At 34.7% G+C, this 72,089-nt stretch overlaps 2 protein-coding genes and 1 long non-coding RNA gene across 4 annotated transcripts; 1 reads left to right on the forward strand and 2 right to left on the reverse strand.

Moving 5' to 3' along the window:
- Positions 1 to 14,136: 14,136 nt before the first annotated feature.
- On the forward strand, positions 14,137 to 18,113 carry LOC127085738 (uncharacterized). Of its 2 annotated transcripts, none has more exons than XM_051026249.1 (3): positions 14,137 to 14,303; positions 15,403 to 15,864; positions 17,772 to 18,113. In XM_051026249.1, exons 2-3 carry the CDS (start codon positions 15,421 to 15,423, stop codon positions 17,922 to 17,924), a joined length of 597 nt encoding a protein of 198 aa, XP_050882206.1. In that variant the 5' UTR covers positions 14,137 to 14,303; positions 15,403 to 15,420; the 3' UTR covers positions 17,925 to 18,113. The 2 variants fall into 2 exon arrangements, with proteins under 2 accessions (XP_050882206.1, XP_050882207.1); XM_051026250.1 differs by lacking the exon at positions 17,772 to 18,113 and adding an exon at positions 16,715 to 17,728.
- A 1,669-nt stretch (positions 18,114 to 19,782) lies between these two features.
- Positions 19,783 to 20,314, reverse strand: LOC127085739 (uncharacterized). The gene is made up of 2 exons (XR_007789258.1): positions 20,076 to 20,314; positions 19,783 to 19,983 (listed from the first exon to the last, which is right to left on the reverse strand). It is a non-coding gene; the product is annotated as an uncharacterized LOC127085739 (long non-coding RNA).
- A 19,600-nt stretch (positions 20,315 to 39,914) lies between these two features.
- LOC127085740 (protein trichome birefringence-like 38) lies at positions 39,915 to 43,248 on the reverse strand. The gene is made up of 5 exons (XM_051026251.1): positions 42,957 to 43,248; positions 42,570 to 42,741; positions 42,309 to 42,487; positions 40,524 to 40,682; positions 39,915 to 40,270 (listed from the first exon to the last, which is right to left on the reverse strand). The coding sequence occupies exons 1-5, from the start codon at positions 43,196 to 43,198 to the stop codon at positions 39,982 to 39,984; spliced, it is 1,041 nt and encodes a 346-aa protein (XP_050882208.1). The 5' UTR covers positions 43,199 to 43,248; the 3' UTR covers positions 39,915 to 39,981.
- Positions 43,249 to 72,089: the final 28,841 nt, after the last annotated feature.

Below are 72,089 nucleotides of genomic sequence, written 5' to 3' on the forward strand. Positions count from 1 at the left end.
ACTGCCATCTTCGATAATCTTCTTAGCATCTTTGAAAGAGGACATAGGTGCCCTAGTTTTCTTCACTTCACCAATAGATAGAGCTTGGAATGGAGTTCCAACCTCATCCTCAGCTTCTGCATACGAAAAAGACGACATGTGACTTACCAACAACGCTTTCTCTCCACCCACAATGACAAGCTTGTCATTCTTCAGAAATTTCAACTTTTGATATAGAGTGGATGTCATAGCTCCAACCTCATGTATCCATGGCCTTCCCAATAAGCAACTATAGGCCGGGTGAATTTCCATTACTTGAAAAGTGATTTGGAAATCACTCGGACCTATCTTCACTGAGAGGTCCACTTCTCATATAACAGTCTTGCGAGAACCATCAAAAGCTTTGACGACCACGCCACTGTACCTCATCGGGGAGTCTTGATATGATAATCTGGACAAAGTTAACTTGGGGAGTACATTCAAATAAGAACCGGTATCAACCAACACATTTAACAGTGCATCCTCCTTACACTTCATCGATATATGCAGTGCCATATTGTGATTTCTGCCTTCCTCAGGAAGTTTTTCATCACAAAAGCTCAAGTTGTTATAGGAAGTGATGTTAGCCACAATGTGGTCAAATTGATCCACAGTTACATCATGCTCTATCTAGGCTTGCTCCAACACTTTTTGCAATGCTTCTCTGTGCGCTTCAGAATTCATAAGCAGAGACAACACTGAAATCTTCGAAGGAGTTTGGAGCAGCTGCTCCACCACATTAAATTCACTTTTCTTTATCAATCTCAGTACCTCATCATCATCATTAGGCTTCAATTTGCTGAATTCACCAGACTGACCCATTGGAGCACTAACCGGATTCACCACAGGCACATCAACCTTTTTACCAACATCTTCTACATCTTTCAGGAAAAGGGGACCAAAAACATGACTGCTACGGGTCACCTTCGTAACATCAGCAATGTTCACAACAGAATTGGTCGTAGGCAATGGAACCTCTTGACCATTCTCCACTATGGTAGAATTATATTGGTACGAAACAGCTCTATCAGATGCATACGGGATGGGGCCCGCTAACCGTATGACTAACAATGGTACCGATCTATTGAAGTTGTTACTGCTTCTGCTGTCAAACTGAATCACCACCCGCTTCGGGGTCTTAAACACTGGTAATATCACATTCACATCATATATATCCCTCGACTATTGAATCTGGATTAAATTCTCATCCATCAACTTCTGGATATCTCTCTTGACGATCGAACACCCACGGGGGTTTACACTGTAAATCGCACAACCGTCATGGTCATGCTCACAATCACTAATTATACACAAAGTATTATGCATCTCTACCAAGGACCGATGAATATGTCACACATCGAACACTCGGAAACTTCCTAGACAACCATCTACCATATTTACAGAGGAATTACCATGGGCGGGCAATGGGTTGGCTTTCACATTCGATGCAGGGTCCTCAAAGGACACCATCCCAGTCTTCATTAGCTTCTGGACTTCATACTTCAAAGGGTAGCAGTTTTTAATAACGTGGCCGGGAGCTCCTTGATGAAAGGCGCAACAGAGCTCTAGCTTGTACCACCATAAAAGTGGTTCTGGAACTTGAGGCGGATTTCTTGGCAGAAGTAGGTTCTTGAGAACCAAAGATGGATAAAGTTAGGCATATGACATAGGAATAGGGTTAAAAGAGACCTTCTTCCTCTCGAAATTCTGTTGTTGTTGATTATTGTTGTTGTTTTGTTGTAGTTGTTTATTCTTTGTTGTGGCTGTTATTGACGTTGTTGTTGAACTGGTACTGATTGATTGTTTGAAAATACTGGAATAATTGATGAAACTTGGTGATGATGCTGACGCGGTTGCGGATTTCTTTTGATATGAGGCCTCTTCTGCTTCCTTACTGATACTGCATTAGTCCCACCTTCCTTATTTCTGACGAAACTGTTTCCATACTTCTTGCTCGATGATACCTCTTCCTTAGCCAAATGTCCCTCTCAGACTCCTTCTTCCAACCTCATCCCCATGTTCACCATCTCGATAAAATCACTGGGGGCACTAGCAATCATTCATTCGTAATAAAACAAAGTCAGGGTCTTAAGGAAAATCTTGGTCATCTCTTTTTCTTCCAACGGAGGATTAATCTGAGAAGCAAGCTCCCTCCACCTCTGGGCATACTCTTTGAATGTCTCTTTGTCCTTCTGAGACATAGACCTCAAATGGTCTCTATTAGGCGCCATGTCCACATTGTATTTATACTGTTTCACAAAAGCTTCACCAAATCATTGAACATGCGAACACTTGCACTATCCAACCCCATGTACCACCTCAAAGCAGCACCAGTCAAATTGTCTTGGAAATAGTGAATTAATAACTGACCATTATCAATTTGTGTTGACATTTTCCTGGCATACATGACAAGGTGGCTAAGTGGACAAGTATTTCCCTTATACTTTTCAAAGTTAGGGACTTTGAACTTCATCGTGATCTTGACATTCGACACTAAGCAAAGTTCAGCAGCACTCTTACCAAACAAATCTTTTCCTCTCAACATCTTCAATTCCTTTCGCAACTCAAGGAACTTATCTTTCATCTTGTCCATCTTCTAATAAACACCCAGACCCTTATACAGCTCAGAATGGTAGATGATGTCCTCGACATGAGGCAGAGTGTGAACAACTGGAGGCGGAACAGACATGAATGGGCTAGATGCCGGCATGGAAGCGAAAGTAGGCGTAAAACCTTCAGGCACAAAGTCCGGTGGCATTCCCCACGAGAATCCGGTAGGCATAGTCGCAGCAAACTGAGTGGCAGGCACATTTGAGGTAGCAACCTCTGAAATGACAGTCCTCTAAGGAGGAGGAGTTGCAGGCATTGGAGAAGACTGATTCTGAGCAGCGAGAACAGACTCCATCATGGCAGTAAAATGAGCAATCTCATCTTTCATTTCTCGGTTCTCTTGTTCCAAATGTTCCATGATTCTCGGCTGATTGGCGTGAGTGTTGTATCGGTGAGTCAGCTTGGCTGAAGCACAGAAGAATAACCAATAAGACATCTGACAGAAGAAAACCTATTATGCAAATGATGCATGAAATGCAATGTTTTAATTGTTTTTATTTTCAAGGAACATACTATTTTATTTGGAAATATATAACAACGATAGTAACAATTTGATTGACCATAAAAACCTCTTTTATTCATATAATTTTGGAAGGATTACACTGAGTACAATTTCAGAAACCAAAATACAAGTACAAGAGAAAAGGAAACTAATCATCCTAAGGATCCCCTAACAAAAATGTCAGATGATCTGGCTGCAGACGCATACTTCCTTCAGATGCATCGAATCTCTGACTCAAAAGAAGTCTTCATCTGAGCCTTCTCGAGGATAAGTTGATCAACAATCTTCTTCCAAGCACCGGAAGGCTGAGGCATACTAGAAGGAGATGGACCTTCTAGCTACCTTTGTCTCTTCACTGCTCGGTCTTCAAGAAGTTCAATAAGCGCGTCTTTATCCTTAGACTCAAGCTGCAACTCCTCATGCTTTCAGCTCAAAGCATGGAACCGCTCTTCCCGCATATCCTTCTCTTGCTTCATCTTGGCGATTTCATCTTCCAACTCCTCTACATCTTGGTTAGGAAGAGTTAATGGCTCAACCATAACAATAAACATAGGTCTTTCACAAGCATACGACATCTTCAATTCCAAATCTATCTTATTCACCCAAAGAGTGTAAGCTTCCAAAGCTACACAGTTGCACGGACCAAGCTCCGAGCTTCCTTTCCTATGCACATTATGCCAAGCATGTATCATATTTTGCTTCAAATGTTGGGGATCTTTACCCTCTTGATAGAAAAGACCTCTTAACTGAGTGTTATTAGGTTTGTCTCTCAAGGGGAACCCGAGTTGACGACGAGCCAAAGTAGGGTTGTAGTTGATTCCTCCTTGTGTACCAATGAGAGGCACATTATAGAATTCACCAAGACTATCAATAATATCCAAGCTACTCAATGCAGAGTCATACCAAACTATATCATCATTAGTGAGGGACATAAGTCTATGAGACCACCGTAGACATTGTTTGTTCTCCACAAAAGCAGGCGTCTGAGGCAAGTGTGAAATAAACCACTTGTACAAAAGAGGAACACAACACACGATAGTTCCATCACCTTTATAATTCCTTAGATGCAAAGAGAAGTACATATCACCCAACAAAGTAGGCACATGATTTCCAATCAAGAAAATTCTAATAGCGTTAACATCAACAAAACCATCAATGTTAGGGAACAAAGCCAAACCATAAATGAGCAACACAAAGATGGCTTCAAAAGCATCCACACTACCGGCTTGAGCAAAGTCAGTAGTTTTCCCTATGAGAAACTCAGAAGTCAACCCAAATATTCCTCCTTTCTTCACCCAATGAGCCTCAATCTCAGACTTTTTCAAGTGAAGAGCTTCAGCTATAATATGAGATCTGGGAATCTCCTCCAATACACTAAAAGGCACCTTGTCAAAAATGGGAATTCCCAAGAGATGTGCATACTCCTCCAATGTAGGCACAAGCTGATAATCGGGAAAAGTGAAGCAACGGTAGAAAGGATCATAAAACTGAACCAAAACACTCAAGAGTCCTTTAACCATGTCAGCAGACACCACAGATAGGAGCTTCCCATAACGTTGTTTGAAGTCCAAAGGATCTAATACAAAAGATTATAGCTTCCTTACCTCTTTCAAATCGGGACATCTGAAATTGTACTTCTTAGTGTTCCTTTGTCCACAATCCATGGTCTGAAAATATTTGCAAATAAAACCTCAACTCCTTGAAGTTATTTTTCGTATGATGAATGTTATGATGCACATGAATGCATGAATGCAACAATCACAAATAAGGAATCACACAATAGGCAAACAAACAAAGATCAAGGGATGAATCAAGTCATTGTCAAGATCAATCATCCATTTTGGTGGATTATGGTTTTCACCTTATCAACACCCAAGTTCCATTGATATTGACAAGACTTGATTGGATCAACCAAGAATGAAGGGTTTATTGTGAGTCACGAGCATGAAGTCGGGTTAAGAACCGTCCTAAAGGAGTGTACTAAGGATAAAAACCTGTAGATCATGTTCTACAAAGTTCCCAGAGTCTTAATTCCATCTATCGAATATTACAGGTTATGATGACTGACTCATCAACCTATAATATTCTCAAGAGAAACTCATCTGAGTGTAGTATCACGTAACAACTGTTATCAAGTCTACACTTGAACAGTCTCCGCACTACGTCCTAAATAGGCTAAGTTGGATTAAATGTTCTATGGTCCTCAACTTCTCGAACCCAAATCAGAGAAAGTAATGCCTAACCACAAATAACTCGTGTGACATCAATAGCTCCAAAAGGATCTCCACTGAGTAGATGGATCTAAAGCCAACTTGTTAAGGACTACTCCACACAAGTCGAACATGACTATACCATCCTCCTATATTAATTGCACTCAAGTTCAGGTTAGAACTTATCTCACCACTCAGAGATCACCGAGCACAACAAGCAGATTATATCACACAAACAAATATACAAACATCAAATATACAATTATATACACATAAAAAAGTAGGATAAACCCACTTAGGACTACTCCCCAGCAGAGTCGCCACTTAATTTCAGTAGTGGTAAATTGATGACCATTAAGCTATGGATAAACTTAACGTCAATAAAACCAGAGTTGCCACCGCACTTTTATTGTTTCAGAAGGAAAAGGGAAAAGTACGAACAAAACCCAAAGATAAGAAGTTTTCAAATCAAAACTAATAAAATGCCAGAGATTACAGGTAAGGGGGTTGGTTACACAGAGGGAAGGTGTTAGCACCCAAAGTGTCCTAGGAACTCCTAGGGAGCCCTTTTTTATGTGTGTATGTGTTTTGGTATAAAATGATATTTGTGATAAATAGAGTGTGGGGATGAGAAAAGAATTCATTAATTATATTTTTGTGTTTGACAAGACCTTCGGACTTGTGCCTACGTACCAACATAAAATGAAGGATCAAAACCTCGTAGTTTATGGTATCAATTTCGAAGTGAGTGAATTGCTTTTAACAAAAAATTAAGTTTTAAAAGAGGCACCAAGGAGCCTAAAAGAGTTTGAATGAGTGTTAGTTCTTTTAGTCTTTTGAAATTTTAAGTCAATATGGTTAAGTTCATTTACAAATTTGATTTAAGAAAAGAGTTCAAAAATGCAATGGCATAAGGTCAAAGTTTCTAATTTGCAATAAAGTCTAAGTTTGAAATCACAGGCAAAGAAGGTTTTTCAAAAGAGGGAGAGATTTGAAATTTAAGAAGTGGGAGGAGATGAAGAGACTAATCCTAAGCAAAAATTTAAAAGTTAAGAGTTGAAAAGATCTAACCAATGGGATGCAATCCAATAGACAAGAATGTCATATAGAAACCCACTTTTCCTTTGGAATTTAAATCAAGCAATAACAATAAGCAATTGACAAAGTGAAGAGCAAGACATCAAATAAAGGTAGCCACATCCAAGCTAGCAACTTCATAGTCTTCTTCATAATCTTCCCATGTATCAGATGACATACTCCTTGAATGGCTCAGAATAAGGCATTAGACACAGGTTTAAAGTAACATTTGCATCAAGACCATGTAGCATATGAACTCAAGTGGATCCCAATACTTGCATCAGATGAAAGCTCAAATCACAATAACTTGGTTTTAGAAATGTTGGCATTGGCCAAGTCCTTTTGCATAGGGAATGTTGTCTAATTCTAAGTCCAAAGCTCAGATCACATCCAACAGTCCACACACACATTTTTTAGGGTTTTTTGTTGTTTATTATGTACTTTAAGGTCATAAGACCACAACCATAAACAAGATACACAAACATATACATACAATCACAATATATGGCTCAAATGAGCAAAAGGGAAAATGGCATAAAGATAAACAAGTTAAATGATATGTCAATGGAAAATGGTAAATGACTTGAATTTAAATGACATAAAGTAAATGACTTAAAATTAAAAGCAATAAGAATAAAAGTTAGTCAAATGCTAGTTGATTAGATGTTAGTGGAGTTTTGCTTTTCAATTGTTTAAGTCATTCTTTGGAGAACACTCAACCCTCTATTCACAAGCATGAATCCTTGAACCAAGACATCTTCCAAAGGAAGGAAAAAAGGCCAAGTTTCCACACAATACCATGAAAGGGGGGAGACTTACAATCCCACTTACTAGAATGCTATGTCTTTTGAGTCTAAATTTAGCGTTATGTTAAGCAATCGTAATTGGACTTATGTAGAAGTCACAACTATCTGAGATGGGGCAATAGAAATTTAGGTGCTAATGCATATTAGAGATATGGTATAATGAACCATACTCCTAAAACATACCACACTCAAAAATAAAATGATCTAAGGATGGACCTAATCTCATCCATACTTGTATTGGTTCATCTAACATGAAGTTATTGTTGAACCAATTAGCCTTAGGATATTGAGATGTCATTGGTTAATGAAAGGGATGGGATAGAATGAGATTGAAGATGAAGAGGGAGGGGAGATGAGACAAACACAAATTGGTCATGGGAGGTATTCTATCAAATTAAAATTATTCATTCATTTTGGGAGATGAAATGTACATTTCATCAATCCCCTAAATCCAATGATTTTAATCCAACAAAAGTCAAATCAACCTTGACCAAGGCCCAAAAACATAGTCAAACTTCACGAGTCAATAAAAAAATGGCTTAACATAATTTTCATACAATTAAACAATTAAAAATCAAATTAAAATGCATTAAATTGAATTATGTTTTATCAAAAACCTAAAACCTCTTCAAAACACCAAATAAATGGCCAGGAGATTTATCATAGGTCAAACAAGGTCAAAGGACCATGGAGAAAAAATTTCATTATTTTTGAAAAGTCAGAAGTATTTTTAAACAATTAAAAATATGCATAAAAACAATTAAATCATGAAAAATATCAATATTAATCCAAAAAATAATTTTAATTCAGAAAATGAAAGAGGAAAATATTTGAAAATATTTGGTGAAAGTCCCATATTTTTTGGATGAATAATGAAATTAATATGAATTAAATAAAAATAAGCAATTAAAAGAAATATTCAGAAATTCAAAAAAAAGAGAGCCATTTGATCTCCCTCATTATTTGAGGTGGCAGATCAGATGGATGAAAGCGCGTGTTCCATGGTGCACTGCAGTCAACACGGCATAGGCTTGTTATTCAAAAGCAACGCATGAGATTAAAACGTTTTAAAGGGATCATGTGGTTGAGATGCATGACAACACATCAACGGAGCCAGAACTCCCGTCTTCTTCTCCGGTGGACCTCACTGGACTGGTCCACCATCAACCATTACCAAAATGAAAAAGAAAGACATGGACTTAAAGAAAAAATGTCCAGGAGCTCGAATCTGGCCTCAATTTCGTCAAATTCCAAGTATATGAAAAGATACAGGGATTTGAATTTTGAGGATCATGAACTGAGTTGCTTCGATTTGACCTCAAAGCAACTCAATCTTGTTGCCTACATTGGTAGAACTTCAGCAAACCAACAATCAGTCAAAATGGATGAGAAATGAGGGAGAATTGAAGAAGAAAATTTTCTGAAATCTCACCTTCGAGGAGCATAAGATTAGCTTGATCTTGCTTCCAATTTGGCTTGGCTTAACTCTAGAAGCTTGCAGAAGATGATTTGGATGGTTAAAAAGTTTGGACTCTTGGAGTTTCAATCCTAAAACAGAAGGAGAATTGAAACTCGATTTCTCAAGAAACCTTCAAGATTATCCTTTTAATGGTGTTTGGGGAAGAAGGGGGTCGAAGCTTGGGCAAGAGGGATCCTATTTCTGATCATGAAGGGTCTTATTTATAGCCAATGTGAATGATATTTGCACACTTCCAAATTTGGCAAATTTTCAAATTCTCCCTTGCATGGATGCATGGGTGTACACTAGGCCCATGAGATGATTCCATCTGATCCAAAGTTCAATGTACTTCATGCTGTAATCATGTTAGAATCTCATGCAAGTGTGTGTGAAAATTGGAACTTGAAACTATCCAAATGGTGCTTTAACTTACACCCATACGCAAGTCCCTCAATTTTAATCCAAATGGGATGATCTTGGATGCTTTGGAAATGTAAGATAAAGGGGAACAAATTTTATGTTGAACACTTTTTCATTTGAAGCTTGTATCATTATAAATTTTAAGGTAGAAGTTTGGGAAATCAAACATATTTGAAAATTTTCTAAGTCCCAAGTCAAATGTTCACTTCTTCCACTTTGAATAACTTTTTCTATGGACTTCAAATGAGAAACGTTCCTTTATCAAAGTTGTAGTTATTTCAAAAATATTTAATTTGGTCACAAATTTGACCTCATTTGGATTTGGCATGAATGAGTTATGCATTTTAAAAGTTGAGGAAAATCACTTGTTCAATGGTATTGGCCCAAAATGACGTATAATGTTTCCTCTTGGCACATGCATTTGCAAGTTGAATTTTCACTTAGTCCAAACATAAAATTTGAAGTAGACATATTGAATTTGATAATTAAGTTGTAATGGATTTTATCTCATGAAAATTGAGCAAGTTATGGTCTTGGGAAGTTGACGTCCAAACTAGGGTTTAGACAAAATGACCTATAATCTTTCACCATAAAAAATGACTTTCCATGCAAAACTAGTTCTTGACTTCAACATGAAAGTTGTTTGGAATGTCATTTAGAGTAATGTTTCTCTTGGAATAATATTCATATGACAAAAATTGTAGGAGGTAGGGTCTAAGGAACCCCAGTTTTGACCAGTTAACTTTCTATGGTCAACCACCATGAACCAACTTGCTAGCTTGACATTCTCTTGAAATTTGGGACTCGTGGAGGATCATATATGCATAATATGATGTAATGTGAAGTATCCCTTGAAATATTTGATCAATTATTGAGGAAACTTATTGAAGAAGTCACACAAGTTATCCAGATGAATTAGGGTTTCCAAGGCAAACCAACTCCAAACTCTTGGTGATTCTTGATCAAAATAACATGTGAAGATCATGGGGATACATATATGATGTCTAAAGCCAATGTAAACCAATTCTTGATTGAGATCCTTGCATTGAGGGTCTCAAACCATAGATATGAACTTGATAGAGCATAGGTGAGCATGTACACTACCTACAAAAGCAACAAACTATACATTGACATATTTTTGGTATTTTGGTTAGTGAATAAAGAAAAAAACAAAATACGATACAATCTAAAGTGCTTAGTGACCTCTCCCAATACAAACCCTAATGAATGAGGGGTAGGGAGGATGTCAATGTGTGATCCCAATGTCAATGCATATGATGAGATATCATGAAGGATCTTAGGGTCAAAATTGGGGTCTTACACGCATGCATGTCCATGTCGCCACTAAGAGTGACACATGCATGTCCTATGCGACACATGCAATGTCACATACGTAGTCCACTAGTGGAGGAGCCAATGCATGTGGCTAATGCTCATGCACTCCATCTATAGATACATCCTCACCCTCCCATAATTTTTCATACATCTTCTTACTATCTTCTTCCATTTTTCTTCATTCTCCTTCCATTTTTATTTAAAATGTATTCATATATGTATCCTTATATTCACAAGAGAAATGGCGAGGGTGAAAAGATTAGAAGAATTCAATGGCTTGATACCATGTTTAACCAAAATGGAGAAGTTCATTTATGGGTGAATGTTAAAACTGACAGAGACGTTCACATGATGATGGATACTTCTCACAAAATTGTTTTGATGATTGTGATCACATAGTTATGTTATTTATTTATTGTATTTATTTGTGATGTTATTTTATTGTTGTAGTTGTTTGTGTTTTATTAATTATTGTTTAATTGTTGTTTAAATTATTGTTTAATTGTTATTTTCAAGTTATTGTATCTGAACCTTATGATATTTATGAAATGAGTGTTGTTTTCATTATAAAGCAAAATGGTTACAATTAAAATTATGTTGTTGTACTTGGTCCAACACTGGAACAGTTTGTACGATTATGATCGAGCTAGCGACATGAACTACATAATCTCACCATTTTGTTCGCCGTATCCATTTCGGTTCGAATACGGGTGCTGTTTGGGCGGCCATTTTTTTTCTTCGCATTATTTCATTGTACCAGAGTATGCCCCCTTGATATGCAGACCAATAATCCTCTTTTTCTACCACCGAAAAGCTAATTTTATAAATATTGCATAAGTTTATAACTTTGTAAACGGTGGATAGTAAGTTGGAGGGATCCTGTCGAACCTTTGAACATGCCACTATGACATGGGAGAAGGGCATATGAAAGGCTTGAAACTTTCCGCAGTCGCACTAACCTCTATCTAGTTCCACTCGATAGTGTCCCCTCGACATGACTTCGTTGTGATCCATTGACTCAACAATACTATACCAATTTTAGTATGGTCAAACACTGTTACCACACGTGTGTTAGCTTTGGCAGCTTCTTCTTTAATGAATTTCATTGAAGCATCACTGAATAATTTCCCGTATTGTAACACTGAACTCCATTTGGAACGTCTGATCTCAAACAACGCCCTAACCTAAAATAGGTTGCTTGCACTAAAGCGGTTACTAGTAGGTTTCAGATGCCTTTGAAGATAGAGTTCATTGATTCCACAAGATTTGTTATCATGTGGCCCCATCATTGACTGTTGTCGTATGCCCTAGTCCACTTCTCTAATGGAATATTATCGATTCACCTGATTGCATATGTGTTTGCCAATCTGATATCTTCGCGGTAGTGTTCGAAGGAAGGTTCTGTTAATGCATACCCTACGTTGAAAACCTTCTTCCACAATGTTTTATCTTTGATCTCCTGCATGAAATTTTGAGCGGCATGTCTAATGCAATAGACATGCATTGAAGGAGGATCCTGCCAGCCATTATCAATGTTTTTATAGGCACTCACAATTGATGGGTGTCTGTCTGAGATCAAACATAAGTTAGGCTGAGGAGCAACGTATAATCGAAGTTTTTTTAGGAAAAAACTCCATCCCCCAGCAATCTCCCTTTCAACCAGTGCAAAGGCGATTGGAAAAATGTTGTTGTTACCATCTTGTGCCATTTGTTCCTTTATATTTCTCGTACAACCATGTACCATCAATTTGTATAATAGGTTTACAAAAAGAAAAATATTTGATGCATGGTTGATACGCCCAGAAGAGTCGGTGGAATATGCCATTATCACTCACACAAGTCCCGTTTGGGGTATATATCGGCAACATTTCCAAATTGACAATAGTCTCTGGAGCGTAATGCTTAAGTGCCACCAAGTATTTTGGAAGTTCTTTATATGACTTCTCCCAATTGCCAAACATTTTTTCAACTGCCTTAGTCCTAGTTATCCATTCCGTCCTTTATGATGAAGTATAATTGTATTGTGTAACAATATGCGAGATTATTGTACTCATCTTTAACGATGGATTATCGTTAATGACAGACAAAATTTTATCGCATATTAACTGAGAGCTGAGTTTGCTATGGTCCTACAAATTTATTCTTGCTTGGGTAGAAAGATGAAGACCCTATGCTGACATATTTCACATTCCTTTTGGTGAATGTACTGTCATATTTGAGGACGTCTACGTGTTGTTAGCTCTACCTATCGATGCTAAGACCGTAGATGATAGAGTTAACAAAGATAACTCTATATGCGAGGAATTATTGGGTGCCTCTTTGTGTGAAGACATAACTACGGGACAAACTTCATGTCAACCTAGGGACCAATGTATTAATTTAAAATATCTTAAACAATATTATTCAAGTATAACATTAAACTAAGAATCTACTAAGTATGAAAAAATAATTAATGCTCGTTGTTATATTATGATTCTATTTGGTAATTTTTTATTTCCTGAAAATACTAGTAATACGGTAAATATTATGTATTTGTTGTTGTTACGAAACATAAATAAAGTAGGCACTTATAGTTGGGGTTCAGCTGTTTTGTCCTATCTATATAGTTCGTTATGTAAAAATGCAAAAAAAAAAAAATTGTACGTTTTATTCTTGCGCCTATTTGCTACAAGCATGAGATTGGTCAAGAATGTCGTCACTCGCCCCGGTCAACGAGAAACCATTCACATTCCCCTCGCAACAAAGTAAGTTTATCTTAAATCTTCTAATTTGTTAGATTTTATACTACATCTGACTGTAACTAATATATTTTCAATCTTTTTGATCTAGGTGGTCGGTTCAGGGGATGAACTACAACAAATGTCCCAAACACGCCGTAGTAGTCTATCTCAATCTTTTAGACCACATTGGATAGGATGGTGTATTACTACTAAACAACTCTATTTTTGATTTAAAAAAATTATCCAATTAGATATCCTCTAATCATGTCAAATTCTTATATAGTTTATCTGAATGTCGTATCTGAGTCTTGACCATCGGGTTAACCACGATGATACTGCAGTTTGGACCTTTTACCGGACCTTCACATTAGTCACCATTGCATCACTTCAGCACTCAAAGACCCCAAACACCTCAGGGAAATCATGGGAGACCTCGAAGACAGACTAACACACCGAGATGTGGAACAAGGGGGCGTTTCAATCGGGCGAGTCATTGATTTTCTTGTCAATTGTTGTGTATTTTAACTTTATATCATAATACTATTAATTATTTTTTATTTACCAATTAATTTCAAATTTATATGTATAACATAATTAAAAAAAATAATATTCAAAGTATGCGTCACATGCAATAACACACGCTCTTCATGTCATAAAACATGCACCAATTGCATTGGCTTCATCTGCATACATGCGTCATTCCAATTGACGCCTTAGTTTAATGACAACATACATGCGTCATTTCAACTAGCGTATGTTTTTAAAAGGTTGACTATATTGATAAATAACTTAAAATAGTAGTTATTTTGAAAATATATTTGAAAATTTTGATTATTTAAAAAAAGTTCTTGGTTTAATGCGTGAAACCATTTTAACTAATTTATTTTTTTACAAAACATTTTCCTTTTTATTTTTGACGATAATGCATTTTACCTAATCATTTTATCAACAATAATTACAAGCAACTTTGTGCTTTGTTTTTTTTTCCCTACAAATGCATTCATTCTTAACAACTACAAATGCAAAATGCATCTTTGTCCTTTGTATATCAGAAACAAGTTACATTCGAACTGAACTCAACTTGCCGGAAAAATAAACCGACGGAGCTCGTCTTTCGCCGCCGTGAAACCCAAGAAATCCGATCAGGTTTTTCATTCTCCTATTTTCCTTCCCTCTTCTCTACCGATTCCACCTCGATTTGCGGCCACTCCGCACCTGGCTAAAACGGCGATTGAGAATTCTATCTCCGCACCATCGCATTGCGTTGTTTGAAAATTAGGGCTTCTGTTACCACTCTTCCTATGCATATAATAATAATATAGGGTTTTTGAAGTTTAGGATTTTTGGCTTCTTAGAATTGATTTTGGTATCTTCCATGAATGATTTACCTAGTTGTGTTATCTTGATTGAGTTTTGACCTAGTTATAGTATAAGTTCTTCAGCTTTGTTGTTAGTTCATTTGGCTTGAATCGTCGTTCTAAATTGTTGTGCGAATCTCGATATTGCGGCCGATACTGCTGCAATTGCTAATGCGGGGATCTCGACAACCTTTGTACTGCAATTGCCGACTGTAATTTAGAAATATGGCTTGAATGTTGAATTGAAACTCAGATTTTTTCAAAAAGTCTTATCATATCTTTTTATTAGTTCAATTTTTTATGCAAACTGGAGCTTGATCGTGCCATTGTTTCACTGGTTGGTGCCAAGTGATCGTATTTTCTTCTGTTGGAAAACTAATAAGATTATAATGGATAATTTTTTCATTGTAACTCTTGCAACGTACACAAGATTTTGTTCAAATTAAGATCATTGATCTGCATTTGGTATGATTCAGTAGTTATTTCTACATTAGCTCAAAAGTTATGAAGTTTAGACATTACATTGTTTTACACAGTATAAAATGGCTAATGAATTTGACTAATTATCAGTCGAAGATATTAGAGTTTTTGAGCATGCTAAAGGCTTGATTCTATTCTCCTTACTGGTACTTTTATAGGTCTTCTCCATTTATGTCCAAACTTCAAATCATCCAATATGATATTCGATCATCTTGTATACTATGAGGGTTCTCTGAGTTTTTTCTTTACAATTGTATTTCTAATCATATATTCTCTTGCTCAATCATTTTATTCATCACATCATTCTCATCCTTTATGATATAAGGTTTAATTTCTTGTTGGATTTTTACCACTGAATGTTTAATTCCATTCACTTGTACCCTAAGGTTGAAATTTTTCATTTGTAGATTTCATTCACGTGATACATGGAATCGTCAGCTGAAGAGTATGCTGCCTTTGAAGAGAAAGTTAAAAGAACAGTGTACTTAGACAACCTGTCACCGCAAGTTACTGAATCTGTGATTAAAACTGCTCTGGACCAGTTTGCACTTGTTAAAAGTGTCAAGTTTATCCCCAACTATCTAGGAACAAGCAGTCTGCCACAGTGTGCATTGGTGGAATTGGAGTCTGCCAAGAAGGTGAAGGAAGTGATAGCTATGATTAGGCAGTATCCTTTCATGATGTCAGGGATGCCACGGCCTGTAAGAGCTCGTCCTTCGCTAGTGGAAATGTTTGATGACCGGCCAATAAAGCCTAAGAGAAAGATGAAGTGTTGCTGGTTGGAACAAAGTGACCCTGATTTTGAGGTGGCAAAGGAGCTGAAGAATCTTACACGGAAACACTCTGCAGAAATAACACTCATGCACAAAGTACGTTCATTCCTTGTAATCAATTTTCTCTCTCTTATTGCTATCTATTCAAAATAACTTCTTTGATTTGCCGAGTAAGCCTCTTGAAGTAGATGTTGAACATATGCATTTCCAACTACATTTTTCTTTAATTGAAGAGCAGTTAGTACTTAGTAGTAATCTTAAGCATGTTTATTATAAGTATGAAACTTACAAGTAAGTTGTGGGAGCAGCCAGGGGAAGTGGTGATGTACCAAGATGCTGAATTTCTTGCCAATAGCATATAATTTTTATCACTTATATACTTATGAAGTTATGATTACAAGGGAAGTTTAGGTGAAATTGACATAACAAAAAACATTAGATACAAAATTTCAAATAGGGAGAATGTCTAGATGGAAAAAATTATTTTTTCATATTGTATTAATTATATCAGACCGCGATACTACAACAACAACCAAGCCTTATCTCACTAAATGGATTCGACTACATGGATCAACTTCTGCCATAATGTTCTATCCAAGACCATTCTTTTATCCAAATTGTTAATCTCGAGAACTTAATAACTTCTCTTATAGTTTTCCTAGGTCTTCATTTATCTCTAGCTATTTGACTACTCTCCATCTGATCTACTCACCTTACCACAAAATCTACAAGTCTTCTCTCTGTATGCCCAAACCACCGAAGTATATTTTCAACCATCTTTTCGACTATAGGTGCTACCCCAACACTCTCTCTAATATTGTCATTTCTAATATTATCATGTATAGTCTTTCCACACATCCAACGCAACATCCTCATCTTTGCTAAGCTTATTTTATTCTTGTGTTGATTCTTAAGCCCCAACATTCTGTCCCATTCAACATTGCAGGTCTTACCACAGTCCGAAATTTTTTCCTTCAACTTGAGTGGTACCTTTCTGTCACATAAAATCCTTGAAGTCCTTCTCTATTTCAACCATCCAGCTTGAATTCGATGGGGCAGACCGCGATGAAGACCAAATTTTCCAACACATAAGCATGGATGATGGAGGAAGCCCAACAAAGATCTAGGATAGACTCTTATATCAAATCAAAATTTAGGTTGCGCCTAACTTATCTTTAATCCATGTGAGACTTGGTTTTCCCAATAATGAAGGATGAATTTCCAACAAGTTCAGACTCAAAACTGTTAGAGCATCTGCGGACATGTTAACATGTATACATGATCATGGTAGTTATTTGTTTTATTTTCAAGAAACTGTTTGGAACTCGGGTTGTTTGATTTTTCACTACATGTGTCATGTAATGCCAATTTGCTTTTTATGATCCCTACCCTGGCATTGCTCCTTGAGAGAAAATTACTAGAAGAAAACATTCATGTTTAAAATGTGTTTATGGGGAGACTTGGATGTTGTCTTAGAGGAAGACACAACAACATTACTGATGCAAAAACCAAAACTGAAATCCAAATGCTTCCTTCTTTTTTCTGGCTGAAGAACTCAATTTCCCTATTTTTAATTGTTGATACAATGATGTTTGAAATCTAAGCTCACTGCTTCTAGTTTATTCCTAGTAGGTTAGACACATGTTTATTTTAATTAGTACGGAAGATCATCTAGTCCCCTTTGAGGTGGCAAAGGAGCAGAAGAATCTTACATGGAAACACTCTGCATAAATGGTTCGAGCATTGATGTCAATCTAGATTGCATAAAACAACCGTTTGTTCAAATTTTGCTACCCTATAGTGCTATAGCCACAATCGGGCAACACTTTTTACTAAATTATATACCAATAAGCAATAGTGGTTTGTAAAAATTCCACTAACCTATAGTGTCGCCGCCATTATCTGTTATTTAACAACACTGATTAATAGTATGTTTGTTTGACGTCTGCTGTGAGATTCTGTGTTATGTTATTCTAAGTGTGTTGTTTGCATGCTTTTTTTAGGTTCTATCAAAAGAAGAAGAGAAGCTAGCAACCCAGCAGGCTGAAACTCTTAAAGTGCACTACAAAAAGTATAGGATGATAGAAAGCATTATGACTGACAGAGCAGCCCATACTTTGGCAAGAAAGTACAATATGGCTGTTGCAGATGAGTGAAGGATTCATTTGGATTAACAATTTATTTTATGTAAATAGCTTTTTCTTTCTGATTAGATAAACTAATTTGCACCCTGCTGCTAAAGAAATTCTACCCATACATGCTGTATAATATTCAATTCGGTCCTGCTTAACATTTGATTTGTGAACACATTCATTGTTAGTGTTTTGGTGGAAGTTGTAGTTTTATACTTTTATTTCATTGGAAAAAGGTAAAAAAAAAAAAAAACAGTAGTAGGGTTGTGTCTTTAATATATAAGTGTTGTATCTTTAATTTAAATTTCTTTAGATATTGTATCTGTACTACATATTTATTCAATAAAAAAAAGAATGTTAAATTTTAGGTATAATTAATTCAAAAATCTTTTAATTTAATTTAATGTTTCAATTCGGTTCTTTAATTAGACAGGTAGGCAAACTGAGTTAGCATTATATATTAAAAAATATATATTTGATTTAAATTGAAGAGGTTTTATTTTAGAAGGTTAAAAATTCAGAAAATGTTAATATGTAAAAAAAATATCAACACTTCTATGAATGAAAAACGTATAGATTAAACAAATATCTGCAACAATCTTTCCTAAATTAGTTCTTATTTGCAATAGTGTTTGGTGGAAGTTGTAGTTTTATACTTTTATTTCATTGGAAAAAGGTAAAAAATACAAAAAAAAAAACAAAAAACAGCAGTAGGGTTGTGTCTTTAATATATAAGTGTTGTATCTTTAATTTAAATTTCTTTAGATATTGTATCTGTACTACATATTTATTCAATAAAAAAATGAATGTTAAATTTTAGGTATAATTAGTTCAAAAGTCTTTTAATTTAATTTAATGTTTCAATTCGGTTCTTTAATTAAACAGGTATGCAAACTGAGTCAGCATATATATTAAAAAATATATATTTTATTTAAATTGAAGAGGTTTTATTTTAGAAAGTTAAAAATTTTCAGAAAATGTTAATATGTAAAAGAAATATCAACACTTCTATGAATGAAAAACATATAGATTAAACAAATATCTGCAACAATCTTTCCTAAATTAGTTCTTATTTGCAACACATATAGATCATATCAATCTTTAATTTGGAAATTTGACAAATGTAAAAGTGGCACCCTAACATCAACAACTTCAAGTGACACGTATCTTCCAACCAGAAGTCTTATCATGACAAGTGAACATCAACAATTTCATATCTTCCAACCAGAAGACTTATCACATGACAAGTGAACATCAACAATTTCAGGTGGCACTTATCTTTCAACAAGAAGTCTTATCATGACAAGCAAACAAGGCTATTGAAGACTTCATTGACAATAGGAAGGTTTCTTGCAAAGTCAAGTCTTATCATGACAAGCAAACAAGGCTATTCAAGACTTCATTGACAATAGGAAGGTTTCTTGCAAAGTCATTTGTGCATACACTTCATTTGTCTCTGTATCTGCATGGATCCTACAGAAATGAGGTTTACACGCATAGTAAAATCAAAATAAATAAACAAGCCTTACACGCATAGTAAGATTATGAAGTTGACAAGTAAGTTAGGGAGGTAAGCTTAGATCATGCATGCAAATCGAAAAGATGATACAAGTTTTCAAATGGGTTAGTTTGAGGGAGGGAGATAGAAAAGTTAATAGTTAATTCATTAATCTGCAGCAGTTAGAATTATAGAATTGTCTTTACGAGTAAGTTAAGCATTAGTTTACACAAGGGTCATTATAACGGAAGAATAAAGTCAGTTTTCTTAATACAACTCAACGCATTTGGAATCACAACCAATTTGACAAAATCACGGTGGATCGTGGTTCTCTTGAAACTGCAAAAATTAGCAGGCCATTGCATCAGAAAGACACAAATCAAATACATGAAAAAAGAACCAATTATTATTACTTTAATACACACCATGGTTTGAAAGAGAGCTTCTAGTTCTATCATCATATCTGACTCACATGTTCACTGTGACCTTTTGGAAAGTAGACAACGCGACTTCCATCAGTTGGCAAAGAAATATGAGGACCAACACAAGCATGCCAAAGTTCTGAATCTATAACCCGTTTTTCTCCTACAAAAAAGTGCATCCTAATGTCATCAACATGTTATAGCATCTAGATCTACAAAAACTAAATTAGAAAAAAATAAACAAAAATATTGAACCTCTTGTCTGGAAGAACATTCTTGATCAACACCAAATCTGAAAAATCAACAACCTTCTACCTCTTGTCTTCTTTGCTTCTATGGGTTGCAAAAGCAACGATTCTTCCCCTCTCTCTCTCTCTCTCTCTCTCTCTCTCTCTCTCTCTCTCTCTCTCTCTCTCTCTCTCTCTCTCTCTCTCTCTCTCTCTCTCTCTCTCTCTCTCTCTCTCTCTCTCTCTCTCTCTCTCTCTCTCTCTCTCTCTCTCTCTCTCTCTCTCTCTCTCTCTCTCTCTCTCTCTCTCTCTCTCTCTCTCTCTCTCTCTCTCTCTCTCTCTCTCTCTCTCTCTCTCTCTCTCTCTCTCTCTCTCTCTCTCTCTCTTCTCTCTCTCTCTCTCTCTCTCTCTCTCTCTCTCTCTCTCTCTCTCTCTCTCTCTCTCTCTCTCTCTCTCTCTCTCTCTCTCTCTCTCTCTCTCTCTCTCTCTCTCTCTCTCTCTCTCTCTCTCTCTCTGATGGACTTTTCCCTAATTTCAAAAAATTTAATCAATATAACATTAAAAAATTACAGGTCAGCTGTTAAATGGTCAACATGACAACACTTAACGTTTTTCATGAAAAACTAACGGAATGGACCGTTTCATGTAACAGAATGTCAGTTAAGGGATTACTACATAACATTTTTTAGTTAAGGGACTAAAGAGAAACATTAAATTAATTTAAGGGATCAAAAAATGCATTAAGCCTATATTTTACATACATGAACTTAGACAATTTGCATTTGTTTATAAGGCAGAGGAACTTTTGGGGGTGTGCTCCAAAATGTAGAGTGTTGCAAACAAATTGAAAGCTTGCAAAATTTTAGGGAATTTCTTAATGCATTCTATATGTTTCTTAGGCATCACGCGAAAAGACTAAAATGTCTCCCAATTTTTGGAGATGCATCTTCGGATGAACCTAATACGCACCCATCATAGGCCATTATGAGTGACGCCCTATTAGATATATATTTTTTAATTTCGGAGATGCATCTCTGGGATTTTTCCGTAGATGCATTTCCGTAAGGTATAAATAGTAGTAGCAGAAGCAAACATCAAAAACATGTAATTTTCTAAAATAAAATTAACATTCATAAAATAAAATAAGCATTACATAGACGATTTCAACATAAAATGTAACATTACACTTCAATATAATATCCAGTTGGAGGCTTCAACATATTTACAATATCTTCGACCGATCTTGAAATCGTCGCTTCTAACTCGAGCTGAACTTTTGTTTCAAAACAAAAAAACGTATTCGACATAGCCCTTACATCTACATCCTTCTTGAGCTCAAAGTTGTTGAACTCAATTTTCCCTTCGTTAACAATCGACGGTGAACGATACTCAAGCTTCACAATTCTTTGATTGTCTCCGTAAGGTAGGAGATGATGGATTTTGTATTTAATATCTGCAAGAGATGTGTGCTCGTTGAGCGTAAACTTTCGCCTGGGTGTCGCGCTGGAGAGTCATAAATTAAGATTCTTCTAATGAGTGCAAACCTCATCCAATCTTATCGGGCTACCAAGTTTCACCTTTTTTGCAATAACTCAAACACAAGGGAGACCATATGTTTTCACAATTGTGCATCCACACTTTACGCTATTGGACCCTACATTATCAGCTCGTTTAGCCTCGTTAAAAATATAATTCAAACCCGTTCGAAATATGTTCCCAACCAACTGAGAATAAATATTTTTTGTTTTTAAATATGTGTTCCAAAACTATGATGCTCCGACCAAATGATATTTGTATCTTATTATGCTGACTTTGAATCTTTGGTTCACGGAGTCCCAATATCTACACAAATCGCCCTTACTATTTCCCAACGAATTTTTCAATGTAGCATGGGCAGACTCAATTCGGTTAGTTGTTGTATTTCTAAGGTGTCTAACCTGATCGGTCAAGGCACATACAATTTTCTCTTTCATCTGTTCAAGAATTGTGCTTTCAACATATTTTAACAAATCAAGATATTTTTCACACAGTTTCCTAAAATGCATAACATAATTGACGTATAATTCTTTTGTGGAAGAACTTACTATACGATTCCATACTTCCATTATTTTTTCCATAACCACACCCTCCTTCACCATTTTTCCATCTTTGGACTCTATCTGTTTCTTCCCAACCGTGGGTTTAACTCGACTTCTCACATTCTTTGTTATGTGATACCTACAAAGTAATGTGTATGAATTAGGAAATACCTTTGTAATCTAATTCATCAAGGTTGTGTCATGGTCGGTAACTATGACTTTAGGCATCTCAACTTGGTCCTTCAACATTTCCCGACACACATCGAAAGCCCAAGTAACATTCTCCCCTTTCTCGCTCTCTAGAAACAAAAACTCGACAGAATATGTCTTCTTAGTTGAGGTAACACCAACCATCTCCAACAATGAAAGTCTATACTTGTTGGTCTTATATGTTCAATCAAGTATGGGCACCATAGAAAACGTGTTGAACAACTCTATGGAATCATGATGAGTCCAAAATATATCTCTAATAATAACTCCATCCTCTCATGTTTGATACCTAGACACGTAACTGTTATCATCCAACAATTTCAAAAGTTGTTGTATTTCAGTTCTATCACCCTAAACGCCTTGTTAGTTTGGTACATAATATTATACACTTGCTTGATATTTGATATATTTTCGGGTCTTTTCCGTTTCAATGTTGCAAGTGTAATACCCAAAAGGTTGAATATGGCCACCATGTAGAAGCTTTTGATACAATGATTATGGTTTTTAGGTGATCAAGTGGGTACCTTCAAAAGGTTAACACTCTAATGCTTAAGTTAATATTTGAGAGATATTGAAATATTGCAAGTGTGACTCAATAGAATACCTTGAAGTGACTTAGAGTCACACTTATTATGAGAAAACAGTTATAATTGTTCCCTGTTGATCCGATGTAGAGTGCGGACCATTGTTGGATGTGGATAAACAGTGAAGGCGAGGAAGAAGATCATTTTTCTATGTGATGATGGAGAATGAAGGAGTACATGTACATCTATCAGTGCAACACCTTGGAAGAATTAGAAGTATTTCTCCTAAACCCTATGAATTCTCGAAAATACCCATGTCCAAATGTTAACTTTCGAACGCACCTTGTGCAATGTTTTTCAATCCAAATACATAACAAATGTATAAAGGAGTGGGTCTGAATATTAACATTTGAATACAACATCTGTATAGTAACATCGAGGTACACCCTTAATATAACAAACACCTTTTTCCCTCACCATTCACTTATATTTGGAAAACAATTGATAATATTCCAATTTCCACTATTTTTGGTGAGCATTATCACCCTTTATCCAAATTATTACAATTCCCACTCTTACTCACTTAAACTAACTTCGTTAATTAATTTCAGATATTCCCTACATCTTGTTACGACATCTGATTAACATTTGGTAATTTTAATCTCTTCACATCCTGACATTACTTATGGTTAGTATGTTACATTCATTTTCTCTTTAGTTTTGATTTAATGTACATTATTTTCATTTCATTTGTTCTTTCTAGTGAGGGTTAGGTTTGTGTGTATATGTTATCTCTAGTTCACAGGTGTTTGGAAAGTACTATCTGGAGACCCCATTCAGATATTAATTTATGGACATGACAGATCTCTATTATACCACATCTTTTGAAATTAAACAATGTATTAGTATTGGGTATGGGAAATGTACTTATGTGCAGAACCAATAGCAATACAAAAATATGGATTATAATTTTTATATACTTACTAGTTTTGTCTCTTGTATTGTATTGGTAGAGAAAAAATGGGTGATGAACAACCAAGATACATGTATGGTCGATTATCACAACGATGCGCCTAAGAGGGGGGGGGGGGGGGGGGGGGGGTGAATTAGGTGGTTAAAAATTCTTCGAACTTGTTTCCGGTTTTTGGTTATTTTATGTTTAAGTGCGGAAAGATAAATTGCGGAAAGTAAAAAGACACCGGAAATTATAGTGGTTCCCTTCACAATCCGAAGGTACATCCACTCCCCTTTCGACTCGAAAGAGATTTTACTATAGTTAGAATTATTGTACAGTCTACTCACACCAATGGTGATGCTTACTATCTAACCTATAGGTAAACAAGTGTATGAAGAACAATCCTCTTCAACACAAACCCTTGTGTCCAACAATCCTGGATCACAAGTCAAAACAGAAATAAGTCTTTTTGATGATTTTAACAAAGTGTAGTATTATCAATCTTCTCTTGATTGATCTTCTCCTTAGATAAATAATTCACTCAATGAATAATATACAAGTGTTCAAAAATTGGAATGAAATGGAAATTTGGTTATGAACACTTTTATGAAAATAATGAAGAAAATATGAAAGAGTGATTATCGTAAGTTTGTATGAAAATTCTTGGAGGTGAAAATTCATTTTGAAAATTCAAGAATTTATATTGCCAAAACACCTTTTCAAAGAGGTATAAAATTTCTCATAAAAATGATGAAAAGGTACAAGTTTCTGAAAAATGTTTTTCACTGAAACGAACAGTGTTAACCGGTTAACCAAATGGGTTAACCGGCTAACGCGTATTAACGTTAACAAATAATTTCAAAAACTGGGCTGTTAACCGGTTAACCCATATGGTTAACCGGTTAACACTGTTGAAATGCAGAAAAATACTTTAAGAAAAATGTGTATATTATTTCAACATGTTAACAAATGATTATGTTAAAAATGCAAATGCAGATCATGATTGTTGAACACTTGTATACTAATCTAAGAGTGAATTAGATATACCTTAGAAGTGAATCAACAATCTTGCAAACGGTTGACTTGAAAAAGAAGCTTGATCAAAATGTTTCCCATGCATATGTCTTGATAACTTTGATGCTTGAATTATCTTTGAAGCTCTTCTCTTTTTGCATTGATACATGTTGTCTTCATCAAAATACTTTTTGGATTGAAGCTTGCTTCTACAATCTCCCCCTTTTTGATGATGACAACCAACTTTGAGATAGATGCTTGAAAGTGAAGTTTCTCTAATTTGATTCTCCCCCTAAGTTTAAGAACTCCCCCTAAATGAGAGGCATACAAAATTCTGCATAGAGAAACCATTAGAGAACCAAGTCTTCTCCCCCTTTGGCATTAGCAAAAAGGAAGAAACACATGAACAAGAAAAGTAGACAAGCATACACGCATTCTGTGATCATTTAATAAACATTCAAGCACATATGATGACAAAAATATAATTGGATTAATTAAAAGTGTACGGTAAACAATCAGCATAAGCAAAACTAAAACTAAAACAGAACAACACATAGCAAGAAACATAGATAAAACATAGTGCTTTATTCTTCTTCCGAACCGTCCTCATTCTCCTCGCCTTCCACTTCACTACCGGCTTCACCTTCATTATCTTCCACGGGAAGGTTGCGGGAACTTAACACAAGGTTTCGAAGGCTTTTGATAGCGCGGGTGGTTTCACGGTGTTGGCTCATCATGGTGGTATATAGGAACTCGTTTGTAATGCCATCCTCCGGAATAGGAAAGTTTGAAGAAGAAGACCCGTCATCATACTTGTAAGATCCGTCATTGCATTGAATAATCCCGGTATTCTTCATTATAGTAACGCCATTGATCTCATTGGTGGTAGGGGTCATAGCTAGGAACGGTTCTCTCCCGATTTCCATGTCTGTTAATTCCAAAATCCTTGAGATAAGACGACCATAGGGCAGCCTTGTTTTGAGAGATAGTTGCTGCTTGAGATGATACATCATGGTAGGTAGCCAATTAATTCTGATTTTGTTCTTCACAGCAAATAGAACTTGCATCTCCAAATCATTGATTTGTGAAAGGTTTGAATCCTTTGGCAGCAAGACATGGCAAATAACATAATGTAGCATGCGATCATCAACAGACAAGTTCTTAGCATAGCAGAGTATGCGAGAAGTCCGCTGTCCCGACACAACAGCCCTTGGAAATCTACAAATTGAGTAGTAATATTCCATTTTATCATATGGAGCCCATTGTCCATCAACATGATTAACACCTTTCCGAAGAAAAAATCCTGAATAGGGAATTTTAAGAGACGCAGCCAGCGACCTTAGGTCTGTTACAATTTCACAATCTCTCACAGTGGTAGACAACATATGTTGATCATCATCATTCAGATTCAAAGTGAAATGGTTCAGAAAAGATTTTACCAAATCAGTATAAATTTTGCCATTATCAGTTATAAATGCATGCAACCCTTGATATCTCAACAGCTCAGGGAAAGTGAAAGTAGTAGAGGTGAAGGATTTGAGATTCACATACTTACCCTTAAGCAGATGTCTAACCCTGACTTTGAAATCCATTCTCCTTTTCTTGGCTGTTTCCATTTTCAACTCTTCCTCTTCACTGCTAGATGATGATACAGGAGCCTTTCCCATTCTTGGAGGAGCCATGAAGAAGATGGAGATACTAGGGTTTTGAGAGGATTTTTGGGATTTTGAGAGTTAACAAGAGAGTATGGTTGAGTGGGGTTTAAAGGGTTTTAATATCACTCAAGAAGGTTGAAAGTTGAATGAAATGAGATGAAGGGTTTATGGTGAGTAATGAGGGAGGAGAGAGTTATGAGGTGTAGGTGAAGAGTAAAGTACATGCACCAAACATAAACACACATACCACGATTAAAAAAATAAAACAATTTTAAAAATTCTGTATTTTTACAGCTAACGCAGAGTTGCTGTTTTGGAGGCGTTAACCGGTTAACCTATACCGTTAACCGGTTAACGGACTGAAATTTTCAAAAAATAAATGAAAAACAGCAGCTCCGTTTTGAAGAATTGGGAAAAGATTTTTACAAAAAAATTTCACAAAGTATTAGCACTTATCAATACGCAACTTTTGATATAAAAATATTTTAAAACCGATAATTTTCGGACATGCGAAAGTGAGAAAAACTAAAAACGGCGAAAAAGAAGTGCTAGCATTGCATAACATAAAAATTGAAAATAAACAAATTTTTAGCAACTATACCCCATAACAAGTAATTTTAAGACAAGGTTAGATGTCACCTTCATTGAGAATACCAAGTTCTCGCCGAATCTTGAAGAATTGCTCTTTAGCCAATGGTTTTGTGAATATGTCGGCGAGTTGGTTATGTGTATCCACGAACGTAACATCTACATCTCCGTTCAGCACGTGATCTCGAAGGAAATGATGCCGGATATCTATGTGCTTTGTCCTCGATATTTTGTAATATCTATTGAAACTCCGGATTCATCTTGATCAACGTACGTTCCGGATCCCTTTGTCACACAATTGACTTATGCTAAGTAGGTTGTGCTTTAGGCCTTCAACATAAAGGACATCTTCGATGATGGTAAAAGGAGGTGCTCCAATGGTTCCTACTCCAAGGATATTTCCTTTAGTGTCATCACCGTATGTAACATATCCCTTGGCCTTTAAAGATAGATGTGAAAATTTGTCGATGTTGCCCGTCATATGCTTTGAACAACCGCTATCAAGATACCATTGATTCGAGGTTGTCTTCAAGCATACCTACAAAACAAAATCAAGTTTTGTTAGGTACCCAAACTGCTTTGGGTCCTTGGTAGTTAGTACCCTTTTTAACCCACACATAATGCCCTTTTGGAACGCTAAAGTTTCGCACATAACAAGCATTAGGTGTGTGCCCTTTGATTCCACAATAAAAGCAAGTAGGTTGAAAATCACTCTTATATCTAGGAACATAATTCTTCTTCTTAGAAATCATTTTCTTTTTATGACTTTGATGCATATTTTTAGAATTGTTCACTTTCTCTTTAACAACTTGTTCACTTGCTTTAACAAAAATGGTCTTATTTGTGCTTGGTTTAGAAAACTTAGAATATCCTAATCCACTTTTATCATTAGAATACCTTTGGTGCTTAAGAATTTCTTCCAAGCCAATTTAACCTTTTTCATATCTTTCTAAAACTCTTTAAAGTTGAACAATTTGAAAAGATAAAGATTCACAATTCTTACATGCAAGACTTTGTTTTTCATCCATCAGCTTTTGTTTTCCACTTTCAATATATTTTTCCAAAGCAATATTTTTTTCTTCTAAGGATGAAATTTGTTTCTTTTGGGATGAAATACTTTTATTCAATGTCTTGCATTCTTTTAAGAGTTCATTTATAACATCTTGTGCGTCATTGTCATAAACTGAAAAATTGCTACTAACCTCATTGATTTCTTCATCGGAGTGATGTGAAGCCATAAGAGCCATGTTCGCACATTCATCGCTTTCCAATTCCGAAGATGAACTGATCTCATTATCGTCCCAAGCGACGTAAGCCTTTTTGTTTTTGAATTCCTTCTTACCTTTGAATCCTCCTTTCTTTGCAAGTTTTGGGCAGTCCGACTTTATGTGACCTTGTTGTCCACATTCATAACACGTGACGTCTTGCATTGATATGGATGCTTCCTTTTTCCTGAAATGGTTATTCTTTTTAGGATAAGAGGAATTTTTATTTTTATTAAAAAACTTACCAAGCTTCTTTACAAGAAGCATAAAGTTCTCATCTTCGGACGTCTCATCATCTTTGTCCTTTTTTGAATCAACCTTCAAGGTAATTCCCTTGGACTTCTTTTCTTGACTTTCGTGCTTCTCGAGCCTTCCAAGTTCCAATTCGTGTTCTTGAAGTTTTCCAAATAGAGACGCGGATGTCATCGTTGAGAGGCTCTTCTTTTCCGAAATAGCGGTCACTTTCGGTTGCCATTCTCTTGTCAAAGATCTTAGGACTTTCAGGTTGAGATCATCATTAGTGAAAGTTTTACCAAGAGCAATCAAGTGATTTGTTAGATGGACGAATCTCTTTTGTAAGACAACTATAGATTCACCGGGATGTATGCGGAACATCTCATATTCTTGACTTAGAGTGTTTAGCCTCGATCTCTTCACTTCGGTGGTTCCTTCATGTGTTTCAACCAAGGTGTCCCAAATCTCCTTTGTCGATTTACATTGAGATATACGGAAGAACTCGTCCATACTAAGAGCGCTTTGGAGTATGTTGATTGCCTTCTTCTCATTCAGAATCCTTTTCTTATCATCTTCGTCATAAGTGTTTTTCAACTTTGGGGTACCAACTCCATTCACCACATTCACCGGTTTGTGTGGACCTTCTTCAACTACTTCCCATATACCTTCCCCTTGAGCCTCAAGATGTGCCTTCATTCTGATTTTCCAGAAATCGAAGTATTCTCCGGAGAAGAGTGGGGGCTTGTTGCTACTTCCACCGTCTTTGAAAACCGGGTTTATGCTTGCGGAAGCCATGCTGGATCTCTAGGAACAAGTTACCTATAACTTGCTCTGATGCCAATTGTAAGTTGTAAATGCGCCTAAGAGGGGGGGGGGTGAATTAGGTGGTTAAAAATTCTTCGAACTTGTTTCCGGTTTTTGGTTATTTTATGTTTAAGTGCGGAAAGATAAATTGCGGAAAGTAAAAAGACACCGGAAATTATAGTGGTTCCCTTCACAATCCGAAGGTACATCCACTCCCCTTTCGACTCGAAAGAGATTTTACTATAGTTAGAATTATTGTACAACCTACTCACACCAATGGTGATGCTTACTATCTAACCTATAGGTAAACAAGTGTATGAAGAACAATCCTCTTCAACACAAACCCTTGTGTCCAACAATCCTGGATCACAAGTCAAAACAGAAATAAGTCTTTTTGATGATTTTAACAAAGTGTAGTATTATCAATCTTCTCTTGATTGATCTTCTCCTTAGATAAATAATTCACTCAATGAATAATATACAAGTGTTCAAAAATTGGAATGAAATGGAAATTTGGTTATGAACACTTTTATGAAAATAATGAAGAAAATATGAAAGAGTGATTATCGTAAGTTTGTATGAAAATTCTTGGAGGTGAAAATTCATTTTGAAAATTCAAGAATTTATATTGCCAAAACACCTTTTCAAAGAGGTATAAAATTTCTCATAAAAATGATGAAAAGGTACAAGTTTCTGAAAAATGTTTTTCACTGAAACGAACAGTGTTAACTGGTTAACCAAATGGGTTAACCGGTTAACGCATATTAACGTTAATAGATAATTTCAAAAACTGGGTTGTTAACCGGTTAACCCATATGGTTAACCGGTTAACACTGTTGAAATGCAGAAAAATACTTTAAAAAAAATGTGTATATTATTTCAACATGTTAACAAATGGTTATGTTAAAAATGCAAATGCAGATCATGATTGTTGAACACTTGTATACTAATCTAAGAGTGAATTAGATATACCTTAGAAGTGAATCAACAATCTTGCAAACGGTTGACTTGAAAAAGAAGCTTGATCAAAATGTTTCCCATGCATATGTCTTGATAACTTTGATGCTTGAATTATCTTTGAAGCTCTTCTCTTTTTGCATTGATACATGTTGTCTTCATCAAAATACTTTTTGGATTGAAGCTTGCTTCTACAACCTTGACAAGAGCTCAGACTCCGCAAAATCAACGACCTACACAGAATAACAGAAATCAAGGGTAGGGACAAAACAAACAGTGGAACAATGTTCAAGATAGGATACATCCTCACCTTGACAAAATTCTAGTGTCCTACACCCAATTACTACCTTATCTTATTCATGTGGGGGGAATTTTACCAAAGGAGATACCACTTACTACCTTTCCCTACCATCCCAAGCATAATCACAATGTTTCATGTGCATTCTATGTTGGGTATATATGCAACTCTACTGAAGATTTCATGCTTTTTAAGGTCAAGGTTCAAGAACTTATTGATCAAAAGTTATTGTTCTTTTCTGAAGTGCAACCCAATATAAAGACTAATCCATTGCTCGACCACAATGGGCATGTGGTTAATGAAATCGTTAAAGAAGAGAATACAGAAGTAGTCAAGGAGGTTGCTAAAGTAAAAACCCCCAATGATGGTCGTTATGAAGAAATTACAAGAGCATGGTTTCTTGAAAGATCTGCACAATGATTGTCGTGTTTGTAAAGTTGAGCATGGTCAGTGTGATAAACTGAAAAGTTGTGTACAAATTCTAATAAGTCAAGGGATAATTTAGTTCACCAAGGAAAAAGTCAGTGAATAAGTATCACCCATTGAAGCAATTACCATTGTTTACAAGAGGAAGCAAATTGAGGTGCATGTGAAAAAGTTGTTACAACCAATAAACATCTGTGTTCCCAGACCATTTCCATTTCAAAGTACCAAGGTTGTGCCTTGGAGGGATGATACCACTACTTCGTGGGAGTAAAATCTATACAATTCTCTGAATTGGAAATTGTTAACATAGCAGGGACAGGGGGCATGACCCGTAATGGTCGTGTGTTCGCTCCAAAGTTTGCAGCAAAGTCAGTTTCACAAACAACTACTTTTCCCAAAGAAAAGAGTATGCCAACAACCCTTCCTCAAGAGAAGGGGGAATCAACATTCATCCCTACCAATACAGTTGCAACGACTTCTCCACTTGTGAGGAAGGATTTCAAAAACAAAGCAGCAGAAGCTACCTCCAAAGGAAAAGAAGTATTGGATGCAGAAGCCCAAACAGAAAGCCACAGGAAGAATGTCTCTCTAGAAGAAAGTCAGGAATTCCTCAGATTAATCTAGAAGAGTGATTTCAAACTTGTGGACCAATTGGGTCAAACAACACCCAAAATCTCAATCCTATCATTGCTTTTGAGCTTAGAAGCTCACATAACAACTTTGATGGAAGTCCTAAATGCATCTCACGTAATCTAAGACATCACCGTCAACCAGTTCGATGATGTAATTTCAAATACTACGACCAACCGGTACTTAGGATTTAATGACGCTGAATTACCCATTGGAAGAGTTACCCACAATAGAGCCTTACATATTTCTTTCACTTGTATGGATACCCTCTTATCTAGAGTCCTTGTGGACACTAGTTCCTCTCTTAGTGTGATGCCTAAAAACACGTTGAGTCAGTTATTGGTGGAAGAAGCAGAGATGCGAGCCAATGCTTTAGTTGTGAGAGATTTTGATGGCTCTAGAAGACATGTAATTATTGAAATTTATAGTCTCTTTGATTTTCCCCACCTCAGAGGTAGGAACAACTGCAAGCACAAACTGTATGGTGTTCATAAATGGCTCGAACGGAAATGGCAACAAAATTTCTTCAACCATGTCCTTCACCCACTGCGTATAAGCTTCTTTGGTGATGTAATTCTTCTTCCCTAACTCGTACCTTCCTTGAGGACGTACCTCTCTTCAGGATCTGAGGATCTTCCTTAGCAACTCTGGATTTTCAACCCCTTCATACAGAACAAACTCCTCCACATGCTTGGAATTTGGCTTGCATAGCAACGAATAACCCAACTGACGTAAAGTTGTAATGGGATTATAGTTAATTCCATCCTTTGTACCTATGCGGGGCACATCGGGTTAACTTCCACAATTAAGGATAATCTTGACATCATCGTAATCTCTAGAGTACCATAGAATATCTTCAGCATTCAGAGACATGATTTTCTAAGACCATTTGAGATTGTCCTTGTTCTCGATGAAAGGACCTTAGTTGGGTAGGTGAAAAATAAACCATCTATACAACAGAGGAACACAACACACAATAATACCTTTCTTCTTCTGAGTCCTTACATGAATGGAGTAGTAAGTGTCAACAAGAAGTGTATGAACCAAATTATTGGACAGGAAGATGTGAATAGATGTAAGGTCCATAAAGTCTTCCATACTAGGAACCAACACAATCCCATAGATGAGCAAAGCGAAAACAATGTTGAAATCTATCCAGCTTCCAACATGAGCAAATGCAATGACTTTCTAAACCAAAAACTTTAGAGTAAAACCATGAGTTCCACCCTTTGGCTTAAGATTAAGCTCCACTTCTCTCTTCTCCAAATGCAAAGCTTCGGCTAAAAGACGAGACTTCGGTAATTCCTTGGTATTGACAAAAGGAACCTGATCCATAATTCTGACCCCCAAGATATGTGAGTATTCTTCTAATGTCAGATCCAATTGATAATCTTGAAAACTGAAACACCTCAAGGGAGGGTCATAGAATTGCACCAAAGTATGAACTGCTGTAGTGTTCACTTCAGTGTTGAGAATACCTAGGAGATAGCCATAAACCTTCTTGAAATCCTCTCTTTGATCCAAATCCAATGAGTCCCCAACCCTTCAAAGTCTTAAATGGGGTTCCACAAACTTGTAGATGAACACACTTCTTCTGCCAGGATTCATGCTGTCTCTGAGTGCTTGACAACAAACTAGGCTATCAGATTCCTTGGAAATGGATATGCAAAAAGAGTTATATGATGTAATGATGATTTATGATATGCAACATCATGGCCACATTCTGGATAATCTGAACATTCTGCTTGATGTAGGATCAAAAGTATGACGTTACATGAGAAATGAGGTATGTAGGAGCTTGGTTTCCTGTAAAAACCCAATATTCCACTCACAGGTATGTACTAGTCTTTAAAAGGTGATCCTAAAAGGCTTCCCATAGTCATTGAATTAAGTGAAAATACTTTTCTATAATGAATTCTCACAAGACAAAAGTACCCCCCAAGTGAATCTAGTTTGCGAGTGGGTCTCGTGCCAACCCAATACCCGAAATGCAGGTTAACACGACTATCCACGAGTCTATCCTATCTGTATACTCAAGATCGAGTGTAGAGCTTCTCTCAAGTAACATCAACCTAACCCAATAATAGAAGAATAAGATTTTCAGAATGGGTTAGCAACAATGCAAAATCTAAAGTAATAAAGCATGCAATAAACACCCAAGAAAACAAAAATAAACAAAACTAGGCTCGACTCTTGGCAGAGTCGCCAACTGAAGCTAGCTGAAATATGCCAATCGAACACATGACACGCTCAAAGGTTCAACAAAGTCGCCACTGAACTTTATTTATCCCAAAAGAGGGAAGGGAAAACATCTATAAAACCCAAGGGGTAGCAGAGAAATGGGTAAGGAAGTCGGTTATCCAAGTGAAAGGTATTAGCACCCTTCATATCCATGGTACTCCATGGGAACCGTTTTGAATGCTCTTTCTCGGATATGTGTTACTATCTTCGTGTACCTGCAAAACATAAAAGGGTTAGAAAAAGAGTGCTCGGGGAGGATTGTGGCCATCATGCCTACATATTCTCATGGTGCAATGAGAAAGTTAGAGCCTCGTAGTTTGTTGAGCGAAGACTGAAAATGGGGAAGAGGAAAGAAGGATGGAGAAAGGTGTTCACTAAGGATTCACATTATCGTGCCTACGTATCCTCATAGTTCAATAAGGAAGTCAGAGCTCTGTAGTTCAGAGGACAAAGACTGAGAAAAATATAATGATTAAGGGTGATGTTTAAATCAGAAAGAAAGGAAACTTATTAAAGCCAGAGACTCACATGACAAGGGTCTTACTAAAGCACTAGGTCTAACATGGTAAGGAAGAAAAGCATGAACTTGTCAAAGCCTGAGACTCATATGAAACGGGTCTTACCAAAGCAATGGGTCTAACATGGTAAGGGAGAGGTGTTCAAACCAAGAAAGGGGAATAACCATGAAGGTGTCAACCCAGGAAATAACCATGAAGGAGTCAACCCTAAAAGAAAGTGGCAATAACCATGAAGGTGTAAACCCAGGGAATAACCATGAAGGTGTCAACCTTAAAAGAAAGTGGGAATAACCATGAAGGTATCAACCCAAGGAATAACCATGAAGGTGTCAAACCTAAAATAAAGTGGGAATAACCATGAAGGTGTCAACCCAAGGAATAACCATGAAGGTGTAAACCCTAAAAGAAAGTGGGAATGACCATGAAGGTGTCAACCCAGGGAAGAACCATGAAGGTGTCAACCCTAAAAGAAAGTGGTGTCAAAAGCAAGAAAAGGGAAATGGACATAAGGTGTATCCCAAAAGTAAAGTTACAATGGTGTTTAAACCAAAAGGATCTGAAAAGAAGAGCCATAAAGGCTAGTTGCAGACTTGACAGTGAATTGACTAGAATTGCACTAAATTCTATGAGCAAAGACAAATATTTTGAGCAACTGGGTCATTCGTCCCGTACTCAGATATATTATAGACAAGGGTAAGGAAGATCCCCTTTTATCATTCTCTATTGTTTAAGGCTCATGGTATGCAAGTCTAGTTAAAGACTGACAAGTTGTTGAAGCAGGTTCCCAAAGATGCTTGTTGGGATGAGTCAGATGATTGACTGCTGAGGAAAGTTTTAGTCCACCGAGGGTCTTGAACTTGTTGAAGGATGAAGCTTCAAAGTAACAAGGGAAAGTCCCATCAAGTGACCAAGGGACTTATGGAAACTTGACAAAGACAAAAGGGAGATGTAGCAGATGAAGGGATTTAGTTGATCAAATGAGAATTTGATCAAGCCAAATCAAAGGAGTAGGATTGATGAACAAAGAAATATGCATGAACATACAACACTAGCCAAAATCTCATTGTTAGGTAGCCCAAGAGAAAGCCATGTGGGTGCAAAGTGTATTGTCTTATGTCTCATTGTTAGGCAGCCCAAGATAAAGCCATATGTGTGCAAATATGTACTAAGCCTAAGAAAATGAATGCTATAAGCAAGAGGCATAACAACCACACTCAAAAGTTCAACAGGAGCAAAGCAAGTCAAAGTGTCTACAAGGTCTATAAGTCCAAGGTCACTCCAAGTTAAGCAAAGGGCATAAGTCCTAAGTCAAAGCCCAAAGTCCAAAGAGGTATTCAACACTCCAAATCAAGCATATGGTTAAGATTAAGTCCAAGTTGATTTATCATGTTTTGATTTTATATTAACAAGCAGATCAATCAAATAAGATAAGAAGCAACAAATGAATAAGGCAAGATGAATAGAGTATTAAGTGATATGATGATTAATGGGACATGAAACTAAAGTGCATTAAGTAAATGAATTGAGTTAAAAGGCAATAATTAAATGGAAATAATGTAAAGAGCAAGAAGTAATGTTAGGAGTTAGTGATCAATTAATTGTGTCGGGACAATTTAGCGCTGTGTTAAGCAATCTTAAATAAGCTTATGTAGAAGCCATACCTATCTGAGGCCGGTCAATAACAATGTATGTGTCAGACATCCTAGAGAATTAACACAAAGTTAATCTCCTACAACATGTAACACAATGATTAAAGAAGAGAAGATATGAAGGTAGAAAGAGTGAAGAGGAGAGTCAAAGTAATCACATAGGGACCATTATTTCCATAAATCAAAGGACTCAAAATATGACGCATCGAAGATTAACCTATCATTGACGCAAAGTATTGAAGATGATTCATGATCATCTATAAATTGTTTTGGATCAAAGAATGTTAAATCAACCTCAAGTCCATATATCAATTATTTGAGATGTGGAAGAATTCATCAACCAAGCAATCAACTCAATTCAAAATATCAAGTCAATATCAAAAAGAAATAAAAATTATGAAAAATGATTTAAAAATGATTAATAAAAGAAAATAAATGAGAAAATGTTAAAGAGGGGCCAAATACAAAATAAACGTCCAAAGAAATGGACAAGGTCAATAAAATTAGAAGTAACTTGACCTCAAAAGTTGGGATGAAAAACGTTTTAAAATGAATAAAATAAAAATGTTAAAAGAAAATTAAATGAAAAATAAGAGAAAATATTAATTAAATGCAAAAATGGTTTTAAAAAATGTGCAAAAATTATATTTGATAGAATTTTTTTTTTATGAAATTACGAAAAAAAATTGGAGTTAAAAATAACAAAGGAGCTATTTAAAATCAATTTTGGAAGAAAAAGGAAATAAAAAAATTAAAACATTTGAATATAACAACCCGGTTATGTGGCACGTCCTGATTAGATGGGGAGTTTGAATTTCCCTCTGAAGCACGCGAAGAACTTCATCTTCAACCTCCAGATTTCCAATTTTTGCAACTTCATGAACTAATCGTTCATGTCTCCATGCATTAGAGTCATTGATTTACTCTGAGCATGGAGAATTTGCTCAAACTCGTGAAGAATCCTAGTTCTTCAAAGTTAAATTAAATAACTAAAATAGATAAATTCCAGTAAGGAGAGGGCTTTTGATTAGTGGAACAAGGCGAAGAGTATGTTAACTTGTTTGCTTGAAATAGTAACTCGTATCTACATATTCGATTGGAGCTTCAGAATTCAACAATGGTGGATCTGGAAGCAAGGTTGTAGGAGGATTCAAAACATAAAAATGCTTCAGGCAACTTCAGGTGATTACATCAGATGATGTGGTCGATGATGAAGGTGAGCTGGTACACTATGCTTTCTATGCTGATGTGAACCAGTCAATGCAGTTAAGGCATTGAAGGATTTGAAGTGGGTGAAATAAATGAATGAGGAACGGAAGTCCATCGAAGTCAACAACACTTGGTCACTTGTCGAATCTCCATAAGGCAAGAAGGAAATTTATGTGAAATGGGTATACAATGTGAAGTTGAATCCAAAAGGAGAAGTAACTCGACACAAAGCAAGGCTTGTGGCGAAAGGATTTCTTTAGAAGGAAGGAATCGACTTTGATGAAGTTTTTACACGTTTTGCTAGGATCAAAACAATCAGGTTGGTTATTGGTCTAGCAAACATGAACAACTGGCACACGTGTCAGATGGATGTGAAATATGCATTCCTAAATGGCCCCTTAGATGAAGAATTTTATGTTGCATAACCAGTTGGGTTTGTGAAACATGGCGAAGAAAGAAAGGTATATAGGCTGCATAAAGCCCTGTATAGACTTAAGCAAGTTCCAAGAGCTTGAAATAAGAAGATTGATAGCTTTATAAGGGAGAAGGAATTTGTGAAGTGCACAACTGAGCATGGAGTATATGTAAGTATAAGCAATAGTAAATTTCTTATACTATATCTCTATGTCGAGGACCTTTTGATAACAGAAAGTTGCAAAAAGGAGATCGAAGATTTCAAACATGACCTAAGTAAAGAGTTTGAAATGTCGGACTTGGGAAATCTATCATATTTCCTTGGCATTGAATTCTACAAGAGTGGTAGATGTTTGATGGTACACCAAAGAAGACATGCAGACGAAATACTCAAGATATTTGAGATGCAAGATTGCAACCCAACTTCGACTCAAGCTGAGCCCATATTGCAACTGTCGAAAGACACATATGAAGATGATGTCGATCCAATGTAGTATAGAAGACTCATTGGATCACTTCGATACCTTTGTCAGACAAGGCCTGATCTAGCATACAGTGTGGGTATGGTGAGCAGATTCATGCAGAAGCCAAAGGCATCACACTCAGCAGCGACGAAGAGGATACTAAGGTATCTGAAAGAAACTCTCGACTACGACATTTTGTTTCCTGCAGCTGATGAAGGAAAAGAATGCAAGTTAGTGGGATACACCGACTCAAGTTGGTGTAGTGATGCTGATGATAGAAAATCCATAGCTGGTTACATGTTTATGCTAGGTGGTGCACCAGTTGCTTGGAGTTCGAGAAAGGAACCAGTAGTAGCACTGTCATCGTATGAAGCAGAGTACATATCTTCTTATATTTGTGCATGTCAAGTAACGTTGATGGTGAATCTGGTCGAAGAGATTACATGAAAGAATCATGGAGCAATTACCATGAAGATCGTTATCATGTCCGCTATCAATCTGGCGAAGAATACGACAGCATATGGAAGAAGCAAACACATCGAAATGAGGTTCAATTATCTTCGAGAGTAGGTAGCAAAAGCAAAGCTGAACTTGGAACACTGCAGATTTGAGAATCAGATTGCAGACATCATGACGAAGGGAGTGCATGTCGAAGTGTTTAAGAAGTTAAAGTCTATGATGAATGTAGATAGCTTAGACACAATGAATTATGTGGTGTGTTGAATTGTAACTCTTTGTGTCGAAGCAGATAATGCTCGATATAAACAAGGATGTGTCGAAATATGTAGTGTGTGTCGAGTGGTATTAGATGTCTGGCACAAGATTTCGACTTAGACCAAAATAGGTATTTTGGGCATTTGTAATTTTTGGGCTTTAGCTTAGGGATCAAGCTAGCTCAATTATAAATAGAAAGAGTAACCCCTATTTCCAAAACAATCTTGTAATCACTTGCAATTGCAAAATTGACGAGATTTCCACAGGTTGTGGACAGAGAGACTCTGCAGAAATCATCTTTTTTTTCCCAATTTCCTTCAAACCATAATCTTCTTTCTTATTCAATAGTATTTTCTTGCTTTCATCATCATTGTGTAGCGATACAATCTTACAACCAAGATTGGTTGATTCACTCGAGTGAAAAATGAAAAACAAATGAAAATTCGATTGATTAATTGAATCTTATTCGTTAAGATTGACTCGGAATTATTCAAAATTTTGGATTTAATTCCAACATTAGTATCATATACATTAGTATAATATACAATGGTCTAATTCTAGAATAGTTTATGTAGTGCAATAGTGCAATAGAGTACATACAATATAAACAAGCCTAATTTGATGTTGAGGACATCATATTTGATGGTTTGCTTGCACAATTTAAAACCGTCTTAAAACATTTGATTGAAAGTGATCTAACACACTATTCCATCTATTAATTTTTTAGTGACAATATTTTTTAAAAAGTAACTCCGATTACAAATCAACAAAGTGCTTCCCTCCTTTAACCTAGATCATTTCCCAAATTATGTCACAACATAAATAGGTCCACAATTCAATCCAACAATTAAAACTAAATGCTTACTTTGCAGAAACACAAACACATAATTCAACTTATAAGTCAAACTATAATTCTGATTTGCCATTAATTTCATGAATAATCAGATTTTAAACCATTACCAAAAACATCTCCTACCATCTTCTTTATAACTTTTGATAAAACTAATATGAATACATACATGATCAATGATTTAATTTTATTTCATGGAGTACTCAGAATACAACATCTTAGTGATCACAAAAAATTCTAATTCATAACTGATGCATACAAAAGCTGATTCCAAGTATCTGGTACACCTGCAAGACACCAATGGACACAATCCAATCCATGTAACACACTATGAGTACCAGGATGTCCATCTTTTCTCAATTCCGAGAGAGCTGTAATGTTGAGAAGATGAACAGGCTTTTTTATTGTTTGCAACACACTTTGAAGTACATTTGATGCTGGTGGCAAACCAACTGTGGTTGATGATTCTTTTATTGGTGTTGTCTGACTTCCACAATTTGTTCCTGGCTGCTTCCATATTGACCCACTATTTTTTGTAGACACACAAATACAAATAATTAGAGAGATATTAAAAGCAATATAATGGAGAGATTCTTCTCAATAGGATTGTTCATGTGCACAATTTCAGTAAAAAAATCGAACCGAACTGAATCAAACCCTAGTAAAAGATCACGTGAACTGAATCAAATTACCGTTTTTATAACCGACTCAGTCGAAGTGATTAGATTTAAAGAATGAAAAATAATTAAGAAAAAAGGGAGATGATTTGTTAAACTCACTCGAAGTGTGTAGGAGGAATTCCTTGATAAAGAAGTTTGGTTTTGGTTGTATCAACTTCTGCATCAACCCACTTAGCCCAAGTTGTCAAAGCAGTTTTAAAAGCTTCCATTCTATCCATATCTTTTACTACTTTGTTACCTATTTGAATATAATCCCATCTGCATAAGAAAAAAAAAATCAAAATTAAAAATGTGCAAAATATTCAATTGTGAGACCCAAATTCATAATTAAATTCAAATTCATTTAAAATATCTTAATATAATTAGATGGTTGTTAACAAATTTAGTTATTAATGAATGATTATTCAATAATATTTTATTTTTGGATTCGGTTATAAACGGGTTATTATTCAAAATCTAAATATTTCAATTCAATTATAAAAAAGTTTATTTTTAAGAATTAATAATTTCTTTTTAATTTTTAAAAATATAGTTTTTTATTTATTTTACAAAAAAGTATTCTAGATTTTTTAATTACTTAAAAAAAAATTCCAACCTTTACTTTTGAAACAATACTTTTATTTTATTTTCTGAATTTAGTAATTTTTTTCCATATAAAATTTCAAAGACTTTCCAACCTTTAATTTTTTTAGATTTTTTTTATTTTCTTAATAAAAATTTCTAGAATTTTGTTGAGAAAAAATATTTTCCAAATTAAATAAATAAATTTTGAAAAAAATATAGTTTTTACTTTCCAAAATAACTAAATTATTTTTTCGAAAATAAATTTCCATATTTGTTTTAAAATAAATATATATTTTTTATTTTCCCAAATAAATAATTTTTAATTTTAGTTTTCTAAATAATTATTCTTTAAAAAAGTTGACAATCTTTTTGCAAATTTATAAAAATATATATATGTTCTTGCAAACCAATATTTTTAAATAAATAGTAATAACAAAATAACAGAATTTTAAAGAAAAAAAATCTTTTTTTTCAAATTTATAAATAATTAATTTAAAAATTCTTTTTAATTTTATAGAAAAATCATTTAAAATCGGAATTTTTAAAAGAAAATTGGCTATATAACCATAACCAAATTTTAGCCGATTTTATAAACAGTTTTGATTGAAATGTGGTTATAATTATGAATTCAAACCATTTAATTGGTTTAAAAATGATTATGGTTTGATTTTTAAAAATAGTGACTTAAAATAGTGAATAAAATTGATTAATTAAATGTAAAAAATTGGTTAATGAAGTGACGAAGTTGGTTAATAAACGTTCAAATACTAAAAATATTTTTTAGGGATAAATCAAAGTTGGTTAATGAAAAGTAAAAAATTGGCTAATAAAATTATGAAATTGGTTAATGAACGTCCAAACATTAAAAATAATTTTGAATAGCTACTAAAATTGGTTAATACAAATATAAAGTTGGTTAAAAAAATATGAAATTGGTTAATAAATATTCAAATAATAAAAAATAATATTAAAAAATAATATTTTTTTATATTTTTTAAAAAAATAATATATTATTATAATATTCTACTGTTCCTCGTACTGATGAATAGTAAAATACAATGTAGGTGTAAAAAATAGTGTAAAAATAATATTTTTTTGGATATAATTACTGAAGTTCAAACTCAGATACTCAAAATTGTGTGTGTGAATTTATAGTAATTATTATCATTTCAATTGCATACCAAAAGAAAAAACAAGTTACCATTTGCAAATCCTAACTCAACTTAGAAAAATTGACATTGAATGAACATCATTAACCAAATTTGATCTAATACTCCCATATGTGAATTTCTAATAGGTTATTTTTGTTAGAACTCTTACCCTTTATTGGCGTCATTGCGGTCCCACCAAAGCCAAGTGTTAAAAACCAGAACATCCATTTGTTTCCATACATCTCCACCAACTTTGATGGAATCAAGTTTCAATATTCTACCATTATTTTGCTCTACAATGTCAACCAAATATGTATTACGGTAAATACTAATTGTAACACCATAGTCCTGCAAAAATAAATAAATTAAATTGTAGTAATAAAAAAATACATATTTTGAAAGATGATTCATGATGAAAAATATTACTAACCAAGAATGTGTGGCTATTGATAGGTTTACCACCCTTTTGTGCTACATTAAGATTAGGTACAGAAGAATGAATCATACATAACAATGATTGCCATTGGTTGCGACTTATTGAATCTCCTATAAACATTATTTGTTTTCCTTTGAATTTTGTCAAGAAACTTTTTCCATCAAATCTGCAAACACCATTAAAATCAATAAAAATAAAAGTCAATAAAAAGAACATATAAAGTTTAATAAATTTGGTTTGCAGATCCTAGATCATCAGACAAAAACCGATATGTCATCATCTGAACCCTAATATTCACGGTTATGTATATGTATGAATTTTTAGTAGTTATTAATATTTTGTCTTGTGTACAAAAATAAGAAAAGTTGAATTAATTTGTACCTTGGTATGTTACAATTATTGCTTGGTTGCCATCTATATTTGAGATACTCTTGATCAGTTCTACCATATTTCAAGCAATCAAGTTCCAAACGAACTTTAGGACATTTTGAAGAATCATAAAGAGGGTAAGAATCGTCATAAACCCAACTTCCTTCATATAAATTGCAACTATCTCCATTAGTTTCTTCCAAACAAAGACAAATGACCAAAATGGTCATTGCAATCCAACCATAAACCTTCATATCTAAACCGATCTCACTCTTTCTCTCACTCTCTATGTATCTCTCTCTTTGTGAATATTTATTTTATTTGTGTTTGAAGATATATATATATTTTTGTCATAACTGGTCATAAAAGGTTATTATTATCAATTTAGCTCTAATAGGTAAACAATCCAACTATTCAATGTATTTATCATTTTTGTTCATAATAAGCTTCATTGGTCTTTCTTTTTTAATAAATTCTTTTTATTTATTTTTAGTTTCTTTTATGGATTAATCCCCCTTAATTTATCTCTTCTTACCAAATACAAAATTATAATAAAAAAGTAGATTGGGTAGAGGGAGATTTATTAAATTGAGATTTTAAGGAATTTAAAATTATTTATGATAAATTTTTTGAGTCAATCATAACTTTTATAATGCTCAAATAAAAATATTTTAAAATTTTTGAAATTTCAATTCAATAAATCTTCCTTTTCTTTCTTTTTATATTTTTTATTTTTGGTAATGCTAACTCGTACCACAATGACACAAGTTAAAAAAACACAAATAAAAAATTCGTATTGAAAAAAAATAATAAAATCATTAATTATAATTTTGTTTTAAATTTGTTGGTGCAAAGGTAGAATAAATGATGAACGGAAATATTCTATTAAGAGAATGACGGCTACAAAACATGATAAAAGTTACAATGATTGCCACCCTATTTATAAGCTAAAACTAGGGTTACTAGAATAGGATAAAATACTAAAATACCCTCTAACAAACTTAAGGGCTAAGAAAATAGTACAACTAATAAATATGAATTACTTCTAATACCATCAAAACTTGTAACACCAATTCCATCCCTTAATCTGAGAAATTGATCAGTCTTGATAGCTTTCGTCAGAACATCTGCCAACTGTTTCTGAGTGCTGCAGTGTACAACTTCTAACACTCCCCTCTGAACTTGATGTCTCAGAAAATGATACTTGGTCTCAATGTGCTTGCTTCTCCCATGCAACACTGGGTTTCTGGCAAGATTGATTGCAGACTTGTTGTCAATCATCAGCTTCAGAGGTTTGTTTACTTTAATCTTCAGATCCTGCAATAAATTCAGAATCCACACAGCTTGGCATGCAGTAACAGCACCTGCAATGTATTCAACTTCACAAGTTGACAACGCCACAACAGGTTGCTTCTTGGAACACCAAGAAATGGGACCTCCCAGAAATTTGAATAAGTACCCAGACGTACTTCTTCTGTCAACTCTGTCTCCACACCAATCCGAATCTGAATAACTCAGAAGTTCTGACTCATCCTTTCTTCCAGAAGGAAATAATACTCCATACTTCAGAGTTCCCTTGATATACCTCAGAATCCTGACAGCAGCTTGGTAATGGGACCACTTAGGTTTACTCATGAACCTACTAACCATCCCAACTGAATAGCAAATATCAGGTTTGGTATTGCACAAATACCTCAGGGAACCAACCAACTGTTTGAAGGTTGTAGCGTCCACATTCTTTCTATCAGAGTCAGAATCCAGTTTCTGATTTGTATCAGAAGGTGTGACAGCAATCTTACAATTCTTCAGATTAAATCTCTTCAGAATTTCTAATTCATACTTGAGCTGATGCAAAATAATACCTTTCTCAGAGTATCTGAATTCCATCCCTAGAAAGTATGTCATTTTGCCTAGATCAGTCATTTCGAATTCATTCATCAGAACTTTCTTGAACTTGGCTATCTCCTGTTCAGAACTTCCAGTCAGCAGTATATCATCAACATATAAACATACCAGAGTCATATTTCCTTCAGAAATATGCTGAACATAGACACCGTACTCCATCTCACATTTCTGAAAGCCTTGCTTCTTGAAAAATGAATCAATCTTTTGATTCCAAGCTCTGGGCGCTTGTTTCAATCCATATAGAGCTTTGTATAATCTGTACACCATTTCTTCCTGATTCTTTTTCACAAATCCAGGAGGTTGTGACACGTAAACTTCTTCTTCTAATGGACCGTTCAGAAATGCAGATTTTACATCTAAATGCATCAGAGGCCAATTCCTGTTAGCAGCTATTGCAATCACCATTCTGATTGTTTCATGTCTTGCTACAGGTGCAAACACTTCAGAGTAATCCAGCCCAGGTTTCTGTAGAAATCCTCTGGCTACCAACCTTGCTTTATGTTTGCCAATTGAACCATCTGGCTTTAACTTCTGCTTGAAAACCCATCTGACGCTGATGGCTTTCTTGTCTTTTGGAAGTTCTGTCAGCTTCCAAGTCTTGTTTCTCTCTATAGCATCAAGTTCTTCTTTCATGGCCTTCAGCCAGAGCTTCTGCTTAAGAGCCTCTTCTGTACTTATGGGTTCAGAGTCTACTAACATGACACACTGAATAACTTCTCCTTCAGAGTCTACTTTAGTGTCTTGCAGCATGTCAAATTCTGCATATCTTCTGGGGATGTTTCTGATTCTTTGTGGTCTCTGAACTTGTTCAGAGTCTTGAGCTTCAGAGTTTCTAACTTCAGATGGTTTGCTTCCTCCAGAGCTTTGACCATCTTCAGGGGCTGGCATATTTCCAGAGTCTGAATTACCACCAGAATCTGGATTACCATCAGAGTCTGGGTCATCAGAGTCTGGATCATCAGAGTCACCTTCATCTTCTGAGTCTTCTCCAGAGTCAGAATCACTATCAGAATCAGAATCAATGTCAGAGTTTACTCCAACTTCAGAAATTCTTAACTCTGACCTTTCTTCAGAAGTTCTAACATCAGAATCAGATTGAGACTTATCCCAATTCCAAAATTCTGATTCCTTCACAATCACATCTCTGCTGAATTCAATTTTGTTGGTTTTTGGACAATAGAGCTTGTATGCACCTGTACTGTGGTACCCTATCAGAATCATCACTTTGCTTCTATCATCCAGCTTCTATCTTCTGGCTTCTGGAACATGTTTATAGCAAACAGAACCAAACACCTTCAGATGACTAACACTTTGCTTATCTCCAGTCCACTTTTGTATTGGAACTATTTCCTTCAACTTCTTCGTAGGACATCGGTTGAGTACATACGTTGCAGTGACAATAGCCTCTCCCCAGAACTTCTGAGGAAGTTTCTTCTCCTTTAGCATGCTTCTCACCATATCAAGCAAAGTGCGGTTTCTTCTTTCAGCAAGACCATTGTGTTGAGGGGTATAAGGAGCAGTAACCTCATGCTCAATTCCATTCTCCTCACAGAACTTCTGGAACTCTTTGGAGTTATACTCACCTCCACCGTCAGTTCTAAGAATCTTCAACTTCTGACCACTCTGATTCTCAGCCTTCATTATGAACTTCTTGAATTCATCAAACACCTCGTGTTTAAACTTAATAAGGGATACCCATGTCATTCTTGTGAATTCATCAACAAATAACACAAAGTATTTATTCCCTCCAATCGATGCTACTGGAAATGGACCACACACATCAGAATGTACAACTCCTAAGGCTTGTTTTGCTCTTGGAGCAGTTTCTGACGCAAATGGCAATCGTGGTTGTTTTCCTTCCATGCAAACTTTGCATGACTTTTCAGGCTTCTTAATTGCAGGAATTCCATGTACTAACTTCTTTGAATTCAGATGTTTTAAGCTTCTGAAATTCAAATGACCAAATCTTCTGTGCCACAACTCACTCTCCTTCTCAGCACTTGTTGCACTAAGACATTCTGAGTCTGTAGTTCTGACATTCACCTTGAATGTTCTATTCCTTCCCTATTCTGACTCCATAATCAACTTCTGATTGCAGCCATACAGCTTCAGAAGATTGTCCTTCATGGTAACTGAAAAACCTTTCTCAATTAATTGTCCCACACTCATCAGATTGCTTCTGATGTCAGGTACATACCACACGTTCTGAATCAATGTTGTTTTCCCATTGTTCAGAATCACTCTGACATTTCCCATACCTTCTGCATTAAGATATTTGTCATCAGCACATCTGATCTTTGTCCTCTTTTCAGAGTCAAAGTCAACCAGCCATTTCTTGTTTCTAGTAAGATGATTTGAACAACCAGTGTCCATATACCACCAGTCTATCAGATCCATATCATCAGATTCAGAGGCCATCAATAGCACAAATTCGTCATCAGAACTTCTGGCTATATTTGTTTCTTCTGATTTTCTCTCCTTGTTTGACCAACAGTCTCTAGCAAGGTGACCAAACTTCTTACAACAGTAACATTGGATCTTCTTCTTGTCATACTTCTCTTTTCCCTTCTGAGCATTCTTTTGTCTATCAGAGGTTGAGCTTTCTGACTTCTAACCACCATCAGATCTTCTCCTGGCTTCTGACTGCTTCTGATACCTCCTATCAGAAGTTGCTTTCAGAGCCTGCTGCTCTACTTCCCTTTCAGAAGTTCTCTCAATCAAACGCAACTCTTGCGCTTCTAGACTGCTCTGCAGCTCTTCAATTCTCATGGTGCTCAGATCTTTGGAATGTTCTATTGCTACCACAATGCAATCAAATTGAAAGGTAAGGGATCTCAATACCTTTTCCATGATTGTTTCTTCAGAAAGAGTTTCTCCACACGCTTTCATCTCATTAGTGATCAGAATCACTCTGGAGATGTATTCAGAAACTTTCTCATTATTCTTCATGTTGAGATTCTCATATTGCTTTCTCAAGGACTGAAGCTTCACCTTCTTCACTGATGCGTCACCACCATAACATCTAACCAGTGTGTCCCACGCAGCCTTTGCTGTTGTTGAATCTGCAATCTTCTCAAACACATTTACATCAACACATTGATGAATGAAGAACAATGCTTTCTGATCCTTCTTCCTTACTTCCTTTTGCGCGTTTTTCTGTTCATCCGTCGCATCTGCTGCTACCGGAACATAACCATCAGTGACATGATCTAGAATATCTTGAGCACCGAACAGTACACGCATTTGAATCATCCAACGATTCCAGTTTTTACCATCAAATACTGGAAGTTTGGTGTTCATGTTGCCGTTTCCGTTCATCTTTCTACCTTGCACAGTACACTCAGATTTCTCACAGTGTTTCCCAACCCACAGAATTAAAATTCTGATCAGATTTTGTTCAAGATTCAACACGAATCTAAGAATCAAAATCAAACACACAAGACCTCACGTTCACTCGTGTTTCCCGTGTTTCCCAATGAATCCGAACCGGGGCTCTAGATACCAATTGTTGGTGCAAAGGTAGAATAAATGATGAACGGAAATATTCTATTAAGAGAATGATGGCTACAAAACATGATAAAAGTTACAATGATTGCCACCCTATTTATAAGCTAAAACTAGGGTTACTAGAATAGGATAAAATACTAAAATACCCTCTAACAAACTTAGGGGCTAAGAAAATAGTACAACTAATAAATATGAATTACTTCTAATAAAATTCAACAAATAATTTTCAAAAAATTTGTACTATATTTATTTCTTAATTTTTGTCCCAAAGACACGAGTTAACATTACCCTTTACATTTTTATTATTTATTTTTTTATTATTTATTTTATAATATTTTATTTTTATTCCTCCATTAGTGTAATTTTTTTCTTATAATATAATATAGAGTTTTTTGTTATAACTTAATACTATTGATTTCCATTATAATATTTTATTTATTATTATTATTATTATTATTATTATTATTATTTTATACTCTTAACATTGTTTTAAAAATATTATTACCTTAGATTTTTTAATTTTAAGTTAGTCTCTAATAACTGTATATAATGTTTCCAATATGTTTTCATTATAATATTTAATAATTTATTATTATTATTATTATTATTATTGTTATTATTATTATTATTATTATTATTTTATATTCTAAAATTGTTTTAATTATCATCTTAAATTTGTTTAGGAAATACAAACAAAATGAATGTGAATTATGAGACAATGATGGGTAATAATAACAACTTTGGCACAAGCACACATGAACATCGAGAGTCCAAAAGAAACTGTCGATAGTGTGGCTTGCAATACCTCAATTTTGTTAGGATATTTCAAATTTATAACATACAAGTCAATTTGTCAAGTTTTATATTTTTAACCATATGTATTTTTATTATCAAATACAGTTATTATTAATCATACATATATGCATTATAGTAAAAAAGTCAATATAAAGTCAACATTTTACATATTGAAGAAATTGACTAAAATTTCATTTTTTCATTATGTATTTTGAAAAAAATAAATTCATGATCATTTAATTTATCATCAAAATATTCATTTGAATTTTATTAATCATTTTCATGCATCATAAAATAAAAATCAATGTTTCTAGAAGGTCCAAAATATCTCTCATTTATTACATAATTATTTGATACATGTATTATATTATGATTCCATGCATATATTACATAATTATTCACTATTTAATTAAATAAGTTTCTAGAAGTCACTTACACTATTTGCATAATTCTTAAACTATCCTTTCTAGAGCCTATAAGCAAACTTCATTCCAATCACAAATCACAAAAATTAAGCCAAAACTCTCTTTATTTTATTTCAAGTCATTTTTTATTGAATAGGTAGATTCTTATGTTTATTCTTTATTTAATTATATTGCATTTTTACTCTTGCTTTATTTATTTAGTACCTTAATCATCACCATTTTGCATGGAAACTCAATGATTTTAAATCAAGAGTTGAAAAGTGTTCTTGAACATCCATAAGCAAAAGTGATTTCATGTTGTTTAAATAACTTTTATGCTTGTTCTTTATTTAATTCTATTGTATTTTTACTCTTACTTTATTTGTTTAGTACCTTAATCATCATCATTTTACATGGAAACTCCATTGATTTTAAATCAAGATTTAAAAAGTGTTCTTGAACCTCCATAATTAAGAGTGATTTATTGTTGTTTAAATAACTCTTATGATTGTTCTTTATTTAATTCTATTGCATTTTTACTCTTTATTTATTTATTTATTTAGTACCTTAATAATTATCATTTTATATGCAAATTCAATTGATTTCAAAATTAAGAGTTTAAAGTGTTCTCGAAGCTCCATGAACAAAAAGAGTCAAATGAAAATTGATGTTTGTTTTACATAAATAATATGTTCAATAACCCCGAGTATTGAAGTACTTCTCAACATCACCCCGAGTATGAATCCATAGTTCGTTTGTCATGAGTGTGAATAAAATGGTCAAATCAAGCAAATATATGTTGATGTATTTTTGTTGATTTTCGAATTTTTTTGTTGTTTATTTGTTGATTTTGAATATACCATTATGTTCGTGAGATCGAGTAGACAAATTTTTATTATTTATTTGCTTAATTTCGTGAATGTTTGAGAAAGTTAGTGTTTTTACGTTTTCGTTGGAACCTATTTTCTTCCATTTTTGTTGCTACGAGAATAGTAACCAAATATGGGGTTGGAGAAGATGAAGTCTCCCTCACACCTCCTAATTGCTCAATGCACCCTTGTGAGACTCCTTTCTTTGTGCCTGGAGCATTTTCCTAGTTACACCCCCAATTTTCAGCCTATTTTTGTCTTTTGTATATATTTTTTATTTATCATTTTATTACTATTACTTTATTTATTTTTGTTCTTTCTTTTATTTCCTTTAAATTTTTTTTAATTTTTCTACCCCTTGCATTGATAGTGTGCCCCATTCCTTTTATTATTTCTTTTACTTTTTTATTGCTTTATTTTTTAGTTTATTTTATTGTATTTTTAGTTGATGCATAATTGTTAATCCAAAAATACAAAATGACCATTAAAATTAACCTTTCAAAAATACTAAGATAAAGGTATTTGATAAACATCAAGTACATTTTTTAAAATCCCATTAAGCTTTTTTCTTTAATAAGCACATCATATTATTTCAAACCATTTCATAAACCATTTTCACTAATGCGAAAAAATACTCGATCAACATCGAATTTCTCTTCCGCTTTCTCAACTCGTTAAACTTTTTCCTAAATAAATACGAAAGAAATGAGTCTTTCGAATCTCGCATTCCTTGAATCCTTGATGATTGCTCTCAAGGCACACAACATGGATTAGCTTTTCATTCACTCGTTTCGTTTCTAAAATACCTAATTACTTGGGCGAAAAGAGGGGTCATTGAAGTCTAGTATTCCGGTGGAACCTTTGAATAATATTTTGAATATTCATTATCCATCAAACAATTTTATGAATACATTGAATGAAAAAGGTATTGTTGGAGTATAACATTCCGATAATACCCCGATTCATTGGTTCCAAGGCTCACGTCTTGTTCTTATCGAATATTCACCATTCACCTAAAAATCATATAACACATCAACTTTAACTTATTCTCTCGCCCCCATATGATTGAAAACCTTTCATAATAAGACATTTTTCTAATCCCTTCTAACGCGTACAAGCCTTCGCCGCGAGTAAGCAAGTCATGTTTTACTGATATAATGCGATCTAGACACGTGTTCACCATAACACAACTTTAATTAAACTCTTTTCTCACCCCATGAGATTGAAAATCTTTTCATAAACGGACATTGTTTAGTCCTTTTTAACGCGGATACAAACTAGCGCTTAAGCCTCCACTGAGAGTAGACAAGCCAATGATTAACCGTTAAAATGCAACCTAAACACTCGTCCTCTAAAAACAATCAACCAACACTCTTGGCTACCCCGAAATACAAATGCTCTGATTTCCTTATTGCACTATAAGGATACGTAGGCACGAGATTGTGAGATCTTGGTGAGCACACTAATAAAAGACCTCCCTTTTTCACTTTTGAGGTTTCCTTTCATTTCTCTTTTCAACCTTTTATTCACTCGAAGAAAATAATTAACATAAGCTGACATTCAATCACAAAGTTTAACTAAAAGGTTCTCGTTGAGTACAACGGACGTGAGAGGTGCTAATAAATTCCCCTCGCGTAATCGATTCCCGAACCCAAATATGGTTGTGACGATCATTATTCTATTTTTTAAAGGTTTTATCGATATTTTCCTATTCCTTCATTGGAATAAATAAAGTTCGGTTGCGACTTTGTTCAAATAATTTTTTCTGCGACCATCGCGAGGGATCGTATTTTTTTGAGATGCGACAGGTGGAAACTAGGAAAATCTGACTCGACAGGAACTAACTCCAAAAGTGCAAAATGAAAAGCTCGTAAAGTGAATAAAGAAAAAAACGTGGCAGACATTAAGAGGGTAACATTAAAGGGGAAATCAAGTGGAAATAAAAAACGTGTTAGTGGAAATTTTGGGAGATAAAAATGCAAAGGATTTGATTGCTTCATTAACTAATGTCACTATTGATGGAACCAAGAAAGTGGTAAGACAAAATGCTATTAATATTGTGGGTAATAACAAACACGACATAGATGCAGAGAAAACTGGAGGCAGGAGTCCAAAAATAATCATTGAAACCCATAACAGTCCTAGACCACCAGATGACCAAGTTCCTCATTACGTGGATCATCAAATACACATGAAAAATGTTGAAGATAAACAACATAACAGTGAGACAAGCCATGAGACCTTGCAAGAAATAAAAAGCGTAGAGGATGCTAATATGGACATTGTGGAATAAACTCCGCAATAGTGGCTCTAGTTCGAGAATTATTTCTATCCTTTATTTTTTATGATGAATATGCAAAATGATATTTTTGTGTGGAACCGTTGGGGTGCAACCAACACAAGTTTCTACTAATATTTTTATTAATACGTGAGTGTCATACCCCAATTTTTAACCCCAATATCCCACATCTCATTTGCATTTTTTTCATACAAACAAGGTCCCATCTTAGCCCTTCCCTTAACCATCCTTGGGTTTGCTTCTTACAGGGATCACCAAACACCTCTTTGTTTTACCTTTGTGTTTATTTGATTCATTTATCATCTAATCACTAAGCAAAATATAAAAAATATGTCTTGTTTCTCTTGAGTTTATTGTGCAAGGTCGGGCTCCCTAAGTCAAGAGCATCTCAATGTTTTGTTGCTTACTTCTCAAAGAAAGTCAAAGGTTCATGTGTTTATTTCCACGCCTTCTTCAACAAGCAACTTCAAACTTTTAGAAATTTAATCAATAGGCCATCAAGGACACCTTATCTTGAGTTCATAAGATCACCCATGTGCTTTGAAATGCAAGGAAAGTCTAAGTGCACAAGCTTGCTCCAAGGGGTTTGACCTAAAAGTCAACATTTTGAAGTCAAAGTTCCAAGGACCACAACTCCTTCAATTCTCAACATTTTTGAATGCACCTTTTTTAATATGACTCTTCTAAAAATCCTCTATAACTTCTATTTACATGATAAAATCCCATTATGCTTGGAGGATCATCAAAAGTTTGGAGACATTATAGGTCATTTGTGGACTTAGTGAAATTTGACCTATTTTCACGTGACTTATTGCCAACTTTCAAAGATCATAACTTCATCAATTTTAAACATATGGATATGATTATTTTTGCACAATGCCATTCGTGATACCCTCTAAAAGTTTTATCCAAGGACCAAGACCAAGTTATGCTTGGAAGGCCATGAAATTCATTGGGACATTATAGGTCGTCTTCGGCCATGAAGCATTCAAAATTTTCTAAGTTATGGAAAAAGTATTTTATGCTAACTTCAACACACCACAACTTTGTGCCCAAGCATCCAAATTCAACCTTTCTTGGCTCATTGTAATCTTGTCCATGATGTTAACACATTGCAAAAAGAATGGGATCAAAAAGCCTCTTGAATAGGATGCTGCATTGAGTTGAACATGGTAACTTGAAACTAAAGAAATCACCATTGCCCGAAATTTGATCATGACTAAAATCGACTCCAAGTCAAATTAGAAAGTTTTTTGGTCCTAAACATGTTTAATCAAACCTCCAGAAGTTAATTGACACTTAAAACACATCATTTGGCTGACTTTTGAGGAGTTTCAAGTCACATTTTTCACACACTTGGATCAAATTCGTTTTGCACGAATTCAACATCATTCCACACGTATTTGGATCCAGTTACATTGCCTATAAATAGAGGAATCTATTTCCTTTATTTTCAATCTTTGGAGAGCCAAGAAACCCCTGCTGCAACTTAAATTTTTTCCAGAAAATTCAATTGTCGTGTTTTGAGTTTCAGCCTGTTTCAATCCAATTTCTTGATTCCATTAGCTCCATCGGCATCCTCTAAAACTTTTGCAACAATTCCCAAGCTCTGAGACCTTCTGAAGTGTTCTAACCAGATCGAGCTTCATCAACTTCTGATCACCATCCAGACAAGGTAGTTCTGAGCATTATTTGAACTCAAACAAGTTACAACAATGTAGTCCTTAACTCTCTGATGCTTTCCCCTAATTTATATGGTGTTGATTGATCGTGTTCATCATTTAATTTTATTTTTCGTAGTTTTCTTGTTTCTGAAACTTCTTTGAAATTCTCTTTGCTCAGTTCTCATAAATCAATTTGAGGTATGAGGTTGAATTCGGGATGAGAAGAGGATCACAATGGTGGTGTTCTCGTGTCTTGAAGTTACCAAACGATGAAACTCCGGTGAGAGCTCACCAGAGAAGATGACCTGAGTATTTCTCAGGTGGTCTGAGTTTGAACCAGACACGTTGGTATTTTGAAATGTTTTGATTGGTTAAATTCAAACTGGATCTTGTGTTCTGATTGCAACATGTTCCATCATGTTTCTCATCATTTGGAGTGTTGGATCTGCCACGTCAATTAATGAGGCGTGATCCAACGCTCCTGTTTTTTTTCTTCTGATTTTAATTCTTTTTCTTTTATTATTTTAAATTTCTTTTTTCTTTAAAAATTCATATTAATTTCATTTTATATCCAAAAAATCCCAAAGTAAATTATAAAATTATCTTTTATTTTTCTTTATCTGATTTTTATTTTTCCACATTTTATTAATTGATTTTCTATTTTTTATTTTATGAATTTCCTCTTTTCCCCTTTGTTTTAATTGGTTTAAAAATACTTTTTATGTATTTTTTAATTCTGAAATTTTTTATTATATGTTTCTCATTTTATTTTCAACCTTCCATAATTTTCTTGGCCATTTGTTTGGTGTTTTAAAGGACTCTGTGGATTTTCCATTTTATTTCTATTTTAAAAATCATTTAAAAATACCTTTTATGCATTTTTATTTCATTTAATTGCATTTTTAACTTGTTTGACCTTGTGGATTTCTGTTAGCCTTGGATCATGATGATTTTGACTTCAAGTCTCATCAAACTCAATGGATCTTTGGTGTTGATAGGGTGAAAACTTCAATCCACCAAAATGGATGATTGATTTTGATGATGACTTGATCAAATTTATGAATCAATTTGGGTGTGACCTCTATTGTCCCATTTATTATTCATCCCCTTCCTTTCCTTTTGATCAATTGGATGGATTTATGTCCATCTTATTCATGATGTATGGATTGCTTCTTGATGAATTTTCATCATTTCAAATATACCTTCTAAGTGATCATGAATCATTTTAGATACTTTGCATTGATGCATAAGTTTGTCCTAAGTATCATGAAATATGGATTGAAACAATGAACCATTCTCCTAGCCTTTGTGCTTGATCATCCCCTTTCATTTTATTTTCTTGTGTGGCATAGCTTTAGGAGGATGATTTACAAATAATTTCTCTAGCATGTATTAACACAAACATTATTATTGACCGGATTCAGATAGTTGTGACTTCTATATAAGTCCAATTATGATTGCTTAACATAGCGCTAAATTTGTCCCAAAGGCAATGACTTTTTTATAAGTGAGATTGTAAGTCCCCTATTCCTCATGGTATTGTGTGAAAATTTTGCCCCTTTTCCATTTGTGAGAGCTAATGGGATACTTGTTGATTTTATCCAAGTTGGAGCCCTTCTCATGATGACGCAAAGTTCTCATACTTGTGGGTGACTAGTTGAGTATTCTCCTTAAAATGACAAAATTTCTTTTCCATAAAAATGAATCAAAACAAACTCTTTTTGTTATTTTTACCACGAACTACGAGGTTTTGATCCTCCATTTAACTTTGTTGGTACGTAGGCATGAGACTTTAAAAGTCTTGGCAAACACCAAATCATAATAAAAATGCTTCTTTTTCCATCCCTCAAATATTTTAATAAACAACACCTTTTTCAAGATAAAATGTGCCTATTTTCAAAGTGGTTCCCATGGATGTTTAGGGTGCCAATACCTTCCCTTTGCATAACTAACCCCCAGACCCTTGTTCTCTTTTTACTAGTTTTGTTTTAAAACTTCTTTAGGTTTTGTTCGTACTTTTTCCCTTTTCCTCTAGAAACAATAAAAGCGTGATGGCGACTCTTGCTTTGCAAGTTAAGTTAATCAATAGCTTAATCTCAAAAATATTACCGCTACAGAAAAGTGGCGACTCTGTTGGGGAGTAGTCCCTAGTGGGTTAAGCCCATATTTGTTTTTATGTATATATTATGTTTGTTGTTGTTTGTTATTGTTTGTTCTATCTGGTGCTTGGTGATCTCTGTATGGTGAGATAAGTCCTATACTCAGACTTGATAGCTCTTATGATAGAAGGGTGGTATAATCATGTTCGACTTACGTGGAGTTAATCCTTAATAAGCTGACTTGAGACCCCCCACTCAGTGGAGGCCCCTTTGGGATTACTTATGTCACGAGAGTAATCGTAGTTGGCATTACTTTTTTTAGACCTGGGAGCCTGAGAAGCTGAGTACCTTAGAACCCTTAACCCATCTTGGCCTTTTAGGACATAGTGTGGTGGCTATTCAGGTGTAGACTTGAATTAGTTGTTACGCGATACTACACTCGGACGAGTTTCTCTTGAGGATATTATTGGTTAATGAGTATCCGTATAAACCGATAATATCCAAAAGATAGAATTGCGACTCTGGGAACTTTTTAGAACCTTGTTCTACAGGTGATGATATCCTTAGTACATACACTTTGGGTTGGTTCTTACCCTTGGCTCCATGCTCGTGACTCCAAACCTTTGGACCTTGTTTGTGTGCTTTGTGTGACCTTGTTTGTGATTGATGCATCATGCACTCATGGCATTCATAAGAATTTTACACAATTTTCGAGGAACTTAGAGACTCTTGTTGCAAATATCTCAGATATTTTGATCATGGATATTAGAAGAAGGAATACTCGGAAATATAGTTTCAGATGTCTTGACCTCATGGAATTAAGGAAGCTAGCATCTCTTGTGGATAATCTTAAGGGTTTCAGAGACCGTCTTCGAAGACTTTTGTCTGTGCTATCCACTGATATTGAGGATGGTCTTATCTTCACTTTGGTTTAGTTCTATGATCCTATCTACCGATTCTTCACTTTCCCTGATTATCAGTTGTTTCCTACCATGGAGAAGTATGCTCACCTTTTGGGTGTACTAGTTTCTAATAGATTTCCTTTTAGTGGGGTGGAAGGAATTCTTAAATCTCGGGTTATTACCAAAGCCATTCATCTGAGGAAGTCTGATATAGATACCAATCTCACTGTCAAAGGAGGTATCAGAGGGTTAACTTCAAAATTTCTATTGGAAAAGGCCTTTTATTTTGCTAATGCTAATACTATGGTGGCTTTCGAGACTGTTCTTGCCTTACTCATCTATGGTTTGATCTTGTTTCCTAACATTGACAATTTTGTTGATGTTAATGTTGTGAGGATCTTTTTGATTAAGAATCTGGTTTTAACCCTTCTCAGTGATACTTATTTATCCATTCATCATAGGACTTCTAAAGGAGGTGGAACTATAGTTTGTTATGCGCCTTTACTGTGCAAGTGGTTTATTTTGCACTTGCCGAAGTGTCCTGTCTTCCAAGAAAACAAGGGTTGTTTAAGGTGGTCTCAAAGACTTATGTCTCTCACCAATAATAATATAACTTGGTACTCTTCTGTTTACGACGACATTAAGGTTATTGATATTTGTGGGGAGTCCTCTAATGTGGCTCTTCTTGGTGCACAAGGAGGAGTCAACTATAGTCCTGCTTTGGCAAGACGTCAACTTGGGTTCTCTATGAAGGAGAAACCTAATAACACCTTGTTAGAAGGTTTATTTTTCCAAGAAGGGAAGGACACTCAAGGGTTGAAAGCTAGGATAGTGCATGCTTGGCACAATATTCATAGGAAGAGAAAATGTGAGCTTGGATTGAGGAATTTTGTAGCTTTTGAGCCTTACACTAGTTGGGTGAAGAAGAGAGCAAAGGAATTCAAGATGCCACACACTTATGAAAGACCTATGTCCTTAGTAATGGTCAAAACTACCAATATTAAAGGAATAGAGGAGTTGCAAGAGGCTTTGGATAGGATGGAGCAAGAGAGGGATGATTGGGAAAACAAATTTCACACCTCACACCTTGAGAAAGCATAATTGCAGAAGCAACTAAAGGAAAAGGACGACTTGATAGAATTACTCGAGCAACATGCTGTGAAGTGATCTAGAGGCCAAGAGGATTTATTTTCCTCTAACAGTTTGTCATCTACTCATCTTCCTACTTCCGACGTTTGGAAATGCATTGTAGACCAGCTCGTGATAGAGAAGGATGATATGAAAAGTAGCTATGAAAGAGAGATCAAAAGACTTCGTAAGAAGTGTTAGGGAGTTGGGTCATCATCGGACATGATTCCATAGATCTAGTTTCTTTCCGCTTATGATCATTGAAATTGTATTTTCGATTGTAATCCTTTATATTATTAATAAAATGAGACTTTTACATTGAAATGTGTTATTCTTATGTTTGCAACTTATGTCTTAAAGTTCCTTGGAAAATAAATAAAATAACATTTGCATTTGCATATCATGCATCATATTGCATCTTGGTCTTGCTTTGAGGAAGTTAGCCAGGGATCTTATTTATTTCTTGGTCTTCATTCAGACAAGCGGTCTCACCAGTATAATACTCAAGCTAATCAGTTGAAAAAGATGGGCCGCCTAGAGCAAGAGAATCATGAGCTCCGTGAAGAGGTGACAACTTTGAGGGACGGATATGAGAGGCTTACTGCTATGATGGAAGCTTTAGCGGGTGCTCAGAATCAGCCTCCACCTCCTCATCTGTCTCCTCTTTAGAGGAACGTAATTTATGAGATTGTCTCTACTCCCATCTCTATGGATCCCATCAGTGCTCCGCAGTACCACATGCCTTCTGGTTTCCCTTGGGGCATGCCTCCTAACTTTGTGCCTGAGGGGTACTGTAGCGGTAAATTCATGACCATCAAGCTATAGATAAGCTTAACGTCAATAAAACCAGAGTCGCCATTGTAACAACCCATTTTTTTTAGTATTGAATTATTATACTATTATTATTATAATTTTAATTTAATTATGTGGAGTGTTAATTAATTAATTGGTGTATTAATTCATTATCTAGTGGATATGAGAAATAATTAAATAATTAAATTAATTAATTAACTTGGTTGCATAGTGAGTGGTTAATTATTTAAATTTAAATAGAGGTATTTAAATATTAGGTATTATTGGGCCTAGTGATTAAATTAGATGATTTAAGCCCAACAAGAATACTATTATAAATAGTAAGAGTGAAGGAAGTGAGAATTAGAATTCACTTGAGCACTGAAAGCAATAGAGAAAGAGGAGAGGAAAAACGAGAGGAGTCAAGGTTTCCATCAAATTGACAAGGTAAGGGGGGAAATCCTTATCATTGTGGGTTAGTATGATTGGGTCAATGGGTAGGAACATGTTTTAGGTTGAAATCCTTAATTGGCATGGTTTGGAATTATTAGGTCTTGATAAATACTCTTGAATTGTGATGATTAAATTATGCTAAAACCGTGAATGAATATATATTTGGATGAGTCATAATTTTCTGAACGTGTAGCTTTTTACGGAATCGAAATAGGAGGTCCGGAAGTCCTCCAACGACGAAAAATGCGGGGAAATCTGCATTCTGTTTCGTGTTAGCGCAGGAACAACATTCTGTTTTGCGTTAACCGGTTAACCCAGGGCGTTAACCGGTTAACACTGTTATAATATTGAAAAAATTACATTCTGTCTTGCGTTAACCGGTTAACCCAGGGCGTTAACCGGTTAACACTGTTATAAATTGCCAAGAAGCGCATTCTGTTTTGCGTTAACCGATTAACCCAGGGCGTTAACCGGTTAACACTGTTTGAAAAGTGAAAAACTGATATTTAAATGTTGTGTATGTTTTGGAATAAAATCTATGTGTACATATTTGATGATTGGCCGATATTGGTGAATAATATATTGCATGAATGTGTATGTATACCATTATTGAATTATGAATGATTTATGGTTATGGATGTGTATATGTAATCGTAATTGATGTATGGTGATGGATGTGTATATGTGCCAATTGTGAGTTATGGTGATATGTGAAATGTAAGACGGTATAGATGGTCTTAATTGCATATGTGTTGGTATGTGTGCATTCATTCATAGTGTGGTTGACTTCATTGTGGAAGTGGTGAAACTGTGGGTTCACATGAGCAGACGTTGATTCTCAATTGGAATCAGGCGTAGTATTAAGCGGTGATTCTTCATTGGAAACAGACGTAGCAGACGTTAATCCTTAATTGGGATTAGGCGTAGTATTAAGCGGTGATCCTTCATTGGAAACAGACGTAGGGCTTTGGTCTTGTCCGGATCGGAAGCGTGGCTTGGATTCTAGATATTGAATCGGAAAGCGGTGAAACTTTGAGTTCACATTGAGGTACCACATGCATAGAGTCACATTGTCTTGCATTGAGTTGTCTATAGTTATGTGATCATTGAATGCATGTATTGATGTGGATGCGATGTACGTTTGAAATATGTGAGGTGATTGTTGGTTAATATTATTGACGTGATTATACCAAGTGTGATGAATTCTTAAATTGTGTTTTAATTCATTGTGCCTTATTATGCTATTTCATAATGATTTGAATTCTCACCCTTTCTGTTTGAATGTTACCTTTACATGGGTATCGTGCAGATACTACAGAGTAGTATTGCTGGAGTAGGTGGACGGTAGCTCGCTCAAGAATAGCTGGAGAGTTTCCGTATTTTAGTTTGAAATTAGGTACTGAGTCAATGCTCTGGTCATGTAACACTGGGTAGATTAGTGGTATTGAACTCGTGTCTTATTTAGATATGTTTTATGTTATTACTTGTTTATTTTAATTGGAAGTGATTACTGAGGGATGATCATGGTATGGGACATGAATCATTTTATGAAATACAGGAGTATTCTTTATTTTCCTCTACGAACGCATATTGCTTGAATATTCATGATGAGTAAAATGTGTTACTTCAAATGGCCAGGCGTATTGTTGGTTTTTGAAAGTTTAAGTTTCGAAAACGTCGATGTGACGCCCTTTTCTTTATATGCGTGCTTATTTACTCTGATTATATCCTAAATAATTTGGGGTAGAAAAAGGGGTGTTACAGCCATCACGCTTTTATTGTTTCCAAAGGAAAAGGGAAAAGTACGAACAAAACCCAAGGATAAGAAGTTTTCAAATCAAAACTAATAAAATGTCAGAGATTACAAGTAAGGGGGTTGGTTACACAGAGGGAAGGTGTTAGCACCCAAAGTGTCCTAGGTACTCCCAGGGAGCCCTTTTTTATGTGTGTATGTGTTTTGGTATAAAAGATGTTTGATGAAAATAGAATGAGGGGATGAGAAAAGAATTTATTTATTATATTTTTGTGTTTGACAAGACCTTCAGACTTGTCCCTACGTACCAACATAAAAATGAGGGATCAAAACCTCGTAGGTCATGGTAACAATTTCAAAAATGAGTGAGTTGCTTTTAATCAAAATTTAAGTTAAAAGAGGCACAAAGGGCCCACAAGTTTGAATGTGTGTTAGTTCTTTTTGTCTTTTGAAAATTTAAGTCAATATGATTAGATTTATTTACAAGTTTGATTTAGGAAAAAAGTTTGAAAAATCAATGGCATAAGGCCAAAGTTTCTAATTGAAATAAGGTCAAAGTTTGAAATCCCAAAAAAAGAAGGTTTTTGAAAAGGGGGAGAGATTTTGAAATTTAAGAAGTGGGAGGAGATGAAAATACTAATCCTAAGCATAAAATTAAAATTTAAGAGTTGAAAAGATCTGACCAATGGGATGCAATCCAACAGATAAGAATGTCATATAGAAAACCCACTTTCCCTTTGGACTTTGAATTAAGCAATAATTAGCAAGCAATTAGCAATATCATACATCATAAAGATCAAGGCATCAAATAAAGATAGCCACATCCAAGCAAGCAACTCCATAGCTAGCATTCTTCTTTGTCTTCTCTTGTATCAGATGAAATACTCCTTGATTAACTCAGAATAATGCATTAGACATAAAATCAAAATAACAGTTGCATCAAGACCATGTAGCATATAAGTTCAAATAGATCCCAATACTTGCATCACATGAAGGCTTAAATCACAATAACTTGGTCTCAAAATGTTGGCATTGGCCAAGTCCTTTTTGCATAGGGAATGTTGCCTAATCCTAAGTCGAGAAGTTCAGATCAAGCTCAATAGTCCACTCAAACATTTTTTAGGGTTTTTGTTGTTCATTAGTTATTTTAAGGTCCTAGGACCTAAAGCACAAACAAAATACACAAACAAATATATACAATCACAATATATGGCTCAAATGAGCAATGTGAAAATGGCATAAACATAAACAAGTTAAATGATATGTAAATGACAATGAACGGTAAATGACTAAAAAATAAATTGCATAAAGTAAATGACTTTAAAGTAAATGCAATATTAATAAAAGTTAGTCAAATTTTAGTCAAGATTAATTATATGTTAGTGGTGTTTTGCTTTTCAATTGATTAAGTCATTCTTTGGAGAACAATTAACCATCTATTCACAAGCATGGATCCTTGAACCAAGACATCTTCCAAAGGAAGGTAAAAAAGCCAAGTTTCCACACAATACCATGAAATATGGGAGACTTACAATCTCACTTACTAGAATGCTATGCCTTTAGGGTCAAATTTAGCTATATGTTAAGCAATCGTAATTGGATTTATGTAGAAGTCACAACTATTTGAGACCGGACAATAAAAATTTAGGTACTAATGCATGTTAGAGATTTGGTATAATGAATCAAACTCCTAAAACATACCACACAATTAAAAGAAAAAAATCAAAAAGGGATAGATCTATCTCATCCATACTTGTATTGGTTCATTTGACACAAGGTCATTGATGAACCAATTAACCTTAGGATGTTGAGATTTCATTGGTCAATGAAAGGGATGGGAAAGAATGGGAATAAAGATGAAAGGGGAGGGGAAATGAGAGAAACACAAAGTGATCATGGGAAGAATTTTACCAAATTAAAATCATTCATTCATTTTGGGAGATGAAATATACATTTCATCAATCCCCTAAATGTAATGATTTTAATCAAATAAAAGTCAAATCAACCTTGACCAAGGCCCAAACAAATAGTCAAACATCACAAGACCATAAAAATGGCTCAACATAATTTTTACACAATTAATCAATTAAAAATCATATTAAAAATGCATTAAAATACAATTAAATTTGGTCAAAACCTAAAATCTCTTCAAAACACCAAATAAATGGCCAAGAGATTTATCCTAGGTCAAACAAGGTCAAAGGACCTTAGACAAAAAATTCATGATTTTTAAAAGGTCAGAAGTATTTTTAAACAATTAAAAATATGCACAAAAATAGTTAATTCATGAAAAATATCAAAATTAATCCAAAAAACAATTTCAATTCAGAAAATGAAAGAGAAAAATATTTAAAGATTTTTGGTGAAAGTCCCATATATTTTGGATTAAAAATGAAATTAATATGAATTAAAATAAATAAATAGATTAAATGGAAAATTAGAAAATAAAAATAAAATAAAAAAACAAGGGTCATTAGATCTCCCTCATTAATTGAGGTGGCAGATCTGATGGCCAAGCGCGCGTTTCCACCAAACGCTTCAGTCAATGCGTGCACGATAATCATAAGCAAGGGTCCTGATTAAAACGTGGAACGAAGATCAGATGGTTTGTGCAATGCCAACATATCACCGGAGCTCTAACTCCGATCATCTTCTACAGTGAGGACCACTGGACTAGTCGAACCAAAACTTCATGAAAAATGGAAAATGAATATACTAATTTGAAGAAAAAATGCTCAGGAGCACGAATCTGACCTCCATTTCTTCCAATTCCAAGTATATTAAAAGATACATGAATTTGAAATTTGAGGTTCATGATTTGAGTTGCTTCGATTTGACCTCAAAGCATCTCAATCTTGTTGCCTACATTGTTAGGACTTTAGCAAACCAAAAATCACAAAGAATATTGGAGAATTAAGAGAAAATCGAATAAATGAAGTTTCTGAATTTTCACCTTCGAGTTGCTTCCAATTTGCTTGATCTTGATCTGGAATTGCTTGATTTCTCTTCCTCTTGCTTGTAGTGATCAATTGAGATGAAAAGGGAAATGAATTCTTGGAGTTTGAATTTCAAAACAGAAGGTGAAATTCAAACTCGATTTTAATTGAAATCTTCAAGAATTCTATGGAATGAGGGGTTTGAATTGTCTTGGCAAAGCTTGGGCAAGGTGTTGATGAAGTTCTGAGCTCATAGCACTTGTATTTATATTCAATTCTAATGCTTTCTACACACTTTCATTTGAAATCCAAAAATATCAATTTTCATCATGAGCTCGCATGGGCGTGAACAAAGCCCAAAGAATGATTGGAAAAGGTCCAAAATCGTGCACAAGTCATGCTGAAAGCAATGCATTAAGCCATGTAATGTTGAAATGGAATGGAACATGAGAAACTTCCAAATGGTACCATGCATTACACGCATGCGCAAGTCCTTCAACATTGATCTAAATGAGATCATTATATTTGAACTTATTACCTTTGTTAAGTTATCACTTGGTTGATAGTTAGTTAATATTCCTCTCCTATTGGAGTTAGGGTTTTCCCCTTTTGATTTCTTTTCCCTAGAAAGGTCTTGCTTTGATAAGTCTTCCTCGTTGGATCTTTAGTTCATTTGTTTTCTAACTATACACTGGTTATTCTTGAGTCTTTTCTTTTCCCTTGCGGAACTTTGTTTGTCCCCAGCCGGTTCTCCCTATGGAAATTGTTATTCCTCACAGAGATCCTGGTTTGCATTCATGTCATACCATAAGCATTTTGCGGTATCTTAGCGCCAAAAATTGGGTCTTTGATATTTATGTCTCTTCAATCTTGTCGAGACAAAGATTTCAACCTTCATATCTCCAAATTTAAGAAACTTAAATAGGGGCATCTGTCATACCCTAATATTTAAACATAAGATCCCACATATCATTTGCATCCTTTGCATACAAACAAGGTCACATTTTGGTCATTCCCCTTATCCATCTTTAGGTTTGCTTCTTGTAGGGATCACCAAGCACTTTTTTGTTGCTTTGTTTTTACCTTTGTAATTACATGATTAATTGCTTGTCTAACCACTAATAAAAATACCAAAAATATGTCGTGCCTCCCATAAGTTTATTATTCAAGGTAAGGGTTTTTCAATCAAAAGCAACTCAAAGTTTTGTGGCTTACTTCTCAAGGAAAGCCAAAGGTTCATGTGTTTATTTCCATGCCTTCTTCAACAAGCAACTTCAAGCTTTGAGAAATTTAACCAGGAGGAAATTAAGGAAACCTTATTTTGAGTTCATATGATCACCCATATGCTTTGAAATGCAATAAAAGTCCAAGAACACAAGCTTGTTCTAAGTGGGTTGACCAAAAAGTCAACATTTTGAAGTCAAAGTTCCAAGGATAACAACTTCTTCAATTCTCAACATTTTTTTGAATGCTTATTTTTGCATATGCATCTTCTAAATATCCTCTACAACTTCTCTATAAATGACAAGAGCCAATTATGCTTGGAGGATTATCAAAAGTTTGAAGATATTTTCAAGTGACTTTTTCTTAACTTTCAAAGATCATAACTTCTTCAATTTTCAACATATGAGGCTTATTATTTTTACACAATTTCATTTGTAATTCCCTCTACAAGTTTACTTCAAGGATAAACGTTAGAATATGCTTGGAAGGCCATGGAATTCATTGAAACATTACAGGTCATTTTCATCCATGAAGCACTCGAAATTTTCTAAGTTATATGATAAGTTTTTGATGCCAACTTCAACATGACATAACTTTGTGCTCAAGCATCCAATTGAAACCTTTTTTGACACATTTTAATCTTTGCCATGATTTTAACACATTGCAAAAAGAATGAGATCAAAAAGCCTCCTAGGTAGGGTGCCCGATTGGGTTGAACATGGTGACTTGTAACTGAAGAAATTGCCATTGCCCAAGTTTTGAACTTCACCAATCTTAATTCCAAGCTAAATTCGCATGTGCTTTGGACCGAAACATGTTTCAACAAGTCTCCAGAAGTTAATTGACCCTTAAAATGCATCATTTGGCTGAGTTTTGATGAGTTTTATGTCACATTTTTCTCACACTCGGATCAAATTCATTTTGCACGAATTTTGCATCATTTCACACATATTTGGATCCAATGACAATCCTTATAAATAGAGGGAGCTACTTAATTCAGTTACAAGCTTTGGAGAGCCAAGAAATCTCTACTGCAACATGAACGTTTTCCAGAAAATTCAACAATCGTGTTTTGAGTTTCAGTTTGTTTCAATCCAATTTCTTAATTCCATTAGCACCTTCGGCATCCTCTGAAACTTTTGCAACAATTTCCAAGCTCTGGGACCTTCTGAAGTGGTCTAACCAAATTGAGCTTCATCAACTTCTGATCACCATTTGGACAAGGTAGTTCTGAGCATCATTTGAATTCAAACAAGTTACCACAATGTAGTCCTTCACTATCTGATGCTTTCCCATAACTTATCTGATGTTGATTGATCGTGTTCATCATTTAATTTTATTTTTTGTGGTTTACTTATTTCTGAAACTTCTCTGAAATTCCCTTTGCTCGGTCTATATAAATGAATTTGGAGTATGAGGTGGAATTCGGGATGAGAAGAGGATCATAATGATGGTGGTCTCGTGTCTTGAATTTACCAAACGATGAAACTCCGGTGAAAGCTCACTAGGGAAGATGACCGAATTTTTCTCAGGCTGTCTAAGTTTGGTCAGACACGTTGGAGGAACGAAATATTCTGATTGGTTGGATTTAAACTGGATCGTGTGCTTTGCTTGCAGCACGTTCCATCGTGTTCTCTAACATATGGAGTGTTGGATCTGCCACATCAATTAATGAGTCGTGATCCAACGCTCCGTGTTTTTTCTAATTTTTATTATTTTCCTTTTATTATATTTAATTTCTTTTTCTTTTAAAATTCATATTAATTTCATTTTTTATCTAAAAAATCCCAAAATAATTTCTAAAATTCTCTTTTATTTTTCTTCATCTGATTTTTATTTTTTCATACTTTATTTTATTGATTTTCTATTTTTCATGGAATTTCTCTTTTCTCCTTTGTTTTAATTGGTTTAAAAATATTTTTCTGCATTTTTAAATTCTAAAATTTATTTCCAACCTTCCATAATTTTCATGGTCATTTATTTGATATTTTGAAGGATTTTATGTATTTTCCATTTTATTTCTATTTTAGAATTCATTTAAAAATACTTTTGGTGCATTTTTATTTCATTTAATTACATGTTATATTTATGTGACCTTGTGCATTTTTATTTCATTTAATTACATGTTATATTTATGTGACCTTGTGCATTTTTATTTCATTTAATTTCATTTTATATTTTGGATGGCTTATGTCCCTCTTGTTCATGATGTATGGATTGGTACTTGATGAACTTTCATCATTTCAAATCTATCTCCTAAGTGGTCATGAATCATTTAAGGTACTTTGGATTGATGCATAAGTTTATCCTAAGTATCATGAAGTGTGGATTGAAATAATGGACCACCCTCCTAACCTTTGTGCTTGATCATCCAATTTTTGTGTGGCATGTCTTTAGGAGAATGATTTACATATTATTTATCTAGCATGTATTAACACAAATATTATTATTGATCGGCCTCAGATAGTTGTGACTTCTACATAAGTCAAATTACGATTGCTTGACATAGCGCTAAATTTGTCCCAAGAAAAACAAAGGCATTTTTATAAGTGAGATTGTAAATCTCGTATTCCTAATGGTATTGTGTGAAAATGTTTATCCTTTTCCATTTGTGAGAGCTAGTGGCATACTTGTTGATTTTATCCAAATTGGAGGCCTTCTCATAAATTATGTATAGGTTCATGTTTCATACTTGTGAGTGGATAGTTGAATGTTCTCCAAAAAATGACCAAAGCATCGTTCATCTTCGATTACTAACATTTTATTGTATTAACTTTTACTTCGAATATCATTGACTTTATGCTTTTATTTTATGTCATTTATTTTATGATTTTATCTTTATATCATTTACTCTATACTTTATGTTAGCATGCCATATCATATTATTTTGATTTTGTCATTTGTTCTTTATCCATTTGGATTTTCCTTTTATATCTTTGTAAAGAAGACATTAATAAAGAAAAAAACCTAAAAAAGAAACTTGGTTATCTTGATTCATGGACTTGTGGTTACTATCATTATCACCGTTGTGGAGTGATGGACTTAGAATTAGGATCTTGACCTTTGCTTTGGAACTTGTGCTTTAAGACCCTAGAGTTCATCTGGTACCTAGTACATGGGATTTCCTTTTGAAGGCTTGGTTGAGTTACTCTAGTTTCTTCTAATACATGGATTACTATTTGCTTATTCTGGCTTGCTTGAGGCTTAATCCAAAGGAGGGAGTTCTTGCTTGGCTCATGTCATAAAACTTGTTATTTCTTTGTTAGATATTTCCTCCATAGCTTTTACTTTAAGCTTTAGGATAGTCTCTTCTTCTCCTTCCCTTCTTCAATTTTCAAAATCTTCTCTCTTTTTCAAAACCTTCTTGGTTTTCTAAACTTGAACTACTTTCTCAAAAAACCTTGACTTTTGTCAAGAGATTTTCAAAATCTTTTTCTTAATAAATGTTAATCCATCTTAAACATGATTAGACCAATTTCAAAAGACTAAAAAAATGCATGGATCATTCAAATCATTTTGTGCCTTTGTGCAATTTTCCCTTTAAAACTTAGACATTAGTCATTTCCATAATTGAGATATAATTCTCCTATCTCCGTTGTATTGATGATAATTATTTTCCACCTGTGAGAGCTAGTGGCATACTTGTTTATCCTTATCCAAGTTGGAGCCCTTCTCATGATGATGCAATGTACTCATACTTGTGGGTGACTAGTTGAGTATTCTCCTTAAAATGACAAAAACGAATCTCATTAAAAATTAATCAAAATAACATCTTTGTTATTTTTACCACGAACTACAAGGTTTTGATCCTCCATTTCACTTTTTGGTACGTAGGCATGAGACTACAAAAGGTCTTGGCAAACACAAAAATCCTAAAAAATATTTTTTTTCCCATCGCTCCAATCTTTTACAAACAATACTCATTTTCAAACCAAAAGGCACATTTTCAAAGAGGTTCCCATGGAGGTTTAAGATGCTAATACCTTCCCTTTGCATAACTAACCCCCGAACCCTTATCTCTTTTTATCAGTTTTGTTTTAAAAGTTCTTCGGGTTTTGTTCGTACTTTTTCCCTTTTCCTTTAGAAAAGTAAAAGCGCCATGGTGACTCTTGCTTTGCGAGTTAAGTTAATCAATAACTTAATCTCGGAATTTTTACCTCTACATCATGGATCCTTAAGAATGTTTGTCGCTTACGACAACTACATGTCAGGTGTTAACTCTTTCAAGAGAATCTATTCTGAGTGAGGTTTTCATAGCGACCCCCTATGAGAACTACATCTCGAGCACTCGTACTACGCAATCATCGCCTTAGTAGTCCAAACGGTTAAAGGTTCTACAAAGGTTCTTAGAGTCAATAATCCTCATAAAAACATCGAAGCTTATGGAGACTATATGTCGGGCGACAATATTTTCAAAGGATCTACTCTAAGCGAGGTTCTTGTGCCGACCCTTACGAGAACTACATCTCGGGGACCCATACTACTCAACCATTGTCATATCCTACGTTTGTACTCTAGATTCGGGTAGAGAATCTTTCCCTCAAGGTTTATTGGAAACAATGTAGTATCCAATCCAATACCACATCATAAGAGCCACATAACAGATATCAACTGAAAATTCAAAGTTAAAGGCAATAGATAAGGCAGATAAAAAAGATAAACACCCAAACATGCGAGGAAGCAACCTATACTAGGTTTGTATTTCTTAGGGAAGAATCCTCAATAGATTCTCCAGTTATCGCTACGTGAAAAATATAAAGTCGTCATTGGATTTTATTTATTCCAAAGGAAAGGGAAAATATCGAGAAAAGCCCAAAATAATGGTCATCATAACCATGAGCAGATTCAGAAGTCGGTTATACAATATGAAGGTATTAACACCCCTCACATCCATCGTACTCGATGGGAACCATCTATATTATCCTTCGCTTGAATGTGTGTTGTTATCTTAATGTTTTCTTGCTAAAGATATACAAAGTGAAATGGGTTTTCTATTAGTGTGTTCGCCAAGGATTTGGGCCCTTGTGCCTACGTATCCTCATTCGTGCAATGAGGAATTCATAGCCTCGTAGTTCATGGTAAAAAATACTTGTGTGTTGGTTGTTTTTACCTTGAAAAAGGATTTTCGGGGTGATGCCCTAAGGCACAAAAATAAGTTTGATGAGTTGATGTTGTTTTTAGGTTTTTTGTGAAAAGGTGGTTGATTTGAATTGCACTACTACATGGAATGTGCAATCCTAATCATATCTTATTGCCTTTTGAGTTTTGATTGAAAAATCTCATTTGACGTTGGATCAAGGGTTTGTTTATTGTCATGAAATATGGTGAAGGAACAAAAACCAACTACTATACTATTAACAAGATGAAGGAACAAAAACCAAAATTAATTGCAAAGTAATACAAGGATTAAATTGCAATATAGAAAGAAAAATGGGATTGGATAAAAGACCAAAATGCAAAGAAGAATTAATTTTCAATATTTATATTAATTATTAAATTGCAAATCAAAATAGTCAATAAAATGTAAAATTAAAAAAACACATTTAAAATAGTCAATAAAATGTAAAATTAAAAAATCAAACCTCTTACTTTTGACTCGAATCATACATCATTTTACTTTATTTTTGTTCTTGATATTTAGCTTATATAAATACCATTTTCCCTTAAAACCTTTGAAATTTTAGAAAACACACACTTCCAATATTTATTTGAAAACTCACAACTGACTTGTTCTCTCATTTTCAAAAATAGTTTTGAATATTTCTTGAACACTTGCAAACGATTTCTTTCACCTTATACCTCACTCTTTTTCCATTGTCACGTGAATCTATATCTCATATTTGGATATTTATGGTTTTTTAGAAGATTATATTATTTGATTTAATGTTTCTTTGAAGAATTTTTTGAGATTTTAGACGTTTACAAGTTGTGTGGTGACAATTCCAGAGAAAAGAAAGAGGTTCTTCTCTCCATGTTCATCTTAGTAATGTTGAATGGAAGCCTACAGACAATGTGGAAGTTCTTCTCAATATTCGGAGAAACCAACACTTAAGATACTCATAGGATCGAGGAGATATCGCTGCATAACAGAGACTTTTGAGCATGATTTTTATGGCTGGAGTATTCAACATGATTTCTTGTGAAGATTTTACAAAGAACTCAGTTCGGATACTTTGTATGAATCAAGGGATCCAGATAGTTTTTTTTAGCATTATTTATATATTGTGATTGTATTAAAACTCGTATAATTTGTCACAAATAATATTGGAAAACCAAGTTTTCAATGTGCAACCATCAAATATTGGATAAAGCTTAGTAAGGACAATAGTTGAACCACTATAAATCCAGGTGTACATCTCTCTCTCTCTCTCTCTCTCACACACACACACACACACACACACACACACATACACAC

Source organism: Lathyrus oleraceus, chromosome 5, assembly GCF_024323335.1.
Source record: "Lathyrus oleraceus cultivar Zhongwan6 chromosome 5, CAAS_Psat_ZW6_1.0, whole genome shotgun sequence".
Classification (NCBI taxonomy): Eukaryota; Viridiplantae; Streptophyta; class Magnoliopsida; order Fabales; family Fabaceae; genus Lathyrus; species Lathyrus oleraceus.

Coding starts and splice junctions, on each gene's coding strand:
- LOC127085738 (XM_051026249.1), top strand. CDS start 15,421: ATGGAATCGTCAGCTGAAGAGTATGCTGCCTTTGAAGAGAAAGTTAAA. Junction 15,865..17,771: donor AAATAACACTCATGCACAAA/GTACGTTCATTC, acceptor TGCTTTTTTTAG/GTTCTATCAAAAGAAGAAGA.
- LOC127085740 (XM_051026251.1), bottom strand. CDS start 43,198: ATGAAGGTTTATGGTTGGATTGCAATGACCATTTTGGTCATTTGTCTT. Junction 42,488..42,569: donor TCAATAGCCACACATTCTTG/GTTAGTAATATT, acceptor TTATTTTTGCAG/GACTATGGTGTTACAATTAG. Junction 40,683..42,308: donor CGCAATGACGCCAATAAAGG/GTAAGAGTTCTA, acceptor TTTCTTATGCAG/ATGGGATTATATTCAAATAG.